This window comes from Homarus americanus, unplaced genomic scaffold (genome assembly GCF_018991925.1).
Source record: "Homarus americanus isolate GMGI-L3 unplaced genomic scaffold, GMGI_Hamer_2.0 scaffold46022, whole genome shotgun sequence".
NCBI classification, from domain to species: domain Eukaryota; kingdom Metazoa; phylum Arthropoda; class Malacostraca; order Decapoda; family Nephropidae; genus Homarus; species Homarus americanus.
This window is the reverse complement of record NW_024713655.1, coordinates 123,680-195,768: the sequence shown is the minus strand read 5'-3', so window position 1 is coordinate 195,768 and position 72,089 is coordinate 123,680. Positions and strand designations below refer to the sequence as shown.

Sequence of the window (72,089 nt, the reverse complement as noted above, 5' to 3'; positions counted from 1 at the left end):
CCAGATGTAGCGTGTGTGTAGAGTGTGCAGTGTATAGTTGGCTCCCGTTACGTCTGGGAGGTTGTAACAACTTGTGACTTAAAGTGACGTAAGGGGACGAAGGGGAGGGGAGGTCTGTGTGTGCGTTGGACAGGGGACAGTTGCACCGCCATACTGTTGTGTTAACCAAGAAATTCTGATACTTTACATTTGGTTGTATTTTCATTGAGATAAACAAATAAAACATTATTGCGTATTGACGAAATGTGTCCTTGCTTGAGGAGAAATGCGTTTTGTATGGTACAACAATATATTATACCATATTAATCTTGTAAATATGTGGGTAATAATCAGAGATAATGCATCTCCCATCACGTAAGTGATATTTGGCAAACAGGTAGTAAATCCGATGATTGGAGAGAAATGCGGCTGACCAAACTATTGACTTTGTCTCAGAATCCGAGGCACCACACCACACTCCATAAAGCCCAACACTATACTAACGTCTCTTACACTTTGCTTGGGGATAAATAAAGTGGTAGATTTATACTGTGTGACCAACTGTTTCAGCCTCACATTGTACACTGCAAGGACAGGTATTGTTCACTCCACGTTAGATGAATGAAAAGCGTCCATACTACATTAATTAATCTATGTAAACGTTGCCGGACCTTGTAACGAGTCAAATTATATCATTGTGGTCCCAGGCTACTGTGTGCACCTCACGTCTCACCGAGTAACTTAGAGGCTTCGGATTCACGCTCCGGTACTCTCGGGGTTCACACCTCACGGAAAAAGAGGATTGACAACGCTGAGTGTACCAGTCGGAAATGTCCACAACTGTACCTAACTTTACGGTTGGGGAAGTAAGGATGATTGAGTGCAGTGCCGGACACACCACCTCCTTGTTTATCGAAATGGGCGTCAGGCCTATATGATCCACTTCCACTTTCAAGTGATACCAACTGATTAATAGTCGTCCACTGATCAGAAGGTCAGGCTCACTCTAGTTGTTATACTATTAACTGTGAACGAGACGAATCGCATTCGCGGCAGTGTGGAGCAGCGCGGGATACGTTATGTAGAGCTGGCTGACAGCCGCAACTCAGGATCAAGTGAAGCCTTGCTTACTGCTGCCTCTCAAGGCTACTGACCTGAGTTGAATATACAGAGGCTTCCAAACTCGACAATGAAGATATATTGGAGCTCCCTGGCCTGAGTAATGAAGATATAACCTCCATTACTGCTGGGATGAAGAGGTTTTTAGCCTCCGAGATCTACAGATAATAGTAATATCAGCAGCAGAACACGACCTGTTAACACCCCTTCCTCCACCTTACACCCAGAGCCCAGACAATCATCCAACGAGTCGCTCTTAAACCGCCGCAAACTTCAGGGACATTTGAACAAAAACAATCATCAACACACACACACACACACACACACACATATATATATATATATATATATATATATATATATATATATATATATATATATATATATATATATATATATATATATATATATATATATATATATATATATATATATATATGGACACACAAACATACTTACACACACACATACAGAACGCACACACACACAAACATACATACATAGGCACACATACAGTACAGACTCCTGAACCATTAGGCTTAAAAAATATTCCTCTGATAATTAGAAACATCAGAACATCTCTCTCTCACTCCTTTAGCCTACAGACATGGCTCCGGTGACCAAGATGGCGTCAGATGTGCCCAGAGACCTCAGTGAAGCAAGGGAAGGGGAATGCAACGAGAAGAGTAGGAAGGCGAAACATGAGGGTTGGAGGCAGGAGTAAGATGAACGGAGGTGTTGGAGGCAGGAGTAAGATGAACGGAGGTGTGAGTCGTCTGTCAACACCAAATGACCTTCTTTCAATGCCTACAAATCACCCTGATTTCTTGTGTCGCTCGCCAGGGTTGTTTCACTCCCTACCTCCTCCTTCTTACCTGCCTTATTATCTGTAAACAATGTAAAAAAAAAATGATTAAATTATTTACCTCATTGGCAAAATTTTCCTTTAGTATTTTCCGGTTAAGATTTTAAATATACTTGTTTTATCGTAATTCTTTTTTATTTATTTTTACTTTTATTATTTTTTGGTGTTTTCTTGGTTTGAGTTTGTGGTTCATTGTTCCGTCACCTGACCATAGTGTCAGTTAAAGCACCACGCTGTACAGTAGGTCATTATTGATAAGAGGATATGGGTTACTGTTACTTCCCTTTCCCTTCTGTCATCCTTCCTCCTTCTCTTTCCTTCTTCTCTCCTCCTTCTCTTTTCTTCTTCTCTCATTCCACCATCCCTCCTGAAGACTCAACGTGAAACCACCACCACACCACCACCACCACCTCCACCACCACCACCACCACCACCACCACCACCACCACCACCACCACCACCACCACCACCACCACCACCACCACCACCACCACACCACCACCACCACCACCACCACACCACCACCACCACCACCACCACCCACCACCACCACCACCACCACCACCACCACCGCCACCGCCACCACCACCACCACCATTTCTATCAGCGTCCTTTCAATCAGTTCCCTATGCTAGTCACACGAGTAGAGCCACGGTGCCACATGAACAAGAGAGGCACTGTAGATGGTAACATCACACCTGGAGGCCACTCTACCTGTTAATGCTTCAGTTCACACTACATTTAATCCCTTCAGTTAAGTAGTTATTCATTTTTGCTTCAGTTAAGTTGCGCATTTCATCATTCCAAAGGTTAATTTCTGTCTTATTCATTCCGTGATATTGGTACTTATTTATTTCTGCATTTCAGTGGTTAATCATCTATCTTTTTTTATTACATTTCATTCTTTCTCTTCAGTGAATGAATAATTTGTAGTTATATTTATTTCATCGTTTCAATAAATCTTTAATTATTCATCTCAATATTTCAGTTTCGTGGCTATTCACTTCTGGAATGTTCATTTTAAGATATCAGTACAGTAGTTATTCATTTCTAGTTGGCATTTCAGAGTGAATGTATAATTTAGAGAGATGTATAGTTTGCCATCAGACGAGTCACACACATACCTTCTAGCGGGCGCCACAGTGGACAAGCACGATGGATGTGTACAATGATGCCAGACCCGCGACAATACAATGATGCCAGACCCGCGACAATACAGTGATGCCAGACCCGCGACAATACAGTGATGCCAGACCCGCGACAATACATGCCAGACCCGCGACAATACAATGATGCCAGACCCGCGACAATACAATGATGCCAGACCCGCGACAATACAGTGATGCCAGACCCGCAACAATACCTTGGCAGTGATGCATGGTAGCTAATGTGTAGTGTCCTGTGTCAGTGTTGCCCACCACACGCCACCTCACCTCACTTCTGCTTCACCTCACTTCTGCTTCACCTCATTTCTGCTTTATCTCACCTCATCTCCTTTCCACTTTCTGCTTCACTTTACCTCACATAACCTCATCTCACGTTTGCTTCATCTCACCTGACCGTTACACTACCTCACTTCTGCTTCACCTCACATCTGCTTCACCTCACTTCTGCTTCACCTCACATAATCTCTGCTTTACCTAGGCTGCACATAGGCCTTCTGGCAAGAATGATTCGGTTGCGTTATTCTGGTTAACTTAAGTTAGCTGGGTTTTAAGGCTAATCTGATGCTAGTGATGATGATGATGATGATGATGATGATGACCTAATGCTTTCGGTGCTACCTTAAAGTCTCTCTCTCTCTCTCTCTCTCTCTCTCTCTCTCTCTCTCTCTCTCTCTCTCTCTCTCTCTCTCTCTCTCTCTCTACTCTCTCTCTCTCTCTGCTTTCATTCGTCCAACCTTATTTCCTGCACTTTCCTCTCCTCCCCCCTCCTCTTTCCTTCTCTCCTCTATTCCTTTATTCCTCTCTCTTCTTCTGGTACCCTCCTCCCTCATTCCCTTCTCCCCCCCCCCTCGCTTCTCTTTCCTCATCTCTGCCCTACCCCCCCTCCCCTCCATCCCCCCTTTCCCTCCTCTCTCTCTGCCCTCCCCTCCTCTCCTCCCCAACCATTCCTCTTACCCTTCTTCCTTCCTGTCGTCCTTCACCCCACCTATCTTTTCTGTTCTCCCTTACCCCTCCCTCCCGTCCACCCTTTCTTCCTGTCCTCCTCCTCTTCTCCCTCACCCACTCCCTCTGTCCTCTTCTCTCTATCTCCCCTTCTCTCTCTCTCCCCTCCCCTTCTCTCCCCTCTCCTCCCCTTCTCTCCCGCCCCTCCCTTCTCTCCCCCTCCCCAACAGGACGTCTTCGCCCCAACTCCTGCGTCGTAGTATATTAATCCCGCCAGCGACATATGCCCCCCTTCACCCCTCACTCCCCTCTCCTCCTGCCCCCCCCCCTCCTCCTGCGGGTCCAGCTGGTGACGATGAAGAAGACGGCTGAAGGTGTTGAGGGAGACATTGAAGGAGGCGTTGTTGGAGGAAGTGGGGGAGACGTTGAAGGAGGCGATGATGGAGGAGGTGAGGGAGACGTTGAAGGAGGCTTGATGGAGGAGGTGAGGTAGACGCTGAGGAAGGCGATGATGGAGGAGGTAAGGGAGACGATGATGGGGGGGAGGAGGGGAGGAAAGAAGACCTTGAGGGAGGCAAGGGAGACGGTGCTATAGAAGACGTAGAGGAGCGGGAGGAAGCGCCCTGAGGCGGGTGATATCCGCCGATAGGGAATTAGGGATATGTCGTGTGTCCTGAGGGCTTGTAGGGTGATCCTGTGTGTGTGTGTGTGTGTGTGTGTGTGTGTGTGTGTGTGTGTGTGTGTGTGTGTGTGTGTAATTATACTCTGTTGTGTATATATCTGTGTGTGTCTATGTTAATATATAGTGTATACTTGAGAGTGTGTGTATGTGTGTGTGTGTGTGTGTGTGTGTGTGTGTGTGTGTGTGTGTGTGTAATATTATTGACCAATGATATTGATAATAATAATTACTCTTTCTATTGTGTATGTCTGTGTGTGTTTGTTATATATACAGTGTATACTTGAGAGTGTGTGTGTGTGTGTGTGTGTGTGATATTATTAATGTGACTGTATATGTGGATTTCAATATATGTGTATTTTTACTATGTGTACGTACCGTACTATGCAGGGATACGTATTTTGAGTATGTATGCATGTATGCGTATATGTATGTGTGTATATCTTCGTTTTATGTATGTCCTTGTGTATCCGACTTTATATGTGTATTGTACTGTATATATGTGTTTGTGTATATTGTTTTCTGTGCCTGTTTGAATATATTCTTATGTACAATCAAAGACAAAAGTCGTGTCGCGGTTTTGTCCGAAGATTAAATATAACTCGTGAAACATTATGAGAGCCCTACCACAAGGCTGAGCGCACCAAAAGTTTAGCTCTTCGGTATATGTTTTCACCAAATTTCACTACACGACTATTGTCTTTCATTGTACCCGCATGTACTTCATAATTTATACGTTTGTAAGTATGTTTGCTATTATTTTTATTGCACTGACTACATAATTTATCACAGTCACTCCTAATAATCTCGTTTTCTATAATTTACCAGAGTTAATCATGAAATCAACGTTTTCTTTGATGAATCTCGTGTTTACAGTATTACTAGTATATACCACATCATTAAACGATAACTTCAAGTGATATGAGGTTAAGGTTCACTATGCCTCTGTGGTCCCACTCCCCTACCAGTGATCGGTGAGTGAAGGGAGGAACGCTATAGAATTGTTTATCCTATGTTTTTTGTCAATCCCAACTCTCAAAGAGATATTTTCATGAGATTTGTAAGAAACTTTGCACACAGTCGTCTCTCTCTCTCTCTCTCTCTCTCTCTCTCTCTCTCTCTCTCTCATAAAGATATGAATAATATTCATTTAATTCAAAATGGTTAGATTGACGACCATTTTAATCCGATTATTTTTCTAATTTGCTTAACGTGAACAAAATTTATGTGGAAATAAGTGTATATAATATTTCGTGTGTGTCAAACGGGGCAAGTGCTCTCGAGTTAGTATCGGGGTTGTAATCAAGGTGTATATTGGGTGACCTATTGATTACCTCTCAAAGTTTGTTTCACCTGACACTACCTGGTGGGTTTAGGTTAGGTTAGGTTAGTATTAGGAAGTTAACTTTTTAGAAAAATATAAGCTGGGGTGTCCAATTATCAGGTGATCTCATATTTTTGGGTACAGTTCAAAATGGCGGACAGGCGGCTATTTTTTTTTCCAAGGGACAAGTTTATGTGACAGCGAAGAGAGACGTTAATATCAAAGTTGACTAATGAAGATAAACGGGAAAAAGTCAGTCCATAAACCCTGAGGCTCGTGAACCTGTGAACCCTAGACCTTATACATTGTTGGGCCTATAGTTGGTGTCCTCTGTGAGGTCTCGGATTCACAGGTTCATGAGTCTCAGGGTTCATAGGTTGGACGGAGGACTGACAGGTCTCTTTTCTGTATACGTCTTACATGTTCTTGTTTGGTTGAGGTAATTGCTTAGTCATGAACCGGTATAGGATGTGTGTTTCTGTGCAAAACTTAACTGTCTCGTTTCTTGTTATCCTTTGACGGGACTTTTATCAAATCGTTCGTTTTAATTTACAAAATGAAATTTGGTGGTACAGAGAAAATTACCGTGCATTAACCACAAAGGCCTTAAGGGATAGTGTACTATAAGTTAGTGCAAACACTAGTCTTCAACAATAATGAAGCGGGCTGCAAAGGTCGGTGGTTCGATCCCGGGGCACTCCCAGTTCACCCAGCTGTAAATGGGGAAGTGAAGAGGGTCGAGTGCAGTACCAGGCAGTCACACCTGTAAGACCCACTTTCAACCTAACCTAACCTAGCCTAACCTAACCTAGCCTAACCTAACCTAACCTAACCTAACCTAACCTAACCTAACCTAACCTAGCCAAAGCTGACGATCTTAGGCGATTGGATAAGTTAGGTTAAGTCTCTATAGATGATTGTCAAGTTAAAATCTGTGTTCCTTCACAAGATCTGACGTCTGTGTATTAAAAATAGATATTAATGAAATCTCTGTCAATATATAACCGGAGTTTAACTATTTAATACTGATAAATAAACCACTAAGCCACTCCACTGTTATTAAGACACAGTAAGTGACAAGATTTTAAGTCTTACGGTTTATAATTCACACACAATCCCACTCAATGTTTCAGAACCTTCGTGCACGATAATTGACATTTGATCAACAATTCAACTGTTGCATGAATATTTCTGATCAACTTGTCCAAACGACAACATTGACTTTTAGATACAAATTCAACAGATCATTTATGTAAAGTTCTAGACCTGCTCGAGCGTCAGCGGTAATGAAAAATGTTGGAGTTTGTCGTAATTCTGGTTAATTAACATTTGTAGATACTAACATCGATTCATTATTGATTTAACAGTGATAATAAACACCCATTAAACACCCAGCACAGTTTGCCCACAATGCTGCCAATTATGAAAGGGAAAGACACAAGGATTCAGGTTCTTAAAATTACACACATTCACAAACTGAAGTTACTGTAATCGTTGATGTAAGAACGACTCAAGTTGTCCCATTTAATACAGGGTAAAAGAACACCACGCAATTATGAATGTCACTTATGGAGTACAGTACAGTAGCTAGATCCGTTATCAAGCGACTGGGAAAAAATAATTAATGCACGCAGCTGTGTAAAACCTCATCCAGTACAGTTTAACCACATGGCCGTCTACTTTGTAAGATGAGGAGGACAACAGGACCGTAACTAGGACAAGTAAGGCTGAAAGAAGGACAACACGGCCGTAAGTCAGGAGGAATGATATAGGACGTGCGGCCGTAGTAAAGCGGAGACACACGGCTTCCTGTCCGGGTGTGTTTACCCGATTCTGGCGCCGGCAAAAATAATGTATTGTTTGTGTGATGATGTAGTGGTTATTGCGGCTCCTCCCCTCCCTCCCTGCCTGCCTGCGCCTGCCTCCCTGCCTCTGCCTGCCTGCCTCTGCCTGCCTCTGCCTGCCTGCCTGGTATATCGTTGCTGCCTTCGGTGTTGCTTCTCTATCGCCTCTGTTGATTATGCTGCTACTTCCTCTACTGTTGTCACTACTTGCTGGCGCTGCTAACCTCTCTCTCTCTCTCTCTCTCTCTCTCTCTCTCTCTCTCTCTCTCTCTCTCTCTCTCTCTCTCTCTCTCTCTCTCATACCGTTGACATCATTATCCATAATCTCACACTATAAAAAATCGAACTTATTTTTTTTGTCAGTTTTGGTTGGGTATCGAGACGGATTTTTTTTTTCATTTTTCTAAGAGTCGTTATTAATAAAGTATACCTGATTTATTTATCCCCGTGTCCTTATTATTATTTATTCACGATTTTATTGTTTTTTATCGTAGTTATATAGTAAATTTTTTATAGTATATGTAAAGCCTAATTGGTTGCAAAAATCACTTCTCGTATGTGATGATTAAAATGATGTTCACAGGTAAGATAATTTACGTGTTAATTAGTGGTCATTATGAATATTATATAGTGCCTGGATATTTTGGCAACATTATTTATGTATACATTATTGAGACATAAATAATGTAAAATATTTCTGAAATCTAGATCATTCATTAAAACATTGTTCGTCAATATTATTAATTTAAACATATATTTAAACATTAATACAGTATAATTATTCTCAACATTTATTGTAGCATGAAAACATAGTGACGCTGATTCTAAACACACACACACACACACACACACACACACACACACACACACACACACACACACACACACACACATCAAATATCTCTCGAATTTCTTACGATGAAGAACCTATGTTTCTTTCTCTGGGGAAACTGACTAATTTTGCAATTTGTAAAGCTTATGACATTTACCTCTAACCTGAATAAACCTTTGTCATCGTATTAACTTATTTAAATTATATTCAAATGTGTTTTTTATTATATTTTCTGGATCAAAGAAAAACAAAATATCCAGCTTCGTTTTGCAAGTATCCTAAGGTACAAATTTTCAGAGAGAAAGTAAACAGCAACTTTGCATAACAACATCAGCTGTTTTGCCGTCTTGTTTACGTTCGTGTAAGGAAAGTCTCGAGCCGGATTCATGACATCTGAGCAACCTGATATATTAGTTAAGTTTTTTTCGTCTTTAGTGTTTTTGTTTTTCCAATGGGTATTAATTTCATTGAGATTATCCCAGGTCTTGTTAATTATTGTTTGTGTATGTATGTACGAATATTTAGTTAAGGAATGATAGAAGATGAATTGATAAACAGACACACAAAGATAAATAAAGTGAGAGACAGAGAAAGAGAGAAAGAGAGAGAAACAAACATATTACACAAACACACACACACGGATACATCCCTCCTTCCCCCCCCCCTCCCTGCCCTCCCTCCCTCCCTCCTGCCTGCCTCCTCCTGCCTGCCTCCTCTCCTGCCCTCCCTCCCTCCCTGCCCTCCGAACACAAAATAACACGCCTATTTTTACAGGAGGAACCATAAAACACACAACCAACCTCCCCCAATTTAAAATACCAACACACACCGCCTACTAAAATTCACTCACCCCTCCCCCCTTCCCTCCTGCCACCCCCCCTCCCTCTCCTCCTCCCTTCCTGCCTCCTCCTCCTCCTCCTGCCAACACCCCTCCCTCCTGCCAACACCCTTCCCTCCTGCCAACACCCTCCCTCCTGCCAACCTTCCTCCTCTTCCCCCCCCCCCTCCCTACTGTCAACACCCCTTCCTCCTGCCAGCCCCCTCCCTCCTACAAGCCCCCCTCCCTCCTGCCAACTCTCCTCTCTCCTGCCAGCCCCCTCCTGCCAACTCACCCCTCCTTCCTGCCAACCCCCTCCCTGCCAACATCCCCTCCTCCTCCCCTCCCTCCTGCCCCCCTCCCTCCTGCCAAACCCCTCCGCCTACCACCCCTCCCTCCTCTCCTCCTCCTGCCAACACCCCTCCCTCCTCCTGCCAACACCCTCCCTCCCCTCCCCTCCCCTGCCAACACCCCTCCCTCCTGCCAGCCCCCTTCCTCCTACAAGCCCCCCTCCTCCTGCCAACTCCTCCCTCTCCTGCCAGCCCTCCCTCCTGCCAACTCACCCTCCTTCCTGCCAACCCCCCTCCCTGCCAACATCCCTCCCTCCTCCCTCCCTCCTGCCAACCCCCTCCCTCCTGCCAACACCCCTCCCCTCCTCCTCCTGCCCCTGCCAACACCCCTCCCTCCTGCCAGCCCCCTTCCTCCTACAAGCCTCCCTCCTCTCTCCTGCCAGCCCCCTCCCTCCTGCCAACTCACCTCCTTCCTGCCAACCCCCTCCTGCCAACATCCTCCCTCCCAACACCCCTCCTGCCTCCCCCCTCCCTCCTCCTGCAACACCCCTCCGCCTACCAACACCCCTCCCTCCTGCCAACACCCCTCCCTCCTGCCAACACCCCTCCCTCCCTGCCCAACACCCTCCCTCCTAGCCCCGACCCCCTGCCACACCTCCCTCCTGCCAGCCCCCTTCCTCCTACAAGCCTCCCCTGCCAACTCCTCTCTCCTGCCAGCCCCCTCCCTCCTGCCAACTCACCCTCCTTCCTGCCAACCCCCTCCTGCCAACATCCCTCCCTCCTACTCTCCTCCTGCCAACTCACCCTCCTTCCTGCCAACCCCTCCCTGCCAACATCCCTCCCTCCTACCAACACCCTCCCTCCTACCAACCCCCCTCCCCCCTGCCAACACCCCTACCTCCTACAAGCCCCCTGCGGGAAATATAAAACCCTTTAGAAGTCTTATCTCTCGTCACTAAAAGAAAACGGATCCTTAAGGTTCGAACAGAGTGAAACAAACTGAATCCATCGAACCAATTACAACAGAGGTGGTGATTCTGGTGTATATTTGTAAACAATTAGTATATTTGGGTTTGGTACTGTAACTAACTAAAAATTACTTAGTTTATCATTATTTTTCGTTACTAAACTCCTAATATTAACAATATGTAAGAACGTGACGTGTCCCTGTATTCCTCCGCGTACTTAACAGACACCAAGGTGTGTAGCCGAGGTGCTGGAAACTGAAAATGAGGAGTGTGAACCCAAGAGCCGAGGAGTTTAGTATACAACTCGAGTGAAGGCACAAAACGCCGTGAGTCATAGAACCTCGAGTGTGACTGATTACTGTACAAGACCAGCCCAGAGTGATTCTCAGGAAACTTGAATATTACGAAATAATTACGACGTACTGTACGAGGAGACATGGCTCCACCATATGGACGTTAATCCAGGGTCTCTAAACACGACAAAGAGGCTCGCTATCCACCAAGGCTAAGTACCCTATATAACTTCTAGCCAGTAGTATGGGGAACTATTGGATAGCGTTATGCTGTATGACGATCACAAACATCCAGTAAGTTCTAATTTAAATTTACTTATGCCATAAAAAAAAACATACGGTAAAAATTATCAGGGAAAATAGGCAGACCATATATACCCACAGTCTAATATTTACCTTTTTCCAGTGGACCATAAATGCCATATCGAGGGAGACAATTCTACATTTACAGTGAGTACTTGTAATTCATGCACAATTAGTTAAGTTATTGTGAATTATACTTAGGGTCCGTCTCAGTTTTCGTAGGTATGTTAGTTTTTGTGGCGTACGAAGGATAACTAGGGCAGTGGTGTCGATAAAACAACATACCCTTCCCCCCCCTCCTCCTGTCAACTTTCCTTTCCTCCTGCCAATCCTCCCTCTTACTCGCCATATATTCACTATTTATTCATCTAACACATCATTCTTAATGTATAGTCACCATAGCCCAGTCAAAACATTCACCATATACTCATTCTACTCAAAGTACATTCACCATACACTCACCTCACTCATAATCTATTCACTTTACACTTATCTTACTCATAATCTACTCACCATACACTCACCATACACTCATCATACACTCATCATACACTCATCAATAACCCATTACTGAACCGAGACACTTTCACATGTCAAAATTTGTAGATATTCAATTAATAGGGGAATCTCTCTCTCTCTCTCTCTCTCTCTCTCTCTCTCTCTCTCTCTCTCTCTCTCTCTCTCTCTCTCTCTCTCTCTCTCTCTCTCTCTCTCCTATGGTAAGTCGTCAGCTCTTTCTCTGTCAACCAACACCATAAGCCTTTCATCTCTGTATTGGCTGGTCAGAGGCGATAAGAGTCCCTTCCGGATCCCCTCTTGGTAGAAACAAATAACAACAATCACAACAATCTCATCCAGGGACTTGACACTTGTGGGAGAGAACTTATGGCAGACGAATGTCGAATTGGATTTTATTTTTCTCCTCCCGGTTTCTTGTTTTTTATGCCATATTGTTCTTGTCTGTGTTTGTCGTTGTGGTGTAAAATGATAACTTTATTTTGTTTTCATTCACGTATTTCACTTGTTTTTGTTTTTTTTCGTTTTATTTATGGACGAGTTGTGTTATTTTATTTGTTGTTGTTGTTGTTGTAGCAAAAAAATGCGATTGATTGGTTATGGGTTTTATATTAATGATTGGAAGAGGAATGAGTGTGAGTAGTGTGGGAGGTGGTCAGGAAACCTCTCTCTCTCTCTCTCTCACGCTCTGGAGGGGAGAGAGAGAGAGAGAGAGAGAGAGAGAGAGAGAGACAGAGAGAGAGAGACTACTCCAAAGGTGAAATAACTGAAAGTGTTAACTACTGTAGCCTACCATATGTAACCAACTTATGAATAGACTCAACACATTAGTACTTGACACAAGCTCTCAGGACATCACTTATACGGGATCTACATGTCAAATTCACCGCCCAACCAGATTAATGAGATGTTGAACTACGTCCCACCCACGAACGCCTCCACACACCCTCATTAACGCCCTATCCATGCCCTCACTAACGCCCTATCCACGCCCTGATTAACGCCCTATCCACGTCATCCCACTGGGCCATCGTCAACTTTTATTTAATTATTGTTTCATTCATGATCGACGAAGGAGTTGTTGATTTATCTTCTTTAGACATACAGTACTTCAAAGGGTCTATGATCATTTTGAGGACTTCACTGAAATCCAGATTTAGAACCTAACCTAACCTAACCTAACCTAACCTAACCACCACATAACTGCACCACCTCCCTCTCACCACCACACTACTGCGCCACCTCCCTCTCACCACCACACTACTGCCTCCTCTCACCACCCTACTGCACCTCCTCTCACCCACCACACCTGCACCACTCCTCACCACACTACTGCACCACCTCCCCACCACTACACACTACTGCACCACCTCCCTCTACCACCACACAACTGCACCACCTCCTCTCACCACCACACTACTGCACCACCTCCCTCTCACCACCACACTACTGCGCCACCTCCCTCTCACCACCACACTACTGCACCACCTCCCTCTCACCACCACACTACTGCACCACCTCCCTCTCACCACCACACTACTACGCCACCTCCCTCTCACCACCACACAACTGCACCACCTCCCTCTCACCACCACACTCTTGCACCACCTCCTCCTCACAGCACTGTAGACACCCCACATACACTCGTGTCGTCTTGCCTCCCTCCCTTCTCTCTCATTTCCTGTGTGGATTTTCTTTCGGGTGCAGAACAGAATTTTACTGATGTTCTTCTCTGTAGATCACTAATATATCATTTGCCAGTGTACATACATCACCCCCTTCTTTGGTAAACTGGTTTCATTGTTTTAATCATAAATATTTAAAATAATAGAGGAGTTAGCGACCCTCAAGCCCCCCCCCTTCCCCATCTCCTTACTGCCTGAAGCTACAGCCATCACTGAAACACATCTCTCTCCCTTGTTCAGATCTCACACCACTTATAGATACTTTATATAAGCTTCTTTTATCCCCCAGCAGAGTCAACGGTACAGTATATTCAGGGTTACTTAACACCCTCCACAATACGTCTCCAGACACACGATTGAGAGGCTTTGTCTAGGTCTGTAAATCACGTCGTTTGTTGTTTGGTTTATTCCCATGACTCTTCCAGCCTCATCTTAAGTGATCTCTTGTTCCTCTCCTTAACTCGTACTGCCACTATTTTCATGGTTTCCTTAACAGAGTATCGAAATCGAGTTTATAAAATGTTCTCCTTGATCTGTGTTTTTTGGGGTGATTCCTCTATAATTCTTGCACTCTGTTCTATAACCTATCTGTGCCCAGTCTTTCGGAATTTGACCTGAACTCCATGTCTGAATATTAAGATTCGCTTTTTTTTTTAATTCTTCTGGCAATTGGTCTCTCATTGTTTCTCATCGCGGCCAGTATCTCCTACTCTGTCATATTTCCTTCAAAATTAGTCTCCTAGTGTTTATTGTGATCCTTCTCCTCTGTATGTATTACACGGAGTTACCCTGAGAAATATTCCTCCTTATGTATGTGACGCAATTTATTTCCTTACCGGAGTTATTAGCTTAATTATTGAGTACTTTATCATATGCAAAATCCAGCTTTAATTTCCTCCCCAATATTTTCCAGATGTCTTCTCGAACAAGTAATTTGTTGTCTCAGTTCGTCTTTTCGTTTCTTCGTAATTTCTTTTAGATTCCGCTCCTGACAGCTCCCGTCCACTACCTCCTCCTGACAGCTCCCGTCCACTACCTCCTCCTGTCACGATTTTTATTTCCTGTTGGCTCCACTCACAACATAATGGCTCCTTCATATATTGATTCTCTGTGTTCGGACCAATCTTTAGGTCACATCACCAACGAGTTAGTTCCTATCTTGTGTGATATTATTTGATCTTCGTATTTATTTTTCCCTAAGTTAGTTGTTTTGATTCTGTATATTGTCGAACGCATTACTTATTATTATTTTATTTATTTTATTTATTTATTTATTTATTTATTTATTTATTTGTTTATTTATTTTTTAAGGCGATTGTTGCCATTAATCGTTTTCGTTGTACTGTTGCCGATAATCATACATAAGGCGGAAAATCAAATGTGAGTCATATAGGATAGTGTAAATAAACCATATATATAATAAACCTTGAATGACCCCAGCAAAAAACTTTAAAATGCTACTAATTTTCGCACACAGATAAGATCGCCCCAACTATATCTTAATCTTATAGTGTTCATTAGAAACCAATTTCCCTATTGCATTCTGATATTCGAATAACTACTCCTATCACTACAGATTTCTGCTCTCGTAATCAAAATATTAACACATCTTCATCATCCATCAGCAGTAATGTTGGCCGATATTCACATTAATATCCTTCCAATCTCTTTTTGGATAAGTATTCGCTCGACTCACACTGGTCCGGTGTCAGTTCCACTGTGTGTGTTGGTGGGAGGGTCGGCGTAGTGACCTGTCGTCCAGGAAGGGTGCAACAGACTATGCACCCTTCACCGCTAGTGTACCATGAACTTCTGAACGGAACTGTACGTCCATAACCACGTTTATGAATGATTCCGATGTTGAGTGTTGAGTTATGTGGTATTTTTCCCCGTATCTTTGGTCCGTTTCTGTTCCCATCAGTGAAGTGCGTCCCTCTCTCGCCTGAGCATGAGTTTCTGCTGCTATTCTTCCTCCCACGAATTGTTTATGACAGACAGATAAGAAATAGTAGTTCATATGCCTAACCTTGGTCGAATTTTCTTATCCTGTGTTCGAAGACCGAGAATTATATGATGCTTGAGTAACCTAACCTAACCTAACTCAACTCAACTCCGGGCGACAGACAACGTGATGAGATTTGTCTGTAGCATTAGCCGTTGTGTTTGTGGAGGACTCTGGGTACATAATCACATTGTTTGTACTGCAATCTATCTACACGGTGTGTTAAACTGTTTACCTACATTATCTATATACTGTACAGTACTGTACATGCCGAATTGTATACATATAGTGTTCAATATATGCTGTATCTGTATATTTTTTTTTTTACGGGGATTAGTCCACCCGGGCACAGGTCACATAATAACAACGCTGATTATAATAATAATAATAATAATAATAATAATAATAATAATAATAATAATAATAATAATAATAATAATAATAAAGAACCATAAAGAAATAAACAAATAAAAAAAGATCAATAGTGAGAAACGATATACTGTATGTATGTTGTGTTGTCAAAAAAAAAGACAGCAATTAAACGAACGATTTAACACCCAAAATAATTGACAACCTCCAAGTTAACTTCCTGGCAGTAGAAATAAACACCACCAAAGGACCAATAATAATAGGAACACCATACCTACCATTCAGAAGACCAATTATCCCAACGGGAGACCTCCTAAATCTAATCAGACGAAACAGCCCGGCATACTTCCTAGGCAATCTAAACGCTCGACACCCAACCGTTGGACATCACAACAGAAACCCTGCTGGAGGAGTACTGCACAACCTAATCGAGCAAGGCAGCATTACACACCTAGGCTCAGAACTTTCAAATATCCATAACACCGGGAAACACTGGGAATCCTAACATAATTCTGACCAACAGACACCGCCATTTTCACACACACACATAAAACCTGGACCCGCCACCACCAGTGACCACATACCTATAATAACAACTTTCTCCACATCTCCAATACAAATTCCCTCGACACCAAGATATTCATTTAATAGAGCTAACCAGATTTACTAACCTACATGAATTTATAAAAAAACACACGGCTGGAACCCACTGTATTATATAGAAACCTCAAAGACGAATTACTAGAAAGATGCAAAATAAAACACATATGAGAAATGGAACCAACTAATAACCAACACCCAAACAGACTACAAAGATCCAAAAGCCTTCTGGACTAAAGTAAGCAATCTCATGGGAACCAAGTCAGAGGAGAGCAGATACCTTTTAGACAACAACGGCAAAAAGATAACATACAAAACTCGAAGAACCAATATTCAGAACATTTTGGAGCAACATCTACTAAATCACGGATGAGGACAACAGAAACATCTGCAGAGAAACAGAACACTTGGTGGAAACACACTTGAACCAAAACACAGACAGGTGTCAACAATCCCGGACAATCAACCTCAACACGCTAGACAATAACAACCCACTAATTGCTCCAATAACCACACACGACATCACAAAAATAATTGCCAGCTTCATGAATAAATCGCCCGGAACAAGTCAAATAAACAAAACCGTACTGCAAAACATACCTCCACCAATGATCAAACAGCTTACCTATATCTTCAATGCGTCAATAGCAACCGGATTATTCCCATCCAAATTTAAAATGGCAAAAATAAGACTCATTCCAAGACAAGGAAAGAACCCAACACAGGCAGAAAACTACAGACCCATATCACTCCTCGAAACACCTGGCTCTCCTCTGCACCTTCCTTGACAACAGACAATCCAAACTCACCATCGACATCTACATAGGACAAAACTTTACCCTTTATAGTGGAGTACCCCAAGGCAGCAACATATCACCAACACTATATATCATCTATACAGCGGACATGCCCAAACCAAGAAACTCAGAGTACATAACATATGCAGACGACGTAACCCAAATCACACAATACCCAGGGAAATCCAAACAAATGATGGCAATCAGAGCAGGCAGGGAAATAGAAACCACAAACAATTCTGAAAGGAAATGGAAAATTAAAACAAACACGCAAAAACTGAAAGATAATTCATATAGCTAAAACTAGACCCTATCCAATCATGGTTAACAATCAAAATATACCATACGCAAAACGGGAAAATCCTTGGCCTCAAAATTACAAGGAATGGTATACTGCCACATATCACAGAAAGAATTGCAAAAGCCAAGACCCAACTAACTAAACTCAGAAGATTGCGTAAATTAAACACCAATACACAACTACACCTTTATAAAGCACTAGTCAGACCACACCTGGAATACCCCCCAATTCCATTCAACACTATAACAAAAAGCAAATAAACTCAAAATACAAGCAGTCCAAAACGTAGGGAGAGCAGCAAAACTCTGACCACCATAAACCAAAACTTCCAGTGAGCTACACACACAACATAACCTAACCACAATCAACATCAGAACACATAATCAAGCATTAGCAATATGGGAAAAGCTACAAGAACTAGAAAACCCCTTATTCCAACAATTAACGCAAGAAGACATTACCAGAACACACAACTGGTGGCCAAAGAGCAAAACATACGACGACACAGAAGCAGAACCATTATATACATAATGGAAAGCAAGAGACACAAACTACCTTAGCTTAGATTAGCTTAGCTTCCCTTCCCTTGCTGTAGTGGACCTGAAATGCTGACATTACATACTTAACCCCGTCCCCGCAAGGTGGGCAGCTCACTTGCTATCAATCTTCCTCTTTATTTCCCACTTCCTAAATTTTACATTCCTGAGCTAATGGCTCTCTTCTCTCCATCCCATCATCATCATCAGTAAGAGAAACAATTGAGACCCTGCAATTGTGTGTAAATGAGGCAGAAAGTCAGATCAACAACCTGGGACTTGGTCACAATTCGTGATGCCATATGGCAGCAGGGTCTACCAGACAATACATTATGCTTCCAATATCTTCCCAGGTGGCAGTACCTCCCTGTTTGGTAGCTGCCTACTACTACTTACAACTTTGATGATTTTACTAAATATAAATCCACGTTATCACCAGACAGTTATATTCGCTTTGGTTCGTCCTCTTTTGCCCGTTTTCTCTGACGACTACATAGCAGACGTGGCATTGTAGGAGTAACTTGTTTATTCTCTCTGTCTCCTGTCAGTTTACTAATGGGTTGAGTGGTACACCCTCATGGCAAACACTGAGCATGCACGGCAATGTTGGTCTAGTTTGGACTTAATTACTAAAAGACATATTTTAAACTTTAATAAATTTCTCATATTTTTTTCTAGTTGTAGTAGGAATACTAGTTGTAGGCAGCTATCAAACAGGGAGGTACTACCGCCTAGGAAGATATTGGAAGCATAATGTGTTGTCTAATGGTAGACCCTGCTGCCATATGGCATCCCGAAAAATTGTGACCAAGTCCCAGGTTGCTGATCTGCCTTCCTGCTTCATTTACACACAATTGCAGGGTCTCAGTTGTTTCTCTTACTATTGACAACACAACATAATCATACTGTATATCGTTTCTCACTCTTGATTTATTATTATTATTATTATTATTATTATTATTATTATTATTATTATTATTATTATTATTATTATTATTATTATTATTATTATTATTATTACTTTAACGGGCAATGTTCGGTGGATTTGGCATCCTGTGTAATTTCTCGTAACACTTGTCTTGCCCGCGGTGCCCACCGTTTCCCTGTGGATGTCGGTCACACTAGATTAACCCGTTATAGTTCATCCTTCTTTCCTCACACAGCCAAACTGTGGAATGCTCTGCCTTCTTCAGTGTTTCCATACTCATACAATCTGTCTCACTTCAAAAAGCTGGTTTCCGGCATCTTTGTGGTGTAGATTAATAGTCTTTCTACTCTTATTTTTTTCGCCCTCTTGGCCCCGTTGTGGGTCAATGACCTGTTTCCAGGTGGGCTATTCCCCGAAGGAAAAAAAATGACCTCTTCTGAGAATTACGTCCTCATAAATTAGTTTATAAAATTTCTGAGTGAAGAAAAGGCAATTAAATGACCTCGGTTTCAGTGTCTAGGGCAAGGCCCTGCGTGAGGTACAAACAGTTATAACAGACTAAAGAGAAAAATAGATGTGGTAATGTGGTCTTAACGTGACTACGTCTTGATGAAATCCGAAGAAAAGCCGAGGTAGTTTCACAGTTTTAATTTTTTTTACTGTAAATCGCTTGCTAAAAACTTTGGTTAATATTCGGATTAGCAGGGACCTAAGGACGAAGATAGCTTTTTCTTAAATAGGATTTAATTCTGAATCGAGTTTCTTATATGGTACTTTTTTGTGCAAATTGATGCTGACAGAGATATAAGCAACATTTGGATCAATTAAAATCAGCGTGTGTCGACTATAATACAACCCTTACCAACCATGATGTGACGGTCAGGGGATTAGGTTAGGTTTATAAGGTTCGGTAGTTCCCCCAAACCCTCTTCACTCTACAATTTCCTTCTTAATTTAGAGCCTTGCCCACTTTTGTGGACTTCAAAGTTGTTGGGTGGAGGGGTGGACATACCTGTAGCTCCATAACTGTTCATTTGCACAAGAAATACTATAGAAGAATATCGAATCGGAATTAAATTAAATATGAAAAAAAAAATTATCCTGAAGTCCAGGTCATGTGCTAAACCGAATAGTTACCTAACATTACAACCTCTTCCTCAGAAGTGAAATAAAAAATCATTGAATTTATAAAATATTCATTGTGTTTGTTGCAACTAGCGAAAGTATGAGAGTTACCCCAGAAGGACATTGAGCACCAAAGAAAACTAGAAATAAGGGGTTAATATTGTATACAGACCAGACTGTAATATTAAATACTCAGACATGAAAATTATGTGATTTTATGCAAAAAATTACTCATCATGTGAGGTAGTGGGTTCAGTGTGGTACAACGGTCACTAAGCTCCATCTCCAGTACACTTGTGATGGCAAAGTTCGTACAGCTTTCTACAGACAAAACAGGTGTGATACTAAGCAGCTTTACGTATGATAAAAATAATTATTATTTTAATAGTATTGGGACTAATATTATTTATTCAGTAAAATCGTTATTCAAGTTTACAGCTGGTTTGAGATGTATATTGACAATGCAGGTATACAGTTCGGCATGTGTAATAGACCAGACGGGATGGTCAGTGTTCGGGATTATGCAGTTTTAAATAAAGTGTTGATCATCTGTTCGGTTATTTAGGAAAGTACATGTTGAAACTTTTATAATTTGACACATAACAGTTTATTATAAATTACCTCAATAAAATTCTTAGGCCAATGGAACAGATCAGTTGTATTTAGACAGTCGTGTAAGGACTTGATAACATACAGTTTTGAGAAAGGTGTATCTTTAGAAAATATAGTGACATTATTTTATGACAATGAAAGGAAAGTTGAAATAGTCGAGATTAGAATATATGCTCTGTTAAATCAGGACATAAACCTAAATCAAAAGATAAACATTATTTTTGTTTTATTTCTGAAGACATAGAAGCGAGTCACTAGATTGCTTATGGTTGTGTTTTCTTCATTAATAAGTTCCGTCGATCATATTGAAGCCCCCAGATGATCTTGAAGTAGAGTTCTCAATACCACAGTTTTGAGAATGCCCTCACATGAGACAACAGTACAAGGAAGGGTGAGCATATCATTGAGGCACTAACAGATTGTTGTAACTGCTACAATGAGACCTGTATCCAATAAGCAGTTGAGGAGTGCAGCCTCGACAGTTTGAACAGTCGCCCTTGTATACAAAATGATTCACAGACTGTTGCTCCTCATCATCATTTTCATCATCACTGGCAGTCATACTCTTGTTAAGATGGAAGTGCGTTAAACAAATGTCGATGCACTTGTATGAAATGGACAGCCAGTTATTCTTTTAATTCGGTCTCATCTACGACAGACAGTTCAGCTCGGTATGTTAATTGCACCATTGTAGTCGTCGGGGTTCAGATACCAGTTTTCTTGGTAGAGTTTTCCTTATTAGACCAGTAAGACTTTTCCTGCCTCAGACGATTAATGACAGGTAGATAAACATTTATTCTGAAGTGCTCAACCGGATCTGTTACTTGTATAGCCACTGTTCATCAATGGTGCTGAGGTTTTTTTTATGGGATGTGGACAAGGTTGGGGATTTCTCTTGACGTTCTACAGCGAAGTTAAAATCGGGGATGGCATCTTAATTTCTTTCGAAGATAAGGGGAAAAAAGTGAGGTGGTACCATAATGATTGCCTGTGAAGGGGTCTATGTGGCATGACACCAAGGCACACTGACCTCTGGTATAGACAACTCAGGTATACAGTACAGTATGGTGATGTATACTTCAGGTGGGAACCATTGATTTTAACGTTGTCTTGCCCGGGCCGTCACCAGGTGGAGAGAGAGGCTGAGGGACGGTCCACTACAAGGCCTGACAACTCGCCACCAGGGAAAATATTATTCATGTAAACTGTTGTCGATTATTAACAAACAGTTTAGACTTTAACACCACCCACGACACAGAGGTGAGTTACGCAAATTACTTGTAAATGAAAAGTTACCGTCTAATGAAAGGAACACGTATTTTTGTCTATATCATTATCATTATCATCAATACACACACACACACACACACACACACACACACTCGACTACAACCATCTCACTATCACTTCTCATTATCAAGGTGGCCAAGACAAACAGATGTTATCAGTGTCTTGTTACCTGCTCCACTGGGAAGAGGTGTTCTTATAACCTCCTAGAACGAACGAAACCAGAAGGAACTTTTATTAGTGATTAAAGGTAAGAACATATTCAGGCGGGATTGTAGGTAAAGAGGAACACAGGTAAGCAGGGATAGAGGCAGGAACACAGGTAAGCAGGGATAGGGGCAGAAACAACAGGTAAGCGGATAGGGTAGCACGGGTAAGCAGGTATGAGGAACACAGGTGGGCGGTATAGAGGTAGGAACAGGTAGGCAGGTATGAGGCAGGAACAACAGATAAAGCAGGGATAGAGGCAGGAACACAGGTAAGCAGGGATAGGGGCAGAAACAACAGGTAAGCATGGATAGAGGTAGCAACATAAGGTAAGCAGGGATAGGGGCAACAACACAGGTAAGCAGGTAGTATATAGATGCAGAAGAAAGCAGATAAAACAATATAAAAATTCAGTCGTTGTCGTAATGTATTGTTGTAGAAGTTAAATTCCAGGTAATCGTCTACAACCACCAGTAGCTTCCATCGTTCTGTCGTAGATGATGTTGATAGAATGTGCTGTGTTGAATGTCGGGCAGCTAAATGACTGAGACAGATTATACTGGGGGCGGTGCGGTGTGGTGGACGGAGTTGAAAGTGATTCTGGTAATGAGTGGCCTTTGAAGGGTACAGTAGTTAAATAGGGACACAGGTAATTAAGTACACAGGTAATTAGGGACACAGGTAATTAGGGACGTAGGTAACTAGAGATTCAGGTAATTAGGGATACAGGTAATTAGGGACGTACGTAACTAGAGATTCAGGTAAATAGGAATATGGGTAATTAGGGATACAGGTAATTAGGGACGTGGGTAATTAGGGACACAGGTAATTGGGGATACAGGTAATTAGGGACACCGGTAATTATAGACACAGGTAATTAGGGACACAAGGTAATTAGAGATACAGAGAAATTAGGAACACAGATAATTAGGGGCATTGGTAATTAGTCACAGGTAATTAGGGACACAGGTAATTAGGATACAGGTAATTAGGGATACGGGTAATTAGGAACACAGGTAATTAGGGACGTAGGTACTTAGGGACACAGGTAATTAGGGACACAGGTAATTAGGGACACAAGGGAAACTACCGATTTATTCATAGATTTTTTTCCTCATATAAATCATAACATCAAGAAAGGGAAGGAGATGGATAGGAAGATGAGGTGTTGACAAAAGGAAATCGCTAATAACTAATAGGAATTGAGAGTCAATCTGTTTTAATACGTTGTCCTTATCAATCGCCAATCATTTATTTAATTGTCAACTGTGTTTATATCTTAATTTCTGGAGTCCTTTCTTTCTTTAATGATCAGGTTTATTTTGTCTAGTATTCCAGTTATAGAGAATTTACATATATATATATGCTGATTAACCTGAGTATTTAAATAAACGATATACGCTATTATAGTGGTTGTTGTGGTTGTTGTGGTTGTTGTGGTTAAGTGAGTCGTGTTATACGTAGGTTGTGGGTTATCTTATTAACCTGACCTTTATCATACGCTACTTCTCTTTTCACCAGATAACTAAACACAGTATGTACTCTACTTTAGGAAAATTCTATTGTAGATTGTGTGGTCATGTTATCAGTGATTAAGAGTCATGGCTGGAAGGTTAGAATGAGGCAATAATATGATCTCAAGGTTGCAGTTAATTTAGTTTTAATTATATAGTTTGTATATCGTTGTTTGATGATGATGATGATGATGATGATGATGATAAGACATTGATAGTGATAATATAAGAGTTATATTAGTATTTATTATTATTATTATTGTTAGTAGTAGTAGTAGTAGTTGCAGTAGTAGTAGTAGTTGCAGTAGTAGTAGTAATAGTAGTAGTATACCTTAAGCTAGGTGACGAAGGACAAACCTCACGCCTAAACACACTGTAGCAATTGAGGGCTTCAACCTACTCCTTTCCTCACTCCTCTTCCATTCTTTACGACACTATGTTAAGAATCAGGGAGTCGTCCTCTCCCCCGTGGACGTGGTTTACAAGTCAAGGAAGAGGAAAAAATGAAGAGTTTAGTCAGTCATTACACGTTCACGTTATCCCCGTCTCTTAAAAGATCAGATAAACTCTTTCTGACAAATGCCAACTCTAACGTTGTGAGGCTCCTGGTGTTACGGACTGTGTTGTTTTCATGTAGATAACGAATCGATCGATTTTGTTTTATAGATTAATGTACTGATAAATAATAAACTGTAGATACTGAACAATAATTTCATTCCCGCTCACCGTGAGACATATTTTAATGTCTCAAGGGTTTGGTTACTCATATTACTTAATAGTTCAAGTGTTATCTGATCAGGGGTGTTAATCATTGATCAAGTGCTGCAGAGTGAATCATCGCTGTTGACAATGTAAAGTGAACGAGATGATCTAGATTCATAATTAATTAAAAAATAAATAAATATGATGACTATTCACAAAGACCGATATATTATGTACCCGTAATTAACAGGTCAAGGGAGGTCAAAGGTCAACATGCAGTCTCCCAGGAACAGTTTGGAGATCTCTAAGGAGTGGCTGGAGGACATACTCAGTGAACACGAATCCAGAAAGCATTCCGGCACCAAGGTTGAGGTCACCTTCTTCCAGGTCAACCCAGGTCAGTTCTTGTCTCTTGTGCTGGGCGAGTTGTTGCCAGTTGTAACAGGTGAAGCCAATCTCCATCCCTCGCTACCAGTTGTAAGATACATTAACTTATGAATCAATATTTCAGATAACACATGTGGCACAAGTAACACACATACTGTACACCTCTTAACTTCCCACGATAACAATAAATGCTAGGTAAATATTAATTGAATTTGGCGAGACTAACCCCGGGAGTTGTTAAGTTGAGAGGAGCGTCACTGGTGAGGAACGTGTTCGATCACTCGTTACATAGACACCATGTAAAGCTTGCCACAAGGTCACACACTGAGGATGTCTTGTTTAACACTACGATAAATTCACCAACAAGAGTCCATTACGGCCACTTTTAGTAGAGACCATTATGGCCACTTTTAGTAGAGACCATTAGAGCCACTTTTAGTAGAACCCATTATAACCACTTTTAGTAGAGACCATTAGGACCACTTTAGTATGACCCATTAAGGCCACTTCAGTAGGGTCCATTAATGCCACCATTAATAATAGTCTCTCTTGATGTACTACATTAGTGATCGTCCCAACACACCACTAAAATATACAAACAGTACCTCTTATACCCCAACCCGTATGTAGAAAATTAACTTCACTATAATGTATTTCAATGCGTTACTTCATCTAATAAATACTTCACACTCATAGTATGACTTAATGTATTGTAGTTATATAAAGTTGTATAATTCAGGCTGTATAATTGTCCAGTGTTGAATGTATAATTTTGTTTACATTATAGCCAAAACCACCACCACCACTACTACCACCACCACCAACTTTACTTCTACTACCACCACCATTACTTATACTACCACCACGACTGTTTCTACCACCATTACCACCACTGCCATCACCACCAACCTAACCACCACTACCACCACCACCCTAACCACCACTACCACCACCACCACCACCAACCTAACCACCACTACCACCACCACCAACCTAACCACCACTACCACCACCACCAACCTAACCACCACTACTACCACCAACCTAACCACCACCATCGCCTTTACCACTGCCACCATTACCACTTCTACCACCACTGTCTCTACCACCACCATCACTACCTCTGCCACCATCACTCTCTGTACCATCACCGTAACGACCACCACCACCATAACGACCACCACCACCATAACGACCACCACCACCATAAACACCACAACCGTATCCACCACCACTACCATAACCACCACCATAACCACTACCATATCCACCACCACCACCATAACCACTACCATATCCACCACCACCACCATAACCACTACCATATCCACCACCACCACCACCATAACCACTACCATATCCACCACCACCACCACCATAACCACTACCATATCCACCACCACCACCATATCCACCACCACTACCATAACCACCACCATAACCACTACCATATCCACCACCACCACCATAACCACTACCATAAACAACATCACCACCATAAACAACAACGCCTCCACCCGGTATCTCTCCCTCAGGTAAAAAAAAACCGTTTGATTAATATCGTTTTCTTTTATATATTATTTATCAGGCACAAAACCTGGTGAGAACTTCAGCTCAGAGTTGGTGAAGATGGAGGTGGAGGCACAGCTGTCGGGTGACGGCCACCAACCTCCCTCCTCTACCCAGTACAGCCTCGTAGCCAAGTTCCTCGGCGGCAACATCTTTAATAAGGAGTTCGTGAAAAGCATGAAGGGCGACTTAAAGGAATTTTTAATATATTCTGATATAATCACTGAATTGAATAATTTCCAGTTTAAACTTGCAAAGGACAAATATCGAATAAACATCCCTGGATTCATCTATGGTAAGTCCACTGATCATGAACATGTGTTGGTGATGGAGAACCTCGCACCAGCTGGGTTCACCATTCAGGACGTGCGACAGGGCCTTGACCTACAGCACATCCTGGTGGCCGTCGATCAGCTGGCCAGACTGCATGCCGTCTCCTATGCCTATCACAGAACCCACAACTTTCTTGAGAAATTTCCAACGTTTCAGTTAAACACCAACAGTTACACCGTGAAAAGACCAATATTAACTGTTGTTTATGAGGGCGTCATGAAGATTTTAGAGCCCAAGAAGGATAATGTCTTTTTGGAGAAAATGAAAATGGCTAAGGAGTCTATATTGAACGATTATATGTCACTCTGTATGAATCGAAATGGACAAAAGTTTTTCTGTCTTTGTCACTGTGATTTTTGGTCAAACAACATTATGTTTAAACACAGAAGCAGTGAGACAGACGGTGAGGCACCCATAGAGGATATAATGATTATCGACTGGGAGGCAGTAGAATGGACCACACCTGTGCTGGACCTACAATTCTTCCTTCAAAGTTCCTCCACACTCGCCCTCCGGAGGAACCATCTAGAGGAGATCCTGCGACGCTATTACTCGATCTTTACAAATGCCACTGCGCAGATGGGCGCCACTGTTGCCGACTGGAGTTACAAAGACCTGAAAGAAGAGTGGAGGAGGACAGCCAAGATGGGCTTCCTTTCTGGTCTGTCTGTGAACTCGGTGGCACTGAGCAAAGCTGTTGCAACATCCAAGGAAACAAACCGAATTGAACCAGGATTTATGACTGCGGTGCAGGCCATGTTGTCCAGGTTTTTGCTGTCGATCATGACTTGGCCTTCGGTACAGTCATTGCTACTACACCTGGTTAGGAAATTCTATGAGCCGATAATCCAGGAGATCACACGTGACGGGAACGAGCTCCTGTGTACCCGATTCGATGAACTCGTAACGGAGGCCGATGATTATGGTGTATTCGATGTGTGAGCAAAATTATTATCTACCTACAGACTCCAGGGAATGACCACCGAGCAGTTGTATTATATTTATTCGTGACGTTTTTAGCATAGACTGGGAAGCTCAACAGTACCAGTAGTTTTGTTGTTACTAATTTTGAAACTACAATGATGATGTTGCGTCAGCTCTAAACGTTTTACTGTTCATTGTTCATGCTTCAGCAAGCACTGTACAGTATGATGATGTGTATTTAAAGTAGGATCTCTATAATTTTAACTTTGTCTCGTTCGGAGGGGGAGGCTGTCGGGTCTACCACCACCAAGACACAGTATTACCGCTGTCAACTCGCCACCCGGGAAAACCCTGATCTTGTAAACTGTTGTCGATTATTACCAAACACTCTAGACTTTAACACTCGCGACAACAAGGGTGAGTCTCGCGAATTAGTTGTCAATAGGAAGTTATCTTATAGTGATAAAACCACATTATCACGTTAGTTTTTTCTTCTCAAATTAACAATTCCTTCTGTGTCCTGCGTTATCCTCTCCTGTCATAACTTGGTTGTATCACACAGGCATCTTCTCAAAGACATTCAAACCTCGATAAAATAATTCCTTTGCATTAATCCGAATTTTTTCAAACTAACTTATTTAGACGCAAATTACGTATGAAGAAAACTTTGAGATGCTTATATTTTTTTGATTGGGGGAGGAGGTGGGGGGGGGGGAGATGATGTATTAACCAATTGTCATCGTATTTATAGTAAGCTAGTTAAAAGGTATTGGTAAAGATGGACGTATGTTAATTTTGAGTTTATACACACTTGAAACAATTTTACGTAATCCAAACAAACAATGAAGTTAGAGGTGTGACAATGAGGGTGTACTGGCGTCACATACTACCACTATACTATTAACCGCTCTCCCTATTCTTATAACCAATTTTGGCTGTCCTAACGGCGCCAATTTACCTGGATTCTAACTACATCAGCCACAGTATTACAGGGAAGGAATTTCCATTGGGTCATCCTCCTCTTGTCCCTGTATCAGCATCAACCCCCAGACCACCGTTAACACCTTGGTATATATGTTCCTTCCTACCTTCCCTCCATTCCTTTTCTCTCCATTCCTTCCGTCCTTTCCTCCATTCTTTCCTTCCTTCCCTTCAATCGTTCTTTCGTTCCTTTCTTCCTTCTTTCCCTCCCTCCCTTCATTTTTTCCATCCTTTCCTTCAATCCTTCCTTCCTCTATTCTCTCCATCCCTCCATTCTTTCCCTCCCTCCCTCGTTCTCTCCCTCCCTCCCTCCCTACCCCATTTTATTCATTGACCGAACCGTATCAACCACTGCAGTGAATTATCTTTATGACACTCGTAGACAGCAAACGTTAGCCTTATGACACTCGTAGACGGCAAACGTTAGCCTTATGACACTCGTAGACAACAAACGTTAGCCTTATGACACTCGTAGACGGCAAACGTTAGCCTTATGACACTCGTAGACAACAAACGTTAGCCTTATGACACTCGTAGACAACAAACGTTAGCCTTATGGCACTCGTAGACAGCAAACGTTAGCCTTATGACACTCGTAGACAACAAACGTTAGCCTTATGACACTCCGTAGACAACAAACGTTAGCCTTATGACACTCGTTAGCCTTATGACACTCGTAGACAGCAAACGTTAGCCTTATGACACTCGTAGACAACAAACGTTAGCCTTATGACACTCGTAGACAACAAACGTTAGCCTTATGACACTCGTAGACAGCAAACGTTAGCCTTATGACACTCGTAGACAACAAACGTTAGCCTTATGACACTCGTAGACAACAAACGTTAGCCTTATGGCACTCGTAGACAGCAAACGTTAGCCTTATGACACTCGTAGACAACAAACGTTAGCCTTATGACACTCGTAGACAACAAACGTTAGCCTTATGACACTCGTAGACAACAAACGTTAGCCTTATGACACGCGTAGACAACAAACATTAGCCTTATGGCACTCGTAGACAACAAACGTTAGCCTTATGACACTCGTAGACAACAAACGTTAGCTTTATGACACTCATTGACAGCAAACGTTAACCTTATGACACTCGTAGACAACTGACGCTTGTTTCATACTAAATTATGGACATTAATTTATTATAATCTTCACTTTAAATTTTGGAAGGCAAGATCTTGTTTGGTCCGTCTGTCTCATAACTACACAAAAATGGCAATATTTGCGTTAAGATTATTCAAAAGTGCACTTCAATACTGACACTCTTTCTATGGTTCTAAATCGACTGAATCCTAATTTTAGGTGGTTAAAGTTTAGCTCATCTTAAATAAAAAAAAATGCTTATTTGACTTTATGCCAGACGAAGATTTTTTTTTCAATATGTTTTGACGCGAAAGCCACAGAAACAGTTTCTTTTCTCACCTGTCCTAAGGTGAGGCAGGTGGCTGGGTTGGGAGGAATGGGTGGGACGGAGTGGGTGGGGGATGGGGAGAATTTGTTGCCTGGGTCTGTGAGAAGGGAATGAGGAGAAGAGGGTAAGAGTAGGGGGAGAGGTGCCGAGAGAGAGAGAGAGAGAATGAGAGAGAGAGAGAGAATGAGAGAGAGAGGGGGGAATGAGAGAGAGAGAGAGAGAGGGAGGGAGAGCGGGGAGAGGTAGGTACAGTCAGTCGTGCTTCAGCCTTGCTGTGAGTCAGATGGGTCGGGGTTGAGGCGCTCTGCCCTAGCTGGCTCACTCGCTCGCTCGCGTTTCCTCCTGGATAAACTTAGTTCGTCTGCCCGCTCCATACACATTTTTCCCTCATATTGTTTTTCTTACCAATATATTTTTGGGGTCAACAGTGGACTTGTATAAAACGCGAGTGTGTTATGTTGTGTGATTTATATAGTTCCTGAAGTGACTTACTGCCGAGATATGATTAAAATAGAGTGAATGTTTTGAAACACATCTCTGTTAGTTGCCTAGACGTCGGTGAGAAATAAGTTAACATACTGTAGTTCTTGCACCACAGCCACTACTACTATGTATTAAAAAAAAAAAGAAAAAAAATCCTTGTGGGGGAATTGTGATAAATGTTTGATGTCTCTGTTTAGTTACCTTCTGATCAACTTGCTAATGTTTATATTGATGTTTGAGAAGATAAATTTAATGTGTTACAAATATATGTTTTTTTATGCTACAAAAGTAATTAAACTACAACGTTGAGGTAACTTAAGGGTTATTCTTTGTTAATAATGCGTAAATAATACAGTAGACTGAAGAATATTTACTAATATTCTTTCATTCTTGAGTCAGGTAAATTCTGCATTTACTGTGAGTCATTTTATATAAAAAATATGTAAAGCGGCTCAATGCATGTCATTATATGATATCATTTTACCATGATTTTAATATATATTACTGTTCCTATATTATGTATACTCATATAGTTGTTAACATCTAAGGCAATGTGTTCCGTGTTATGTGTTCAAATAATCCTTATATAGTTTTTACCACAGTCTATATCTCTGCTTATTATCATGTTAAATTAAGCCTTATATAGGTTTTACCATAGTCTAAATATTTCTGCTTATTATCATGTTAAATTAAACCTTATATACTTTTGCCACAGTCTATATCTCTGCTTATTATCATGTTAAATTAAACCTTATATAGTTTTTACCATAAACTATATTTCTCTGTTTATTATCATGTTAGATTAATCCTTATATAGGTTTTACCATAGTCTAAATATTTCTGCTTATTATCATGTTAAATTAAACCTTATATACTTTTGCCATAGTCTATATCTTTCTATATATACGGTATATATAACTAAAATATGTACAACTACGCAACACAGTTTATTATTTTCTTATCTTTACGGGATTCCTATTGAAATGATTTTGTAAAAGTTTCAATATAATTTGGTTTTAAGTTTCCATTGCCATCACAAAATACTGTGGCAGTATTGTAGGAGCAAAGTCCCTCATTAACTAATTACTTTTTACTGATATTTTCTTATTTTAAGTCAGATTTTTTTTTCGTTTATCATACTATAATTAACACACACACACACACACTCTCTCTCTCTCTCTCTCTCTCTCTCTCTCTCTCTCTCTCTCTCTCTCTGCTTCTAACTACGACACGTGTTGATATTTCTCACTTGCTAACTACGACACGTGTATCTCTCACAGCTACCATCTACGACACGTGTTAATATTTCTCACTTGTTAACTGCGACACGTGTTAATATTCCTCACTTGTTAACTGCGACACGTTAATATTCCTCACTGGCTAACATCTCGTTGATATTTCTCACCTGCTCTCTAGGACACGTATTAATATTTCTCACTTGCTAACTACGACACGTGTTTATATTTCTCACTTGTTAACTTGGACATTTGCGCTGATATATTTTTCGGCTGTTAATTACGTCTCATGATAATGTTTCTCATCAATCATATTAGTAATTTATCATTTCCTAACCACGGCACTTGTTACTATTTCTCACTTACCAACTACAACAATTTAGCTATTTCTTACCTGCTAACTAAGTGACCCATGTTTCTCACTATTATTTACAACCTTCATGTTAATATTCCTCACTTACAACCACAACAAAAGTTATTAATTTAAATTATGTTTCTCATCACTAACTACGTTATTTAGGCTATTCTCTTCCAACTACTGACCACGTGACCCATATTAGTATTTCTTATCTCCTTACCATGAAATACACTCATGTTTCTCAGATAAGATTTCCGACTTGTTAGCTACGATAAATACCAATATTTCTCATCAAACTATGTCACTCTGGCTAATATTTCTCACTTCCTAACAACGATACTCATACTAATATTTCTCACTTAGCTATGGCATTCACTAATCTTTCTCACTTCCTAACTATAACACTCTCATCAATATTTATCCCTTGATAAATCCGACACCCATGAGACAAATGTTTCTCACTATTAACTATGCCTCTCACGCTAATATTTCACACATGCTAACCACGATAGGCTATTTATTTCTCACCTACTGACTACGACACCATTTCTCATACATTAAGTACATTTCTCAAGCTAATGTTTCTCACCTGATAGCTACGCCACACACACATGTTAATAAATCTCATCTACTAACTACGACACGTTAATATTCCCGGACTACTAACTACCACATAAACGCCTCGTAGTTTTCTTTCACTGTGTTTTTGTGGCTTTGCGGTGGATGAGTGGTTACAGTACTTGACTCCTGACCTCACGGGTTTTGCTGGTCTGATCCCAAACTGGTAGTAGTCATGCCTATGGGAACCACTTTCACTAACTACTTGGGCAGCGGGGGAGTAACTACCGTGGCCACAACACACTACTTTGAAACTTTGTTATTCCTGTTCATAACGTGTTTTTTTTTCTTTCTTCATAAACTTCTTCCAAGTCTTACAACTTTTTAAATATTTTTCATAACTTTTTTTGTCTTCATAACTTTTAGCTTTAAAGATCATAGCTGACAAAACATTGGGTCATACAGCTTGTAAATGTATTTGTGTAATGATGTGTGATGGGTTACAAAATACAACTTTGTAATTTGAGTTTATAGCTCTTGAGTGACCTAGTTTATAGCTCCTGACTCTCTCTCTCTCTCTCTCTCTCTCTCTCTCTCTCTCTCTCTCTCTCTCTCTCTCTCTCTCTCTCTCTCTCTCTCTCTCTATCTATCCATCTATCTCTATCTATCTATCTATCTATCTATCTATCTACGTCTCTCTCTCTCTCTCTCTCTCTCTCTCTATAATTTCTTTGTTGTTTAAACCTTCAAATTGGTGGTATTGGCCATTCTTTAATCTCACTAACTATGACACACTAATATTTCTCATCAACTAACTACGACACACTAATATTTCTCATCAACTAACTACGACACACTAATGTTTCTCACTAATTAAGACGCTCATACTATTTTTTTTTTCTCCAAATCTATTTACAATTTATGTCATGTTTAATTTGTTCATATTATTATTATTTCACTTCCTCTTCTTCCTTCCTTTTCCTACCTCTTCCCTTTTACTTCTTCTTTATTTCTTTACCTTTTCTACTTCCTACCTTATCCACCTCTTTTTTTTTCTTTCCCTTATGAACCTCCTTCATTATTTATCTTCTCTTCTTTCTCCTCCTCCTCCTCCTCCTCCCTTGTCCACTTGCTCTTCCTACTCCCCCACATATTCACCTCCCCTTCCTCCTTCTCCTCCTCCTCATCCCCATTATTCGCCTTCTCTTCTTCTTCTTCCTCCTCCTCATCCTTCCTCCTCCTTATCCACCTCTTCCTCCCATTTTTAGTTGTGGTCTTTTGCTAACGATTTTTAATGTTTTATACGCCTCTCTGATCTTCCATACACTCCTAAGTTCTTTTTTTTTTCAAAGTCTAACATCAAGTTTAAAAGTTCAAGCTCTAGAATTATAAAGTTTACTCATACCTTTTTTTTTAAACTTAAGTGCAATTTATGTACGTGTGTTTGTTAGTAATTGTATAATATTATGGTCCAGGTTTGTTTATTGGTGTTAATTTTCAAGTTTTATTGGTGATATATATTTGTTATTTGTATTTTTGTTTTGTTTTTGTCGTGAAGTTTTTTTTGTTGTATATTTATATCTATTATTACTATTTAATTGTAAAGTTATATTGTGTACTTAGGTTAATTTATTTGGATCACCTGCAAATTAATCATCTCAGCTTAATTCACCTGATGATTAAACACCTTTATGCTGACCTAACCTAACCTAACCTGACCTGACCTGACCTGACCTAACCTAACCTGACCTGACCTAAGATAACATTGAAAAATTTAGCCTAACACAATCCCACCCAACCTAGCTTAGCCTAACTTAGCTTAACCTATACCATCCCAACTCAACCCAACCCAACCTAACCCAACCCAACCCGACCCTACCTAGCATAACCTAACTTAACCCAACCTAACCCATCCCCTCATAAGGAGCATTAGGGTATTTAATCTGCTAGGGGGGCTAATCTTCATGTAATCCAATCCTACAAATACACTTACGACTTAAATCCAAAATATTCATAAAGATTCTTAAATTAAAACAGTCTCTCTTAACATGACATAGAAAACGTATATGGCGTGCTAAAATTACATCATAGAAAACGATTCAAAGAAATGTACTGAACTTTTACCCGAAACTATGATATAAAAAATCTCGTAACAGTGTCTCTGTGTAAGCACCTACATTTTTATCATTGGTTTGTCTATCAAGATAATTTCACCGCCGTGGAAGAAGTGAGTGGAAAAGAAGAAAAAGGGGAAGATGATGATTGAAGGAGAAGAAAAGGAGGTGAAAATAAATAAGAAAATGATGATGATGATGAGGTGGAAAAGTGAAGAGGTGGGAGAGAAGAAGAAAATGTGGAAGAGAAGAAGAAAAAGGGAGAACGAATAGTAGATTGCAAGAATTTGAGCAGAGGATGGAAAACGAAACGAAAGAGGTAAAGAAGTGGGCTGAGAGATGTGCGTGAAGCAGCAAGAAGATAGGAAAGAAGGAAGGAAAAAGAACTGGGAGAAAAGGAGGCGAAAAAAAGGGGGAAGAGAAGGGGAAATGAAGAGGAGAGGAGGAGGGGGGTATATAGCTAAGCCAAGTAGGATAAAGGAGGAAGGAAAAGAAGAAAGGAATAGAGAGAGGTGAAGGAAAGAAAAAGAGAGAAGGGAAGAGAGGCATTTTGAGGAAGGGAAGGAAGAGGGAAGAGAAGGAGAAGAAGGAGATGATGATGAAACGATAAAACAAAACAATAGAAGAGATGAAGAACATAGGAGCTAGAAGAAAGAAGAACAATAACAAAACAAGAAAGGGAAAATGAAAGGGAAAGAGACGGAGAAGATAAAGCGAAGATGGAAGAGAAAATAATAGAGAAGAAAGAAAGACAAGAGGAAGATAGAGAATAGGGGTAAGAAGAGAAGAGAAAGAATGGGAAAACAATATAAAAGTTAAAGAAAGAAGGAAGGGGAAGAGGAAGGATAACAAGGAGAAGATAAAGGGAATGAGTGAAGTAAAGAGGAAGATAAGATAGAGGAAAGGGGCAGGGAAAGACGGAGAGTGATAGGGAAAGAGGGAAGCAAGGAGGGGAAGGATGAAAGGGAGAGAAAGAGAAAAGAAAGCCAGGAAAATGGGTGGGAGGGAAAGAGGCAAAGAGAGAGAATGGGAGGAGGAAGGCAAGAGGGGCATGGAGAGAGAGAGAGAGAGAGAGAGAGAGAGAGAGGAGAAAATCAAGGGAGGGAGGGAGGGAAGGGAAAAAAGAAGACACAGAGGAAGGAGAGAAAAAGAGAAGCAGGGAGAGAGAGGGAAATTAGATGAGGGACAGGTGTCAGAGGTCGGACAGGTAAGCCTCTCCTCTACACACTACCTGTACACCTGCCACACCTGTTCTATCTGTAATATCACCAAATTGATTATTATTAAGTACGACATCAATTAGTTTTCAGGTGTTGTTGTTTACTTTACGTCTGCAGGTAAGGCATTGAAGCACAGGGTGATCCAAAATGAAGTCTCTTTATAATGGAACCTGGAAAAAAATGTGGTATTAATGGCGAAATAGATCAATATTTTTCTTGTTTTTTTCTTTTTCTTTCAATTTACTTTCTATTTCTGTAAACTTTAAGAGCAACCTCCTTAAAAAAAATTTACCTGGAGACTAATTAAAAGAAACAGTTATGTTAGAATTATTGATTACAGAGGCTAATAATTTAACCACATTTTGTTTTATTTATTATCCACGTAATTAAACTTGTGAAACAAACAAAAGACTATCGGGCACTAATTAGACTTAAATTATTACTGAATGTTGAGTTAATGAGTAAAGTGCCTAATTATTTAACCTTTATTTTTCCTTTTCATTAAGAATTATTTATGTAATGGTACTTTTAAAAACATAACAAAAAATATATCAGAATGTATTAACATTAAATTATATGTATAAATGAATTAATGACTATATAGGTAATTATCATCATTAGAATACGTGAACTAATTAAGTTATGAAGGTAAATCATGTCACCTATAATTCTGCACCTGACACAAGATAACAAGATTATACCAAACATCATCATTTTAAGTTATCTATGTATGTGTTAAAACAGGCATGATACTGTTTTTAGGAGAGAGAGAGGGACAAAAGAGAGAGAGAGAGAGAGAGAGAATTCGTAATGTGTGTTTATGAGTCCCAAAACTAATGTTATGTTTACTTTGGACTTCCACGCTTTTTTCTTTTACTGTTTTTTTTTTTTCGTTTTTGTCATTTATATAGTTTGATATATTTTTCTCCACAGGGAATGATGCTATAGAGACGCATGGTAAGAATATCCTGAGGAGCATTACACAGTGTTGAGAAGGGGAAGTGATGAACGTTGATTGGTTATAGAGAACTGTCATGAACGTTAACTGGCGATTTTGGGTGAATTCTAATCGGCTAGCGAAATGTGAGTGCCCTGACTGGTGAATTTTGATGAACTCTGGCTGGCTAGCGACTTGTAATGAAATCTGATTGTCCAGTGAATACGATACGATAAGAGGAAAGACTTGAGAATTATTTTAAGAATAAAGAGTTTCTTCTGATGACATTAGAAACGAAAGAATAAGACAACAGAAATTCGTAAATGTTTTAGACGCCCACAATACACCAGGACCTGGGAAGTGAAGTTTTGGAGCGGGAGAAATACAATACATAAACTGTATACATATATACATAGTCGTCAAGCCTCCTTGGCTCTTTAGGTGGCCAGTGGACACGTGTGTCTGACTCTCGGGGCAGCACTCAGCAGTACACCTTGATCCCAGCCCGTGACGGGGCTGTGAAAAGTGCCGTGAGGTGAGAGATCGAGACAGACAAACAGCTAAAGAGAGAGAGAGAGAGAGAGAGAGAGAGAGAGAGAGAGATAGAATCGGTATAGAATTGCTGTGCCGATCATCTGTAGGATATTAAGGAAACAGCTGTACTGTAAGTGTCATCCCTGCTGTCAGAGAAGTCACAACTTTTGTTCTGTCAGGAGTGACACAGCTGCTGTGCTGTCAGGAGTGTTATATCTGCTGGGTCAGGAGTGCCACAGCTGCTGGGTCAGGAGTGCCACATCTGCTGGGTCAGGAGTGCCACATCTGCTGGGCCAGGAGTGCCACATCTGCTGGGTCAGGAGTGCCACAGCTGCTGTATGTGGAGACGGCTGGCAGCACCACAGCTCCCGGCCGTAGAGTGAGGACACACCATGATGGACACGACTCACTACTTCACCCTTCTGGCGCTCCTCATCCTCACGCCTCAAGGTAGGTGACTTGGGTAAGGCAGGCTTGGTAAGGTTAGTGAAGTTGGCTAGGTAAAGTAAGTTTAAGTAGGTAGCATAGGCAAAGTTAAGTGAGATATGTTAGTTAAGATAAGGGAGATAAGTAGGCGAGGTAACATAAGGTAAATAGGTGAGGTTAGGGTAAACAAGATTAGGGTAAGTTAGATTAAGTATGATTAAGTAGGTAGCTTAGGTAAAGTTAGGTAGCTGGTTACGATAGATTATATAGTTAAGTTACTTTAATAGGATAATTTAGGTAGGTAAGGTAGTCAGTTTTGGGAGGTTAGATTAAAAGGTAAATTGCATTAGATTAAAGTAAATTACGTCAGGTATGGTTAATTACATGGAGTGAAGAAGAATTAATGAGGGAGGTGGGAAAATAACATACCTGTGTGTTACCTGGTGGGAGGGGGAGGGGAGGAAGGTGTCACAACAACCCCCCCCCCCCCATCTGTATGTGTAACCCAAAGATGATTCCCTGTTTTGTTTTTGTATCATGCTAAACACACACACACACACACACACACACACACACAAAACAATCATGATAATCAAGTACTTGTTTTGGCTATACATACGTGTGTCACTTAGTCCAGTTTACTTTAGTAGGCGTTGTTTGTTTGTTTGTTTGGTTTGTTTGGGATTTTAGGGATTTATTATCTTGTCTTTTCTATGGACCTAACCTAACCTAACCTAACCTAACCTAACCACGTCATCTCTTCCAGCTGTTTAGTGATGCAACCTTGTGCGGTTGAGTTGAGTTCAATTAATGGCAAACTTACACACAACAGCCTACCATGTGTGTGTGTGTGTGTGTGTGTGTGTGTGTGTGCGTGTGTGTGTGTGTGTGTGTGGAGGACAAGCACGACAGCATAACACGGTAGGTTAGATCACGTTATGTTATATTACGTTTAGATTAGGTTAGATTTGGTTAGATTACGTTTAGATTAGATTAGGTTACGTTAGATTACGTTTAGATTAGATTAGATTACGTTACGTTCAGGTTATATTAGTTTTGGTTAGATTACATTTAGATTAGGTTAGATTACGTTACGTTTATGTTATATCATTTGTTTTAATCCTGTAATTTGTGGCAAGTCGTCGTGATTATATTAGTGGCGGTGGCACGGATAGAGCCTTACTTTGGACGGTAAAATGTACACAGTTATGCAAATATATTACAACTATAGTCTCACATTACCTAGACCATCACGCTGATTACTATAGAGATTGTGAATGAATATAAAGAATTGTGAAAGATTGTGGAAGATTGTTAAAGGTTGTAAATGATGGTGAAGGATTGTGAATGATTTTTTAAAGATTGTAAATGATTTTGATGGATTGTGAAGGATTGTTAAAGGTTGTAAATGATGGTGAAGGATTGTGAATGATTTTTTAAAGATTGTAAATGATTTTGATGGATTGTGAAAGATTGTGAAGGATTGTTAAAGGTTGTAAATGATGATGAAGGATTGTGAATGATTTTTTAAAGATTGTAAATGATTTTGATGGTTTGTGAAAGATTGTGAAGGATTGTTAAAGGTTGTAAATGATGGTGAAGGATTGTGAATGATTTTAAAGGATTGTGAAAGATTGTAAAAGTATATCTTGTGTTTGTCATTATGTCTGTGTTTATTTTATTTGTCTGTCTGTCTGTCTGTCTGTCTGTCTGTCTGTCTGTCTGTCTGTCTATGTTTTTATGTATGTATGTATGTAAGTATGCCTTTGTTTTTGTCTACATGTGTACCAGATGTGTTTGTGTGTGTGTGTGTGTTTGTGTGTGTGTGTGTGTGGAGGATCAACGGGAATGTAAACCCCAGCCAAGAGGAGGAAGAGATGAGGGGGGGGGAGGAGGGGAGGATTGTGGGAGCAGTTGAGAAGTGTTGAACAACGGCAGGGCAGAGTTCAAACACAGAGGAGCAACAATCAACACTCTCTCTCTCTCTCTCTCTCACACACACACACAATAATAATGACTACTAAGCATCGGGGTTGCCTCATTGTACATACTGAAGGTTTACAGCTTAGTTAGTTAGGTTATACGTGGTGTGGTCTTTCACTGCCGACAACCTCACCTAAGCCCTATAGTACCTTCCTCTCCACTCTCACACTACCTCCCCTCCACACACATGAAGCAGAGATAAAGAACGTTTCCCTACGTTAATATAGTCGTTTTAAAAATACCTTACCATCAAGTGATAATTGTGTGTTCTATTACATTATTATTGGTGGAAAGATTAAACCAAGTGTTAAATAGATTAGTTATGTTATGTTTTAACTATAGTGTTTTTGTGTATAGTGTTGTGTAAAGCCGTCTATTGAACTGACAGGAGATGGATTAAAACAGCGTAAAACCTTCTATCTACAATACAACCAATAGAGGGAGAGAGAAATGAAAGGAAAATCCATGTTTATTGGTGTGTCAGACCTGCCTCACTCACGGTGTAAGGTAACAGCTGGTATGAGGATGAGGGAACTAGCTGGTGTAAGGATGAAGGTAACAGCTGGTATGAGGATGAGGGAACTAGCTGGTGTAAGGATGAGGGTAACAGCTGGTATAAGGATGAGAGTAACAGCTACATTAAGGATGAGGGTAATAGCTGGTGTAAGGATGAGGGTAATAGCTACATTAAGGATGAGGGTAACAGCTGGTGTAAGGATGAGGGTAACAGCTGGTATAAGGATGAGAGTAACAGCTACATTAAGGATGAGGGTAATAGCTGGTGTAAGGATGAGGGTAACAGCTGGTATAAGGATGATGGTAACAGCTACATTAAGGATGAGGGTAATAGCTGATGTAAGGATGAGGGTAATAGCTACATTAAGGATGAGGGTAACAGCTGGTGGGATGAGGGTAACACAGAGTAAGGATGAGAGTAACAGCTACATTAAGGATGAGAGGGTAATAGCTGATGTAAGGATGAGGGTAACAGATGGTGGTGAAGGATGAGGGTAACAGCTGGTATGAGGATGAGGGTAACAGCTGGTATGAGGATGAGGGAACTAGCTGATGTAAAGGATGAGGGTAATGATGGTATAAGGATGAGAGCAACAGCCACATTAAGGATGAGGGTAATAGCTGATGTAAGGATGAGGCAACAGATGGTATAAGGATGAGGGTAACAGCTACATTAAGGATGAGGGTAATAGCGATGTAAGGATGAGGGTAACAGATGGTAAGGATGAGAGTAAATACACATTAAGGACAGGTAATAGCTGATGGGTTACGAGGGTAACAGATGGTATAAGGATGAGGGTAACAGCACATTATGATGAGGTAATAGCGATGTAAGGATGAGGCAGATGGTATAAGGATGAGGTAACAGCTACATTAAGGATGAGGGCGTAATAGCTGATGTAAGGATGAGGGTAACAGATGGTATAAGGATGAGGGTAACAGCTACATTAAGGATGAGGGTAATAGCGATGGGTGATGAGGGTAACAGATGGTATAAGGATGAGGGTAATAGCTACATTAAGGATGAGGGTAAATAGGATGGTAAGGAGGATGAGGAACTAGGCTGATGTAAGGATGAGGGTAACAGATGGTATAAGGATGAGGGTAATACTACATTAAGGATGAGGGTAATAGCTGATGTAAGGATTTTTCATTTTACGGGCATTAGCCCAATTTCAAGTACAGGTAATGACCCACATCAGTGTCTAGGGGGCGAAACAACAACAACAACAAATAAACAACAACAACAACAACAATAACAATAATAATAATAATAATAATAATAATAATAATAATAATAATAATAATAATAATAATAATAATAATAATAATAATAATAATAATAATAATAATAATAATAATAATAATAATAATAATAATAATAATAATAATAATAATATCTATTATTACTATTAACTGCAAATTAATACAAATAAAAAATAAAAATAATAAAAATAATAACCATAAAAAAATACAAAATCAAGAGTGAGAAATTATATACATTATATTTGTTGTTGTGTCGACAGTAAGAGAAACAATTGAGACCCTGTAATTGTGTGTAAATGAGGCAGAAAGTCAGATCAGCAACCTGGGACTTGGTTGGTCACAATTTTCGTGATGCCATATGGCAGCAGGGTCTACCATTAGACAACACATTATGCTTCCAATATCTTCCCAGGCGGTAGTACCTCCCTGTTTGATAGCTGCCTATCTACCCAGTATAAGTCTGAAAATGTACCAGAGATAAGCAACGTGTTTATTCGTCTCGGATATTATTGATGATCTTGAGTGACGCATGACAGGAGAGTTTATACCACGTGTCCATTAGTTGTCAGGGAAGTGTTTTGATTTTCTGGGGTGACATACTGATTATTTATTGAATATGATGAAATTCGATGTTTACTGGTATTTAATTATTTTTATTTCTACATTTTTCTTTGTTTTTATTCCTTCTATTCGTTTGTCTTGTCTTTTGTTTTTCCCTTTGAGTTTTTTTGTACTTTCTCTCTTTATTATCTATTTTATTTTATTTTCCTCTTCCCCCTTAGTTCTTCTCTTACTTGCTCTCTGTATCTTTTTTTTTTGCCCTTTTTAGCTCTTCTACTTTCTCTCTTTATCGACATATTTATATAATGACAGACATAATGACTTCTAAGACTCGATACTAATTTTTTTAACATCTCCAGATATTATTATTTTTTCATAATTTTCACATCATTTTAAACTTCTTTTTTTTTTTACTAACATGAACAGAGTCACTGACCATAGTTTTACCTGGATAATATTTTGTCGTAATATATCTGTCATTAGTATTGCAATCAGTCTGTCCTGGGTAAAAAAAAATAATAAAAAAAAAGAGTTTATAATGAAGTTGTTGTTTTTATCTCGTTATCTTCCCCTTGTTGCATTTTCACACACCCCTCCAAAAAAAAAAAAACTCTTCAATTTTACAGAACAGCCGCCAGTCAGGTTGAAGAAAAAGTGTCGTAACATTTTATTTATTTATTTTTTGTCTGTGAGTCTTTGTTTATCCGTCATTCCATTTCTCTATATTTTATACTTTCTATATTAACATGATTCATTACTATAGTCTATAGCTATATCCTTCAAAGGTCAAATTCATCAAGGTTTCTCATTAATTTGCATATTTTTGTTTCCCTTCAGATGCCAGTATTCAAAAAAAATATTCATATGGCTTTTTTTGTTTTTTTTTACGAATTTTGGTTTTTTTTTTAGTTAGTTGAAGAAAAACAATACTAATAATCCTGTATCATTTTTGTATCATACCTGGAGTACATGGAGGTTGTGTTGTGTACCAGTATGATAGTGTGAAGGTGCACCAGTATGGCAGTATGCTCTACACTAGTATAACAGTATGGTGTGTACTAGTATGATAGTATGTTTAGTAGCAGTATGATTATGTGAAGGACATTGTATCGTCACCTCACACTACATTCCATTCCAGCCGGAGATTACCACCCGGATTTATGGACACTATTATTACGTGGTACACTGGAGGGATTTATTGCAGAGGATTACAGATACGCACGTGAGAGAGAGAGAGAGAGAGAGAGAGAGAGAGAGAGAGAGAGAGAGAGAGAGACCAGTTATCAATAGTTTGGTATAATATAACATGTCAACGTTATCCCCTATATCATGTTACACTCACCATCATTATTGACTGCACATGTAATGGTTAACATGATAAGTGTACACATTATATATTGTTTTTGTTTAACTAAATATTACATTAGACAGTATGGAGTTAAGTGTCAAAATGAGAGGTATGGTTGTGGGTAGTTATTCTCTCTCTCTCTCTCTCTCTCTCTCTCTCTCTCTCTCTCTCTCTCTCTGCTGCATCTTCACCAAAAACAGCCACTTTTTCATACCATATTTTTCCCAAATGATAAAAGAAATAAAAGTCTTTATCCATTTTCAGGAAACCAGTAGTCTTTTTTTTTCTTCTTGATTTCGTTTTCTGTCTTTTTTTGTGGTCATTTTACGCGACTAATCATCAAAGGCTGTAATTTTTTCTGGTCATCTCTTGCATAGTTTTTCTTTTTTCATAGACAAATTTCCGTGTTCTGTTTCCCGTGTACGAAGGTTTAAAAGTGTAATTACCGCGGTTCATTTTTTCACTCTTCCTTCTCTGGGGATTCCTGTCTTTTCATAAGCGGCCGTTTGAGGGGTCCCTCTTCTAAAAAGATGAAAATTTTCGGTAAGCCTTTCAAGTATTCCTGTTAAAAAGATAATATATTTAATGAATTATAAAAACTAGCTGTGTCTTATTATTGTTACTACTATTATTGTTGACGTTGTTGTTGTTTGGACTCAGGGCCCCTTCTCTAAATATTGCATCTCTACAGCAAGAGGTAAGAGTGCAGAGGTCGAGTGGATATAGCCCCCCCTCCCTCTCCTTGTTTCAGGGGTCGGTAGTTCGATTCCCGGGCACTCCTAGTTCACCCAGTTGTAAATGGGTACCTAAGTTTACAACTTGGGGGAAGTGAATGCGGTTGAGAGCTCTACTGGCTATACTGCTTCCTCGTGTACCGAAGGCTTAGTATACAGTATGCTGTATCCACACTGCCTCTAACGGGCAGTTATGCCTATGGGACCCACTTTCACTTTTCACAGCAAGAGGTAGAAGCCTAGTCTTGGGTGGGGGTCTGTGATTATTCTTTCAAAACTCGCGTGGGTGATGTGAGAAGGAGAGTGAGTTGTAGTAATCATATGTGAGGAACATACAGTACACGACCGGTAGTTAGTGGACGTGCCTAGAAGGATGATCTGGAGATATACGATATGTGTGTGAAGCAAGACACAACAAACCGTTAAAGATTCGTTTAGAAAAATATGAAGTGTTTGAGAGTATGGTTGATAGAGGTTGTGAGAAGGTATACGGCATAAGTGTAAGTCTGGTGATGATAGACGAATGATATGATGATGATGTTAGAATTTAAGTTTGTAAATTCTAGAATATTAATTTGGGAGATACAGAGAGATGTGGGTTACCGCTGTGGGTTATGGATAGAGAGGTGACAGAGTGGAAGGTGGATAGACTGGAAATTTTAGAGTCAGGCGTCAAGTGGAAGATGAAAAGGAGATGTGATATATGTGTCAGTGAGCGTAGATGTAACGAACACATATAAGAGAAACTCAAGGAACAGATACACAAGGAAAATAAACAAAGAAGAAAGACAAAGGAAAACAGTACAGAAAGATATATATATATAATGGCGTGTTGCTGGTGTGAGAGCGTATGATTGACAGTGTACACGATGCAAAGGTCAGTGGAAGATTTATGTACAGTCTCCTTCACTAGTGCGTTTACAGGGGCTCGTCAGGTTTTGTGCAGTGTGGCAGCGCTGTGTTTGTTAATTTCGACAGAAGGAAATTCGCAATAGTAAACACGCTATAAAATTAAATTTAGAAAATATTAAAGTAAATATATCAAAGATATTGATTTGTGAAATGTTTATATGACGAGCCCCTGTAAACGCACTAGTGAAGGGGACTGTACATGAATGATTAAGAGAAGAAGTAGAAGAAACAGAGAGAGAGAGAGAGAGAGAGAGAGAGAGAGCAACTTTGTGAAATGAAAATAATTTGCGATATCTATTAAACGAAAAAAAAAATAATATGAAAACGCTCTTAGATATGGATGTTGAAAGTGAAAAGAGAGAGAGAGAGAAAGAGATAATAAACTAGACGAGAAAGTGTTATAACGAATGATAAATACGGAAGCAGCATAGTGTGATAAAAAAAAAAGCAGAATAATTAAACGAATCTAGATTTTTTTTTTTGTTCTGGCGTCTTGGGGGGGAAAAATGTGACGAGTAGCAGAGGATTAGAGTAAAGGTGGCTCTGGCTCCCCTGTGGCTCAAGGCAGCAGAAGGAGCAGTAATAGCCAGGGAAAGAACTGTTGTAGACTCTTTATAATTTGTCTTTTGATTCATGGTTTGGTGGCGAGGTCTCTTGAGAGGATTGGTTTTGGTAGGTAGGTATAAGAGGTGGTACAGAGCCACTCACTCATAAGAGGAAAATAGGAGGTCTTAGAAGAGGAAAATAAGAGGTTTTAGAAGAGGAAAATATGAGGTTTTAGAGGAGGAAGGAGGAAAACGGGAGGTCTTAAGTGAAGAAAGAAAATAGGAGGTCTTAGGAAGGAGGAGGAAAATAGACCTAAGGGGAAAGGAAGAAAATATGAGGTCTTAAGGGAAGGAGGAAAATAGGAGGTCTTAGGTGATGAGGAAAACAGGAAGTCTAAGACGAAGGAAGGAAATTGGAGGTCTTAGGGGAAGGAGGAAAATAGGAGGTCTTAGGTGATGAGGAAAACAGGAAGTCTAAGACGAAGGAAAGAAATTGGAGGTCTTAGGGGAAGGAGGAAAACAAGCGATCTTAAAGGAAGGAAAAAATATGTGCAGATCGTATAAGAAACATTGAAGAAAGTCGTCAAGAAAATTCAGCCTTAAAGAAACCATTACAATGTTAATAAGAGAAGTAGTTTGTGTGTGTGTGTGTGTGTGTGTGTGTGTGTGTGTGTGTGTGTGTTCATTACGTTCTTAAATGAAGCAACACGTGAGGGTGAAAGAATGTTTGACTGTGTAATGAAAGTGACACTTGATGAGGTAACGTAAAAGAAGCTCTGGCGTTTATTGCATGTGAGTGTTGCTGCTTTGTTGGTGAAGTGTGAGGGTGATGTTGTTTTGTTGGTGAAGTTATGAGGGTGATGTTGTTTTGTTGGTGAAGTGTGAGGGTGATGTTGTTTTGTTGGTGAAGTGTGAGGGGTGGTGTTGTTTTGTTGGTGTGAGGGTGGTGTTGTGTTGGTGGTGAAGTGTGAGGGTGGTGTTGTTTTGTTGGTTGTGAGGGTGGTGTTGCTTTGTTGGTGAGGGTGAGGGTGCTGTTGTGGTGAGTGTGAGGGGGTGATGTTGTTTTGTTGTTGGTGAAGTGTGAGGGTGGTGTTGTTTTGTTGGTGAAGTGAGGGGTGGTGTTGTTTGTTGGTGAAGTGTAGGGGTGATGTTGTTTGTTGGTGAAGTGTAGGGGTGATGCTGTGTTGTTGGTGAGGTGTGAGGGTGGTGTTGTTTTGTTGGTGAAGTGTGAGGGTGATGCTGTGTTGTTGGTGAAGTGTGAGGGTGGATGTTGTTTTGTTGGTGAAGTGTGAGGGTGATGTTGTTTTGTTGGTGAAGTGAGGGTGATGCTGTTGTTGGTGAAAGGGTGATGTTGTTTTGTTGGTGAAGTGTGGGTGGTGTTGTTTTGTTGGTGAAGTGTGAGGTGATGCTGTTTGTTGGTGAAGTGTGAAGTGTGGGGTGATGTTGTTTTGTTGGTGAAGTGTAGGGGTGATGTTGTTTTGTTGGTGAAGTTGTTTGATGTTGTTTTGTGTGGTGGGTGATGCGTGAGGGTGATGCTGTGTTGTTGGTGAAGTGTGGGGTGATGCGAGTGATGTTGTTTTGTTGGTGAAGTGTGAGGGTGATGTTGTGTTGTTGGTGAAGTGTGAGGGTGGTGTTGCTTTGTTGGTGAAGTGTGAGGGTGGTGTTGTTTGTTGGTGAAGTGTGAGGGTGATGTTGTTTTGTTGGTGAAGTGTGAGGGTGAGGTTTTGTTGGTGTTGGTGTGAGGGTGGTGTTGTGTTGTTGGTAGCGTGAGGGTGGTGTTTGCTTTGCTGGTGAAGTGTGAGGGGTGATGTTGTTTTGTTGGTGTGAGGGTGATGTTGTTTTGTTGGTGAAGTGTGAGGAAGATGTTGTTTGTTGGTGAAGTGGGGGTAATGCTGTGTTGGGTGGTGTGAGGTGTATTGCTTTGTTGGTGAAGTGTGAGGGTGGTGTTGCCTTTGTTGGTGAAGTGTGAGGGTGATGCTGTGTTGTTGGTGAAGTGTGAGGGTGATGTTGTTTTGTTGGTGGTGAGGGTGGTGTTGTTTGTTGGTGTGTGAGGGTAATGCTGTGTTTGGTGGCTGTGAGGGTGGTGTTGCTTTGTTTGGTGAAGTGTGAGGGTGATGTTGTTTTGTTGGTGAAGTATGAGGGTGGTGCTGTTTGCTGGTAAAGTGTGAGGGTGACGCTGTGTTGTTGGTGAAGTGTGAGGGTGATGCTGTGTTGTTGGTGAAGTGTGAGGGTGATGTTGTTTTGTTGGTGAAGCAGCATGGGGTGACGCTGTGTTGTTGGTGAAGTATGAGGGTGATGCTGTGTTGTTGGTGAAGTGTGAGGGTGGTGTTGTTTTGTTGGTGAAGTATGAGGGTGATGCTGTGTTGGTGAAGTGTGAGGGTGGTGTTGCTTTGTTGGTGAAGTGTGAGGGTGATGTTGTTTTGTTGGAAAGTGTGAGGGTGGTGTTGTTTTGTTGGTGAAGTATGAGGGTGATGCTGTGTTGTTGGTAAAGTGTGAGGGCGATGCTGTGTTGTTGGTGAAGTGTGAGGGTGAGTGTGGGGTGTGCTGTGTTGTTTGTTGGTGAAGTGAGGGGGGTGACGCTGTGTTGTTGGTGAAGTGTGAGGTGATGCTGTGTTGTTGGTGAAGTGTGAGGGTGATGCTGTGTTTTGTTGGTGAAGTGTGAGGGTGATGCTGTGTTGTTGGTGAAGTGTGAGGGTGATGCTGTGTTGTTGGTGAAGTGTGAGGGTGGTGTAGTTTTGTTGGTGAAGTGTGAGGGTGATGTTGTTTTGTTGGTGAAGTGTGAGGGGCGGATGCTGTGTTGTTGGTGACGCTGTGTTGTTGGTGAAGTGTGAGGGTGATGCTGTGTTGTTGGTGAAGTGTGAGGGTGATGCTGTGTTGTTGGTGAAGTGTAGGGGTGATTGTTGTTGAAGTGTGGGGTGATGTTGTTTTGTTGGTGAAGTGTGAGGAGTGATGTTTTGTTGAGGGTGAGAGTGTGAGGGTGATGCTGTGTTGTTGGTGAAGTGTGTGAGGTGATGCTGTGTTGTTGGTGAAGTGTGAGTATGCTGTTGGGTGATGTTGTTTTTGTTGGTGAAGTGTGTGGGTGACGCTGTGTTGTTGGTGAACTGTGATGCTGTTTTGTTGGTGAAGTGTGAGGGTGATGTTGTTTTGTTGGTGAAGTATGAGGGTGATGCTGTGTTGTTGGTAGAGGTGTGAGGGTGATGCTGTGTTGTTGGTGAAGTGTGAGGGTGACGCTGTGTTGTTGGTGAAGTGTGAGGGTGATGCTGTGTTGTTGGTGAAGTGTGAGGGTGACGCTGTGTTGTTGGTGAAGTGTGAGGGTGACGCTGTGTTGTTGGTGAAGTGTGAGGGTGATGCTGTGTTGTTGGTGAAGTGTGAGGGTGATGCTGTGTTGTTGGTGAAGTGTGAGGGTGATGCTGTGTTGTTGGTGAAGTGTGAGGGTGATGTTGTGTTGTTGGTGAAGTGTGAGGGTGATGCTGTGTTGTTGGTGAAGTGTGAGGGCTACTCTGGATTATCTGTAAAATACAAAGCAGAGTTAGAGAGAATGATTATACATACTAATTTGATCTGCTGGAGAAAACTATTGGAATTAAGTTGTTCAAAATGCCAAATGTAATATCATCATCATATATCATAAAACGTCAACAGCTGGAGGTTGTAAACAAATGAAGTATTTAGTAACGTTATTTATCAAGGAAAAGTAGAAATGGATAACAGTTTAATTGAAGGGAGGAGAACAGCTAGGGGGGGGGGGCCTTGAGAGCTATAGTTAATGGAGAACTCTTGAGTGTATTGTTAAGGAGAAACTGAGACAACTTGTGGTGAGAGTAGTGATTGGTTCTGACTGTGAGAGACGTAAATAAGAATGAAGCTGCAAGAAAAATATGTAAGTTCAGCAAATTCCTGTTATGAGTCGAGTGAATGAAAGCGTCAGACTGTGTGGGGTATACGGACCTTCCACAAGACAAGCAGGAGAATGGTAAGGAAGATTTATAACAGCACGAACGAAGACACGAGAGCTGGAAACCCACAAGTGAGGTCTTTCTGTGTAGCTGATTTTGTGAGACCCAGAAATATTTCGTTTGGTGATGCCTGAAAAAAATGAACTGCCTCGTAAATAGTGACAACCTAACAATACCGAATGAATAATAGTAATCATCATGTGTAATAATGTCACTCATAGTAATGTTTCTCAACCCGCTCCGTCACTCGTCATTCAGTAAAGGAAGAGACACACACAGACAGACTGACAAACACAAACACAAAGAGAAACAGACACACATAGAGACACTCAGACTAACTGAGAAAGAGAGAGAATGATCAAAAGAGAGAAAGAGAAAAAAGGAGGAAAGGAAAATCAAAACATTACGTTACATGTACAGGTATTCCAAGTACCGTGTGTCTAGTTCCTCATTCACTGGTCGTGAGGCCATGTGCCGTGTCACCATGTCAACAAGGAGAACAGAGGCGTGCGTACTTAGCTATCAAAAGTGCCTTGACACGCTTGGTTACGCTGTGCAAGCACCAACTTAGTGGTGGGGGTTGTAGGTGTGTGTGTGTGTGTGTGTGTTGCTTTTGTGTATGTGTGGGAGTAGTTCTGTTCGTTTACCTTTTCACGAATCTCTTTGGTCTCTCGTCCACACACACACACACACACACACACACACACACACACAGGTAAACAACGGAGCAAGACCCTACAAATCATACCTATGGAAACCGTAACTCAACTCCGTTCCCTTTCCTCTCTCTCTCTCCCCTACAGGATTATCTAAAGGATACTACAAGGACCCGAAGGACTATGACTACACCGAGTATTATTACTATCCGGAGTTAGGTGCTGATCCCCCGTCCTTCCTGGCTCGACCTCAGATGTTTACAGTGGAGGTGGGGCAGTCAGTCATCATCCCCTGTGACGTAGAGAATTCAGGTCTGTTATAGGTTTAAATATTGTTCAATTATGGTCACCTGAAAGTTAGACCATCCCTTTTTAATTCACCTGGAGATTAACCATCCTAAGGCTAACCTAACCTAACCTAACCTAACCTAACCTAACCTAACCTAACCTAACCTACCATAACCCCTGAGTTGTTGAAGTTTATAAGTATTGTAATTATTGTGTTTACAAGTTTACACCACTATTATTTTACAAGCTTCTGGAGATAATGTCCTAGAGTTCACATAAATGATCGATGTGTGTTGTAAGCGTTACGTTTATTATAAATTAATTCACCCAGGACAACCACCATCATCTGAGTACCTGGGCTGTTGTGGTGTATAGTGGAGATACAATAGTTCCTCTCTATAGCTTATAGAAGTATACCTGTTGATTTGTATACAAGTATGTGAGATGCAGGTTTTAGGGAGGCCTTGGGACTCGGGGAGATATTTCCAAGAGTTGAAATAAAAATGTCTTACTACACACAGGTACGAGGTTGATGCCCTCCCCCCCTCCTCCTCTTCTTCCTCTCCGCACCTCCTCCTTCTCTCACCTTCTGCTCTTCCTTCTTCCTTCTCCTCCTCCTTTTTTCCCCTCTCTTCCTCCTCCTCCTTCCTCCTCTCCTCCTCCTCCTCCTCCTTCCCCCTCTCCTCCTCTTCCTTCCCCTCTCCCCTCCACCTCCAGGCTCAAGATTTTGTGTCCCCCCCCTGGCCAACACAGACAACCCCCTCTTGGTCACTAACACGATAGAACCCGAAGGTAACTTGATCATGCCGGGATATTGTGACCCAGTGGTAGATAGAGCAACGCCCTTGAGTCATCTTAGTGACTTATGGACCCTGAGGACCATTCAATCATAGTAAATGAGATAATCAAGGAAGGGAAAAGCAATGATAATGAGACTGAAGGGAGGGCGGAGAGATAAAGAAGAAGAAGAAATGCAAGTATTGATGGGGTTATGTTGAATGAAGAGAGAGAGAGAGAGAGAGTCTGTCGGGTGGAAGTGAGGCGAAAGGAAAATAGCGATTGGAAGCAAAGTGGTTCGTGGAATAAAGCTTTTGACTAGCCTGTAGTTTCTTCCTCAGTAGTGCTCACACGGAGCGTCCTCACCTGTCGGTCTGCCACATAAATTGAGTCAGCTGTGTGTTGTCATCAAAGGTGGCGTGCACAGCGGCCATGGAGCAATCCAATTCCTGTTATAGTTCAGTCACGGGTCATCAGGGAGAAATTTCTTAGGTGGGAGTGTCTCAAATAGACTGTATGTGTGTGTGTGTGTGTGTGTGTGTGTGGGAGATGTGTACACTGTATAACGATGATGATTATTATGAAAATGAGGATGATTACAATAATGATTAGGATTGATGATGATAATGTTGATGGTTTTAATGATGGTTATAATGATGGTGGTGATGATGATAAAGATAATTGAAATAATAATAATAACAAAGGTGATGATTGTGATGCATCTAGATATGATCATTATTACTTAAACATACAGTACTCGCACGTCCGTCATCACTCGCGGTCTTGTCAGGTTTAAAGTTCTTGACTCTGACCTCTTCATATGGGCAGGTTTATTTCTTAACTATGGCGGCGTGAGACCCAAGGCACGGTGCTGGTACAGAAGGGAACAGGTGACAATGACCCTTCTTCTTGCCTCAGCTGTGTGGTTGTAGGTCACAGGTTCCTTAGTTCAGTCAAGCCCCGGTATAATTGTGAGGGTTGTTAACTGGTACATATTTGTTGTTCTTTGCTGTTATATTATGTAACGTACACTTCGGTCTTATCTGAGTTGGGAATCCTCAGTAGGGAAGAACAAATTGATCATTAAGAAGCTGCCGGCTAATGGGGCCAGCGAGAAACTCCTGTCTGTCGGGAACGATAAAGTGACCCCAGACCCGCGGATGACAGTGGACGGGACACGCCTCACCATCTCCCACACCCGCCCCCGAGACGCCGGCACCTTCATCTGCCAGTTCGACCTGGAGCCGCCCCTACAGCTGCGACACACACTCGACGTGCAGTACGCGCCTACCGTCAGGGCCTTAGTGCCACCTGAGCAACGTGTGGCCAAGGGTAACAGCGTCTCCCTGGAGTGCAAGGCGCATGGCAACCCTGAACCCATCATCCGCTGGTCTCGTCAGGAAGGTCCTCTACCCTCGGGGCACCGCAGCCAACAGGTCAGGCATAACATTAGAGATGAACTCATTTTCACATGATCTAGTGTTTTCCTTCCACTCATCCATAAGATATGACTTGACTTTATTGACAAATAACTATTATTGTAGCGACACAACATTATTAGTTGGTGTTTCCTTACTATAGAAATTTCACGTTTTAGTTAATTGCAACGCTGAAGCAGTGCCCCCCCTCTCTCCCCACTGTAGGGCGAGATGTTGACCCTGGAGGCGGTGGACCGTCACATGGAGGGGACTTACCTCTGTACTGCCGACAACGGTATCGGTGAACCCGCCTCAGCCGCCGTGTCCCTCACCGTGGAGTACCCGCCGGAGATCACGACTGAGCAGGTGAGTCTGCTTTGCTTGTCACACACACACACACACACACATACACGCGCTCGATTCTAAAATAAAAGTACAACAGACAGTAGTTATGTCATCAACAGTCTCTGGTCCAGCTAATATGCCGGGAACTTTTTCTGATTGGTCGTGGCAGATCAGTGTGTGTGTGATGGCGCTGTTATGGCACTACTGTCGGGTGACAACTTACCACAATGTAATTCAACTAACGCTGGAGGTAACCCGGCAGGTGTTACGGTGTAGAGAACTCAAGAATATTTCATTACCATTAAACTGCAGAGTTTTGTGGACTTTTTATTTAAAAAAACGAAAAAGAATCTTCCATCAGCTAATAGTTTATGAACCACTTCCGCGGTGGGATGATTGGATAGAATCTTATTTATTTATTTATTTATTTATTTTATTTTATTTTCATTCTCAATTTCCCCTCCTGGCTGGGATAATGAGGTCACAGTTTTTGGTTATATTCTATAAGATATTCATATGTTTTTATTGTTTCCCTTCTTTGTTTTTCAGTTTTGTTTTGTTTTTGCCTTTGTTGCCGCGCCGCCGACTGGTCATAGTTATATAACCATCTTTACGTCATTAAATAACGTTTGATGTTGACAAAAAACTGAGCAATCAGGAAATGAGTTGTTGTAAAATAACTACAGAGGTGACTCACATCCTGGACTTAACAAATACTTAAACTTGTTCAAGAGTAAAAGGGACGTCGGTATTTAAGTCTGTTGTTGTTGTTGTGTTGGTTCAGGGCATCGTGAGGACAGGGGAGGGGGACACCGTGGAGCTGGTGTGTGTGGTCCATGGTCGACCTCCGCCAGACGTGATGTGGACCCTGGACGGCCGTAAGCTACCAGACACCATCATGGACACCAAGCTACACCAGCCCCAGCAGCCCTCACATACCCACACCACCCATGACACCCACCTCAGCCAGACCCACTTTGCCCACCGCCACACGCTCACCATCAACAACGTCAAGGAGAAAGACTTTGGCACGTATGTATGCATCGCTGAGAACCCCCACGGCCAGAAGACTGCAGTTATACAGATGACCAGTGAGTGTACCTTTGTTAACACCTGATCCTGTGTGAGTGTACCTGTGGTTAACACCTGATCATGCGTGAGTGTACCTGTCTTACCTGTGGTTAACACCTGATCATGCGTGAGTGTACCTGTCTTACCTGTGGTTAACACCTGATCATGCGTGAGTGTACCTGTCTTACCTGTGGTTAACACCTGATCATGCGTGAGTGTACCTGTCTTACCTGTGGTTAACACCTGATCATGCGTGAGTGTACCTGTCTTACCTGTGGTTAACACCTGATCATGCGTGAGTATACCTGTCTTACCTGTGGTTAACACCTGATCATGCGTGAGTGTACCTGTCTTACCTGTGGTTAACACCTGATCATGCGTGAGTACCTGTCCCTGTGGTTAACACCTGATCATGCGTGAGTGTACCTGTCTTACCTGTGGTTAACACCTGATCATGCGTGAGTGTACCTGTCTTACCTGTGGTTAACACCTGATCATGCGTGAGTGTACCTGTCTTACCTGTGGTTAACACCTGATCATGCGTGAGTGTACCTGTCTTACCTGTGGTTAACACCTGATCATGCGTGAGTGTACCTGTCTTACCTGTGGTTAACACCTGATCATGCGTGAGTGTACCTGTCTTACCTGTGGTTAACACCTGATCATGCGTGAGTGTACCTGTCTTACCTGTGGTTAACACCTGATCCTGCGTGAGTGTACCTGTCTTACCTGTGGTTAACACCTGATCATGCGTGAGTGTACCTGTCTTACCTGTGGTTAACACCTGATCATGCGTGAGTGTACCTGTCTTACCTGTGGTTAACACCTGATCTTGAGTGAGTCGTCATGAATCATTAATAGTCAAGTGAAAGTATTACAAGACAATTTTTCCTACGAGATCCTTCATCACATTAAGAGAACAATGCACCAGAAAGCTTCCTATACAGACAGTTATATTTCACCTACTACGTAGCTTTATCCACCCAACTCTCCCCATAGTAAAGCGCCTCATGCAGTCTTCTTCGACCAATAGGCTTGCCCAAGCCACCTCAGCTGACGAGCAGCCCCAACGGCGGGGAGAGCACCAAGTACACCCTCACCTGGGAGACGGAGAGCTACTACCCCATCACCGAGTTCCTCATCAAATACCGCAAGTCACACCTAGGGGCGTGGCAGGTGAGTACCTCCTTCCGTGTATCCAGCCACCTTACTCGCGTGTTCCCGTGATGTATCCGGCAGGTACGGCTTCTTAAAACTGTGTCAAGAGATGGTATACTGTATCAGGGAAGGTCTGTGAACAGCTCAGGAAATGATTTCCTCCTTCCCCACTTTCCAGTGTCCAAGTCAAATGAAATTCGGGATTTACAGGAGATTGAAGGATTTATTGTCTTAGACTCTTGTTGCTCCAAGTCTTACAGCAACAGTTGTGATCCTCATATTTTATATTTTAACCCTAAATTTGGCTGTATAAATAATGGTAATTCTGACCCTTAGGTGACTTTGATGACCTTAACTCTTCATAATGATGATGTTGCCCATTCCCCCGCGTTTCATTTTTTTTTAATATACACGTGACAATGTCTGTTAGCTATTAATGGTACCTCAGTCTGCCACTACGGAAAATTAAGATTAACTAATATGTTAACGTTGCTCAACTCCACCTCTAGTCTCATGACCAATACTTTGAGGCAGCCAGGTATCAGGACATTATCTAATTCAGTATGACTCGGTTAACAAGTTAGTGCAGTGTGACCCATTTATCTCCAGTATATAACATAAGACTCGTCCCCAGGCTAGTAGCACACTGTTGGCACTCTGACCTCAGGAACATAATGTCTCTCCCTGTATATCATCATGCCAGGCTTACTGTGACTCACCCAAAATGTATCATGACAGGTGTATCACCCAAAAGACGTGATGGAACCGGAATTATTAATACCTGTTGGTGTGGCCAGAGACTGCACCTTACCCCAACCCCTGCCTCAAACACCTTCCCAGCCTCCTCCCTTATCACAAAGGCTTCCCCGGCTATCTTCATCCCTGAAAAAATCCAACGAATTACCCTGTCCTCAGGATCAGTACATCCCTAGTTACTTGCTATCTAAAACAAACATCCCCATAGCTCCGTCCTCCCCAGAACCAGCACCTACCCATGGTCAGCAACCCCCCCCCCCCCCTCAATAACCCTCACAACTGTAGGCGTGTCTCCCTTCAGCAGAGGAACCACGACATGGTGATGGCTGACTCCTGGGAAAGTGTGTCAAGGACAGTTGAACCGAATTCAAGGGCCACCCAAGGACCTCGCCACGCCCTCGCCTACACGCTGGATGCGCTGGAGGTGGCCACGGACTATGTTGCTGTTGTCAGAGTGAGGAACAAGTACGGCTGGTCGGCTGAATCTGACAACTTCTCCTTCTCTACTAAGAAAGGTGAGTCTAATTAGTTTACTACTGCTATCATTTAAGTGGGTAGTACTATCTACTACTACTACTACTACTACTACTACTACTACTTCAGTTTCAGTTCTCAGGTTAATTTTCTGTATTTTCTTATATTTCAGCCATGGCCGTCCAGCAGTCAACCAGCGGGGCGAGAGGCCAGATGAACGCTGCTCCCCTCCTGATGCTGCTGATGGTGTCGCTTGTCTTCACCATGATGCAGGGCAGCACCAGCAGCCACTATCTCCTAGGAGAGAGATTTCCGGCCACGCTCGCCGTCAGTCAGTCTCGTCAATGATGATGTGCAAGACCAGAGGATTACCTTGTGGTCTGTCCATGGCCACGTGTCCGCCATCATCAAGTCTTTTTCTAGATTTTCTCCAGCCAGTTAACCAAGATGATGATTTACAGTAGCTGATGACCACCAGGAGACGACCCTGTTGGTGTGCCGGGAGGAAGTGTACATATAGTTGCCCGCTGGCGTCAGAGAGCGAGAAACTCTTAGATATGTGTTTTTACATTCAGTCTTAAGGTAACTTTGATATCTTCCGGAGTTGTATACTATGAACGCCACAGGCTGCTGACCACACCGAGCGTTGACAAAAATAGCTTGTGAAAAATGAGACTTGCGCTTGTTATGTCCAGCGCTTACGTCCGGACTGGCGTTGTGGCCGGATCCCGTGTTTGGACAGAAGGTGCTTGTGGCCCATGCTCTTTAGTCCAGTGTTGATCTCCCGCGTGACGGCTCCCACTCCATGATGTGATTGATGGAAATAGTCCTTTACTGTAGTGAATCCTTCTCAAATATCGAGTGTCATTTCTGTTTTTACCGGAACAAAATATTTTAAGTGTTTGCACACCTGGGAAATATTATATTATAACCATCGTCCTACTGTGCTCTTGTGGGTGTTACGCCACTCTATACAGATCGGTGTACAACTGCTGTGTACACTTTTTACTGATGTACATACATGTGTCAACAGATGTCACAAGGTTGCAGACACAAACAGCTATCATACGGAATAATTTCATGACTGTGCATGTGTGAACAGCTGTCTAAGAAACAGGTGTCGTGAGCATGCAGGCGTGAGCAGCTGTCATAGTGACCAACTGTCTTGAGTGTACACAATGAACGGCTATCGGAAGGAGTGTATGCCATTAGTATGAAGACGTGAATAGATGTCACACGTACATGTCTTGGGTGAGCAGATGTGAACAACTGTGAAAAAACCCCGTCATGCACAGGTTAGCAGATGTCACAAGTGTGCAAAAGTGAACAGCTGTCATAAGGAACATCTCTTAGAGTGTGCAGCGTCAACATCTGTAGCAGAAAAGCAAATGTCATAAGTAAGACGAACTGAACAGCTATTACAGATGTCCAGAAGTGAACAGTCGGGAAAAAAAAGATGCCATAAGCCAACAGAAATGAACAGTTATCATAAGAAGTAGACGTCTTGAGTATGCAGACGTGGACATATATTACAAGTGTGCAAAAGTGAACAACTGTCGTCACAAGTATACAGAATTGAACAGCTGTCACAAGTGTGCAAAATTTAACAGCTGTCAAAGATGTGTAGAACTCTACAGCAGTCACAATTATACAGAATTTAACAACAGTCACCAAGTGTGCAGAATTGAACAGTTGTCACAAGTGTGCAGAATTGAACAGTTGTCACATGTGTGCAGAATTGAAAAGCTGTCACAAGTGCGCAGAATTAAACAGTTGTCACAAGTCACATGTTTTGAGTGTGTAGACGTGAACATCTGCCAAAGGTGATAATTATTAAGATGTTTCTTTGGTCATCAACAGTTTGTGTTTATATAAGAGGATGGCGTTAAACCACTGGCTTCTTATGTGTGTTTTTGACGTGTTCGTGTCATGGTGGATTTGCTAAGAAATACTGTATTCATTATTGCATATTATGACGAGGTGGTACATCACTGGCGGGTCGTTTCAGGGGTTCAGTGGTGAGATGCTGTGTGTGTGTGTGTGTGTGTGTGTGTGTGTGTGTGTGTGTGTGTGTGTGTGTGTGTGTACAGGAGACGTTAATCAAGTATCTACCAACGTGTTGTTAACTATGAGTCATTTAGGTGACCCGTGGTACAAATATCACCTGGGTTGGGGAAATGAACGTGTACCGAACACAGGTTGACATTTGAGAATTGTTTTTAAGAGTCACCTTAAAGGCTCACAGTTGACATGAGACTAATGATTTTCGGTCCCGTTAACCATTCACGTCTCTTGTACGGACAAAGGTTCAAAAACAGTAAATCAAGTCACATTTTGAGCCCCTGTTATGACCCCTTTAGTTAAAATGCTTCATGTTAAACAAAGGTAAAGTGCTTGGAATATTAAGTCATGTATGACCTGTCGAAGGCTTGATGTCACGTTAAGCTAAATTAACGTGTTGACTAATTTTTTATATCATATAGCCTGTTAAAAGATTAATATTATATTAAGCAAGAATAACATGATTGAGACAAATTTACGTAAATAGGATGCTAAGCAATAAATGACATGTTGACGAGAGATGTTGTATAGCATAGCATGTTAACATGTTACTGTCATGTTAAGCAGAATATGATGAGAATAGAACAAATATATGATATAAAAGCTTAATATATCTTGTTAAGCAAATAAATAAAATTCCCCCCAAAAGTTATATAACCTGTTAAAAGCTAACTATCATGTTGAGCCAATAACATGATAGAATAAAGCTCTAACTTATAACCTGTTAAAAAGCATTAAAAAAATACCATGTTGAGCAAAGCTAACATGCAAGAAAAAATATAGCATGATGATTTCTTACATCAGGTACCCAGTGTGAGTTCTGTTATACGATGTTCTCCCAGGCATATGGTGTTCTCCCTTACTTTGCTGTGAGACCCACGGTATTTGCCAAAACACTGCACCACCTCCATATGTTCTATTTATTTATTTTCTTAATAAAGGACAAACAGGTTTCTGTGTTATTTCTCTCTAGTATACCACAAAGTTGTACTGTGTGTGTGTGTGTATGTGTGTGTGTGTGTGTGTGTGTGTGTGTGTGTGTGTGTGTGTGTGTGTGTGTGTGTGTGTCATCCAAACGAATCCACTTTGATCTAAACAAAACTATGTATATATATATTTTTACACTTTTTAAGTCTTTTTACCGGTGTGACCTGGAATGGTAGGGAAGGTGTTGATCTGCCGAGCCTTCAGTGTTCAACAGTAAGTGGATAATGCTCTTGTTCTGACAGGCTGCTCGCTCACCATCAACAACCTCACCCGATTATTTACTCATGAACTGCTAAGTGTGGAAGGATTTGTGTAAAACGGAGCAACTGAGTCTTTTCAATTTGGTCGGGATTCGAGCCCTGGACCGTCCGCAGGTGAGGAGAATTATCTACCACCCATCTATCCACCTACCCACGCACCCACCTACCCCCACCCACACACACACACGGAGGGAGGGAGGGACGGTGGTGCTGTGATCCAGTTGGGATTTCAGGAGATTCAATCATAGTGACGTAGAGATTAATGAAGCTGCGACACATGCATCCTGTAATATTTGAGGGATTTATTCCAATGCTAACCAATTGCCTCGCCACCAATTTTACCTTAGTTAGATCTACTATGTACTTGTGGATATTCATGGTGAGTTGACTTTATCATCAGTACTTGTGTTGCTGATATTCTGCCATCTATTATTATTATTATTATTACTATTATTATTATTATTATTATTATTATGGCTGATTTTTTCTTTTGTCGTTATTTTCAGTATCCTGTATTTAGCTAATGACTTTTATTATTGTTTTGATTCTTGTTATTTATTATTATTGCGCTTTTATGAATCCTTGATATTGTTTTAAATTTTTAGGAAAACAGGAAGCGACGTCACTGGCTGACCGTGATGATGTAACAGGGCAACAGATTGACGTAATGGAGCAACACACTTTGACGTTCTGGGTAACAAAAGTGTGACTTCAAGGGGTGACTACATGTAACATCCCAGAGTAACAAAAAGGATTGCAAGGCGTAACAAAATATAGCGTGACATTGTAACAAAATGTGACGTCACAGGGTCACAAGTTACGTCATGGAGCGACAAACTTATATCTTTTGGCTATAAAGTGTCATGCCATTCGAATTATAATAATATGTAACGTCAAACAATGATAAGTGACATCCCGAAACAAGGGTAAGTAACGTTATAGAATATAAGTGACATCCCGGAACAAGGGTAAGTAACGTTATAGGATATAAGTGACGTCACTGAACAAAGGCAATTAAACATGAGTGACGTCACGAGGTTTCGTTTTAACTGGAGCAGAACGTCGATGTTGTTATGTTGGTGCGCTTCAACACCTAAGGCCTATACTGTAGCTCAACTGACAAACAAATCATCAAGAATACAATCTGAACCTAACGGAAATAATCGTCTTTTTTTACATGGCCGAGGTGACGGAGAACTACAGCCAAATACGGGCCAATTGTTGCCATCGAGTCGTAATTAAACCAAAAATTCAACTCAAAACATCCATTTACGTTAATTAAGGCAGACCATATAGCCCAGAGCCTGCCATAATGTACCCTTTTAAGAAGCTTATACTTTAATAACATAATACTCGTAATTACCATATATATTGTATACCAGTTACTGTATATGTAAGGACTCAGGAGTGTAATTAATATTTATTATACACAATAAACGAACGATGGCGTAATATAATTCATTTGTTTCTCCACATACACACCTGCTAATGGTCTAAAGGCATAACTCATTCCTCGTCTTGTTCCATTTCTGACTTAGGTGTAACAGATAATACTGAAAATAAGTCTTCCTATACTGCACTTAATTAAGGATATGTTTTGTATAACCCTACCATATTGCTCACATTTATTAGCTATGGCAGGAGACATCGGCAATCATCCTGGACAACTCCCACCCACCGTTGTCATTTCTTTGTTTACATTACACGGTGACAGACGGCCAATGAGTGAGGGTGACTGTCGGTGTGTGATCACATTATGGCTTTAAAAAAACTACAGTGAAATATCGTGGATATGGACCAGTGCTTAAAACGATTATAAAGGATGGTTTAACCTTGTTTACTCGCGTGAGTGAATAAACTAAGAGACAGAGTGACCAGTTTAACCAGATGCGGCTCTACCATGGCCACCATTTGCTTTGTGTATGCAGTTGGTAGGTAAGCTTGACTAACATTCATTTTTATTTTGCTCTCCCTCACGTATACCTGCTGTTTTGTATACACACTTGATTTTATTTTAATTGTTTATGTTATATACGTTAACTGTGTTGAAAAACAAAAAAGGCTTGTAGTGTTAGGTAGATGCAATATTGTGATGACGTGCTGGCAGCGTTGTGGTCGACGGGAAGTAAAAGGGTGTATTTTTTTTAAGTTCATGATACTTGGTAACTTACTAAGAAACATTTACAAAATGGGTTTTTTTTCATAATTACGAAGCTCTTTTTCTTATCGCAGTAACGCATAGGGAATTAGAAATTACGAATACACTATGCTAATTTAGTCACGTTGAGTCCTTACCGTGCGTCGTGTAGCTCAAGTGTTGATATAATGGGTCCTTCGAGACAGCTTCATTTGGTCATTTATAAAATATGATCGACCAGGCTAACCCAAACTAACTAAATGATCTAAGGTTATATTTTAGTTAAATAGGTCAGTTTGGGTCATGTCATTTATAAATGGTTAAATGCTTTGTTCTCACAGCTGCCATTTTTCAATAGCTCGGAATTCAGTATAAAAATTTAAACAAATTCAGGTTATTTTTCTTGCGTCTCCTGTAATAGGAAATATATTGTTTAGTAATTTTGTATAAGTAAATGTTTTAAAGGTTTGGTAATACTCTTGTGAAAGTGTACTTTACTATTGCCAAACAAATTAATTGCTACACCAAAGTGATGAATGAGAAATATGTCCGGTGCTGCATTTTTTTTTTATTAATTTTGCAGGATCTTCTGTGATATGTTTGTTTTAATGCATAGAATGTAAATCAGGGGAGAAGGGGAGGACGGGTTGGGAAAAAAACGTGTGAAACCATATATGAATCCTACTTCACTCACCCAACGATTGTTAGGGTAAAGGTTAGAAGTGTAGGTCAATTCTCGGGGTCTGCTTTGTAAATGACATTCACACGTTTATTTTGTTTTTGTTTTTTTTACATCCTCCCCCAATAGATTTACATTCTATGCATTAAAACAAACATATAACACACGATCCTGTCAAAAGTAAATATATGAATAATTTAAGGGAGTGGATTTTAACTTCGCATTTATCACGTCTTTTGTTATTGTTTGTATATCGTTTACCCTGACACTAACGTTGCCTTGCCACAATATTGGGTCGCATTAAAAAGGCAGTTGATGTGAGTTTAACATATAACTACGGTTTGCCAAGAAGTGTACAGTAGAGATGACAGAGTGAAAAATAGTGATTCAACAATGGCATGTGACTACTCAGGACAGCCCACACTTCTCCAGCTTGCTCCTGTAAACATATAAACATTCACACATCATAACTACATTAATTTACCTTTAAAAATTTATATTCGTGTTTTATTCATTTCGTTTGTTCACTGAAATCTACATTTTGTCACTTGGAACGGGAGGAAAAAGAATTACTTTGTCATGTTATTTCCTCATAGTGGTCTTGGTTACCTTTGACGCGTACAGCACTGTAGTAATTTTTGATCAAGAGGACACCGTAATTTTATATTTAGAGTTTGGGGGGGGGGGGTTACCAATAATGATGACAGACAAACCAAAACCAAACCACCAAAACCAATACCAAACCAAACCAAAACCAAAACCAAACCAAAACCAAAACCAAACCAAACCAAAACCAAAACCAAACCAAAACCAAACCAAACCAAAATCAAAACCAAACCAATCTCACTACTCTTCCTTCTCTTACCCCTCCTCCCCCCTCCTGCCTGCCTCACTACCAGACCTCCCACACCTACATACCAAACCCGCCTGACTGACTGACTTTACTTCACCTTAACATACCCAACCTAACCTAACCCAACCTAACCTAACCTAACCTAACCTAAATTAAGTTACTGGTATATACTGATTTAACTACACCCAGCTGTCGTAACCTAACCTAACAAACCTTCAACCGTAATCAAGCCTAATATATAACCTTAACTTACAAATATCAAATTAAACTTAGTCTAACCCAATTTTGGTTCTGTTAGATTAAGCTAAGTTGGTTGCTTCCTCACGTAACCTATGTTTGGTTAGATTAGGTTTGGTTGGTAGGTTTGTGTCTATTTATGGTGTATATACCGGATCTTGACCAGACCTAAGTGTCGTGTTGTCACCGTGTTGGAACAAAGGCTAATGACAAGTGATTCAGTAACAGGGATGATAAGTAAATTAATAAAGTAATTTGGTGGGAAAAGTAAATGAACTCGTTCTTGTCCGAATATATTTTGTTATATATTGTAGTTGGCTCTTATCACTCAACATAAAAACCCGATTAAGATGTAAAACTGGTCTCTCATTACCCATTGGTCAGTACCTGCACTGTTTTTCCTTTATGTTTTTATATTTCTTCAAGCTATTTGTCATAATTTACATTAATGTTATGTTCAAGCGTAGCGGTTGTGTCGTGTGTAATGAGGATAATTCAGGTAGGGTTGAGGTAAATGCAGTACTTGCGATCTGGTTCTTATTTATACTTTATAATTTGTGATGAATTGTTGCCTCTTTTTCTCGTTCTATTTTAGCAGTAGGTGGGAGGTCATGGCAGGGGGGTATATAGGCTAGGCTTGCTTCATGACGTGATCTAATTAATCAGTATTGTGGCGCTAGCAAGGTTGTAAGGATATCATTTGAAAACTTTATTTTTTAAGTAGCTGTTAGAAATATTACGTCTCTCATGCTCGGGACTTAGAGATTACTAAATAAAGTTAATCCTTTCGTATTGGGGACGCCACTGAATATTTTATTTAGTTAATGCCAGGCGATTTTTTCAACTCGGAGGAAACCTGTATTCAGGGAGATTAGTAGACTATTTCTATTTAATTCGTGGAATTATAGATGGCTTAGTTGAAGGAAGTTTATATGTAAAGTAAAAATCTTAAAATATACAACGATTGCTAATGTTTGGTTTTCATGGCGACGTTGAGTGAGACGATAACGTGACGTCGGTGAGTGGCAGTGATTACGGTAAGGTATTGTGTTGTGTGCAGTGATAAGTGAACCTTTTGTAATCTTACAGAAGTTCTGGAAAAGATATAAACTGGTATTTAAAGAGGAAGATCTGACGGCTCAACTCAGTATGCAAAGTGAATTGATATGAAGCGGCGTGTTGTGAACGGCTGTGATGTGAAGCGTTGTGACGTGAAGCGTTGTGATGTGAAAGGTTATGATGTGAAGCGTTGTGATGTGAAGCGTTGTGATGTGAAGGGTTGTGATGTGAAGCGTTGTGACGTGAAGGGTTGTGACATGAAGGGTTGTGATGTGAAAGGTTATGATATGAAGTATTGTGATGTGAAGGTTTGTGATGTTAAGTATCATGATGTAAATAATATTAATAATAATAATAATAATTAACGGTTTATTGAAAGAGCTTGGCAGCCAGAAAGCTGAAAATATACAGTTACATAATTGGGGAATGGGTTTCGATTTACAAATAATATACAAATAACATAAGTGATACAAATAAGATATATAATAACTAGATGGGGAAAAGCTCAAACTACAGGGCATGTGATGTAGTATGGATGTTTTTATTTTTAAGATCCACTTCGTACACTTAGTGTGTATAAATAGAAGACATGAACAAGTAGCGTTACTGGTGTGTTATTCAGTTTGGATGTGAGTAAGGCGCATGGACCGGACGGAATACCCCCTCGTGTTCTGAGGGAGTGTGTTGAAGTTCTGGCCCCTGTGCTTCCTTGCCTTCTTCGCCTTTGCCTCAAGACCCAAACTTTTCCTTCTTCTTGGAAGCATGCCTTGGTTCAGCCTATCCCGAAGAAGGGTGACCATTCTAATCCCTCTAACTATCGCCCCATTGCCCTAACTTCATCCCTCTCTAAGATTTTCTAAACTTTCTTGACTCCTATTTTCTCCGTCACCTTGAACGCCATTCTCTTTTGTCGGATCACCAGTATGGCTTTCGCCAGGCGAGATCTACTGGTGATCGGCTCTCCTACTGCACCCATCTTTGGTCATCCTCTCTTAGGGATTATGGGAAAACTTTCGTCGTGGCCCTCGCATCTCCAAAGCATTTGACAGGGTATGGCACAAGTCTTTGCTTTCTAAACTTCCCTCTTATGGTTTCTCTCCCCCACTTTGTTCTCTAATCTCTAGCTTCCTTGAGAACCGATCCATGGCAGTTGTTGTCAAGGGATCGACCTCTCGCTCTTTCTCGACCAATAGTGGTGTCCCACAGGGTTCTGCTCTTTCACCCACTCTCTTCCTTCTTTTTATCAATGATTTACTTCACACTACAACTAATTCTATCCATTCTTAGCTGATAATTCTAATCTTTACTCTTCACATTTTCCCCTTTCCCCTAATTCTCAAACTAGATCTGTTTCTAAAGTTGTTATCATTACATCAACAGGGTATCAATTCAGATCTGTGCAGCATCTCCGAATGGGGAGGTAGAAACTTGGTTAAATTCAATATTAATAAAACTCAGTATTTACCAATTACACTTTCCAAATTAGATGATCTCCCACCAATCACATTTCAGGACGCAATCATTCTGCCAAATTCTAAAATAGATATGCTAGGCCTCACCATTTCCTCTAATATGTCATGGAAGCCACACATCCTCAACATTGCTAAAGCTGCCTCCCAAAAGCTGGGAATGCTGTACAGATGCCATAGCTACTTCACTCCTGAGCAGTTGCTTCAAGTATATAAGAGATTCATTCGCCCTAACTTGGAGTACTGCTCTCATATCTGGGGTGGCTCTTCTTCTGTCCAACTGTTAGATGGGGTGGAATCAAAGGCATTTTGGCTTATTAACTCTCCTCCTTTAGTCGACAATCTTTCTTCCCTTTCTCTTCGCCACAATGTTGCTTCTTTCTCTCTCTTTTACAGATACTTTAACGGGCAATGTTTGGTGGATTTGGCATCCTGCGTACACACTAGACACACAAGAATAACCCGTTATAGTACATCCTTCTTTCCTCGCACAGCCAAACTGTGGAATGCTCTGCATTCTTCAGCATTTTCATACTCATACAATGTCTCGCTTTAAAAAGCTGTTTTTCCGGCATCTTCGTGGTGTAGATTAATATAACCTTTTCCTTTTCTATTTTGAATTTATTTTTATTCTTATTTTTCGCCCCCTAGGCCCTGATGGGGGTCAATGACTTGTGCCCGGGTGGTCTATTCCCCGTTAAAAAAATATAAATATGAGTGGACATACCTTTTGTCTCAGTCCATTCCTTTTACTTGTTACACGTCTTATAAGTCTATTTCCATCGTTTGATCCACCCTGCACCAAGAGGAGCTAAGGTAGTAAATAAATGGAAGGAGGTCTGAGCTTATGCTGTCTTTCAGGAGGTGGGAAGTAGGTGTGAGGGGTAAGTGCTCACGCGTGCAGTTGCGGCAATAAATATTTTGTGCAACCTCGGTAAGTTTTTTTATTTTTCACTTCTGGTTATATCCGGCAGCTTGTAAATGGTGTTTATTATGGGTCACTGCTTATTAAATGGTCAGTGATTTAAAAACGAATATGTGTACGAGATGTTGTGAAGCGGTTAAGTGATTTGCTCAGTAAGATGAACGTTTTGACTTTCATCCTTTGAGAAAAATCTAAGTTTTTCATGTTATTTCAAAAGTGCTGGATTCAGTATTATATCGATGGTTTTAGTAGACATTTTACTATTCCAAGTGTATGATATATAGAATGCTGAAACAAAATGTTGTAAAAAGATAGTCTTTTTTTCGTCTGCCCTACTCCCGTTTTCTCTGGTAAATATGGGGCAGTAAGAACTGTTCCGCACCAGTTGTTGCTGGACGTAACATGTGTGGCATAATATTATATTACAGGCAATTCATGTGCTCTTATTTCTTACGCAACAATTGTATTTGTTAATCTACGCTCATGTCGTAGAGTTTACACACGGATTACTGTTGCCTTTCTTTGCATTTTAATAAAAACGACGGTGAAGTCAAACTCTTTTGGCAGATAGACTCACAGCCAGAATAACAAGAACTCGAGATTCAAGGTGCACACCCGAGCTGTGATGACCAAACACCATGAACATACACCCACTGCTGAGCCTGAGGTCGCTCTCGGCTTGGGTGTAAGCAGGTAAACTGTGAGGATGGATAAAACCCGAGTAGCGTTAATGACCTGCCAGGGATGGTAGCAGGAATCCCCTCGCTGCTGCATCACGACAGCCATTGACAAATGCTGTTGCCATCAAGCATGAAGTTGGACTGCGAGGATGTGTCCAAGTTATTAGAAATAGACGTGACACAGCAGGCCACCGACCCCATGCCGAGGTTAAATTTCCCGAGTGACATTTGGAACATCCAACACATTTACGCAAATTTATGGGAAATACACTAAACGGAAGTTACTTAGAACATACTTTGAAGATATAATGGGATATAAAATTGAGTGTGAATTTCATTGGAATGGGAGTATTTTTGCTTATTTGCAGTGTCAGCTGTGCATTGTAAGATATTGATATAAAAAAGTGTGATATAAAAACGAACGATTTTACTGCCTTTCAAATTGACTGTAGGAGAATTATAAAACTCATTTCACGTCATTGAACTGTCATAGAAAACGTTATTACATTCTCTTGAGGTTGCCAGAACTTGGTCTCATATGGACTAAAAAATAAATAAATAAACTGTACCTTTTTTTTTCATCGGCAACAACACATTAACAACTCCTGCTATATCGAGTCCTGTGTTTTCCACGTTTTAATCCCGTGGGAATCAGCTGACTAGATTATGGGTAGAGGCGTGGCGAGGCGAGCCAGTGATACATGTACACCAAAGAGCAACAACTGTTTGCTGCTGCTGACGTACCAAAGATTCTTATTGACGTTAATTCCTTGTTCCCCTGATCCAAAAATTGTCTGAAATCTCGAGCACTGTTGTTTATTATCAGGGAATAGTTTTCTCTCGTGTTTTTCTCCATTTTTCTTACATTAATTTATTTGCTGTCGTGTTAATTGTGACGGGTTTTTCTACACTCCTTTATGGACGAATATAATTATTCATGAATGATTCTATTTGCATACGAATCTGACAACTTGTAGTAGTAGTAGTAGTTGTTGTTGTAGTAGTAGTAGTAGTAGTGTTAGTTGTAGTAGTATTGTGATGGTGTGGTAGTATTAGTAGTGGTTGTATTGTGGTAGTAATGATTATAGTTATTGTAGTCACCCCACATCTGGACCCATTGAAACCCTTTACCTGACAGCTTGACCCCCCTGAGACCTCCTTACCCCACTCCTGGAGCCCCTGAGACCCCCTTACCCCATTCCTGGAGCCCCTGAGACCCCTTACCCCATTCCTGAGCCCTGAGACCCCTTACCCCACCCTGGAGCCCTGAGACCCCCTTACCCCACCCTGGAGCCCCTGAGATCCTGAGCCCCGAGACCCCCCTTACCCCACTCCTGGAGCCCCTGAGACCCCCTTACCCCACTCCTGAAGACCCCTCCCCAAAGACCCCACTCCTGAATCCCCAAAGACCCCACCCTTACCCCCATGCGGAGCCCACAGAGAGTCCACCGACCCCACGCACTGGAAACAACATTGCTGAAGTATTGGGGAGGAAGGAAGGTACCATAAGACATAGTAGCTTCATGGACACCACAACTTTGACTCAGTGGGGGTAGTGTGGTGGTAGTAGTGGTGGTGATGGTGGTAGTAGTGGTGATAGTAATGTGGTTGTGGTTTTGGTAATAGTGTTTATGGTGGTAGTGGTGATGGTGGTAGTAGTGTTAGCAGTGGTAGTGACAGTAGTGATTGTAATGGTAATATTGCAGTGGTAGTGGTAATAGTGTTGATGGTAGTGGTGGTGGTTTTGGTAGTGGTAGTAGTAGTGTTAGTAATGGTGGTGTCAGTAATGGTGGTGGTATCGATAGCTGAAGGTATGTGTAGGTGGAGGAATGTAGTAGTAATAATAATAGTGAACAGTTACTGAAAAATGCAGTAACCACAAAGTAAAAATATCCCAAGGACAACTATAACGCACAGGACACTATAGAACAACATAAGGGTGAAGGTCGCTTAACAAGACTCTCATTACAGATATAGTATAAACAATGAGAAGAAACATGGAGCGAACACATAAGTTTTTTGCGAATCGTGAATGATTTTAACAATAACTGGAATGGGGTTGTTTTTGTACTTATCTGTACGGGGTCGTATATGTTAATTTTTTATGTGTAATGACGCCGAGGATGGAAAGCACAACCTGAAGGGTGTTGAGGCTCTGTGTGATGGAGGGAGGTGGGACATGGTCAGAGGAGAGATTGATGTGCATAACCATGGTCTTAATAGGTATATGGTTGATGGTGACTTGGTTGTTGGCAGACTAATCCTGGAGGCTGTCTAGCGTGGTCTGGAGGGCGCTGTAATTAGGAACCTTGTTGTTAACTCTGGTGGAGTGGTGGAGTCTACATATTTCCGACGAGTGGGATTATCCTTTAGGGCATCATTGATGAGGAAAACGAATCAGAACGGTCCCATCCTATTGCCTTGGGGGACGTCGCAGATAATTGACTGAAATGTGGAAACAGCCCCTCGAAGGCCCCCGCTAAGGAAGTTTGTAAGCCATGAAATGAGACTTCTCCGAATCATAAGGTCGTTGTCTATGTTGATTATTGTCTCTTGGTTGACTAGTTCAAACACTGGTGAAGTCCATGAAGTTGAGAGCCACAGAGGTCTATGTTTCTCCAGGCTGTGGTGGATGAAATTTTAAAAGCTGACAAGACCGTGGGTGGTGGAGGAGGACGACTTCATGTTGCCAAAGTGCTGACGGTCTGTGCCTGTAGTATCCACATAAGACTTGTCGAATGTATGTATGAATATTGTCGGGTGGATGGAGGCATGTGAGAAGCATGTATGTATGAATGGAGGTTTGTGTCGGTGGAGGTGCGAGTGGGTGGAGGCGTTGAGTGGGTGAAGGCGTTGAGTGGGTGGAGGTAGTGAGTTTTTGGTGGCGTTGAGTGGGTGGAGGCGTTGAGTAGGTGGAGGTAGTGAGTGTGTGGTGGCGTTGAGTGGGTGGAGGCGTTGAGTGGGTGGGGACGTGAGTGTGTGGAGGCGTTGAGTCGCTGGAGGTAGTGCGAGTGGGTGGAGGTAGTGTGTGCCGGTGGAAGTGCGAGTGAGTGGAGGTGCGAGTGGGTGGAGGCGGAGTAGTCACCACCGCCTTATCCCAAATGGGTAAGTGGTATCAGTGACGCTCTGCCTCCTCCCGCCACAAGCCATTTCCGCCCGGGCCAGATCTGTGTTTTGATGACGATAACCGGAAGGGAAGGGGGGTTGTAAGGGGTGTAAAGGGGTTGTTAAGGGTGTAAGGGGACTGTCAGGGGTGTAGGGGTGTTTTTAGGGGTATAAAGGGATAGTAAAGGATGTAAGGGGGTAGTGAGGGGTGTATGGTGGTTGGGAGGGGGAGGTCAGGGATGTAGGAGGTTGTGATGGTGTGGGGTAATCAGGATGGGCGGTTTTAAGGCGTGTGGGGTGTGCAATGAGGGGTGTAAGGGGTTGTTGAGTGTAAGGGAGTTGCTGGGGGCTGTGAGGGGATAAGGAACTAGGGATCCTAGAGAAGATTGTAAAAGAGAGAGAGAGAGAGAGAGAGAGAGAGAGAGAGAGAGAGAGAGAGAGAGAGAGAGCCTTAGGGAAAGGTATTTGAGATGGGAGAACGTGATGGGCCTATAGGAGGAGGAGGGAGGGTGAGTGTGGAGGTTAGATAAAGGGAAATAAGAGACATTGGAGGGGGAGGATGAGAGAGACATGAGAGGGAGAGATGAGAGGCGTGAGAGGGGGAAATGAAGTGAGTGATACATCGGAGAGATGGATAGAGAGAGAGGAAAGCTGAACTGAGAGATCCCAGGAAAAGGAAAAAGGGTGAGACACATTAGGGAGAGAAATGGGAGACATAAGATGGAGGGGGAGAGACATGGGAGAAGGAGAGAGATGAGAGACATGGGAGGGGGAGAGATAAGAGAA

General features: G+C 41.3%; 1 protein-coding gene across 5 annotated transcripts; it reads left to right on the top strand.

Moving 5' to 3' along the window:
* Positions 1 to 22,327: 22,327 nt before the first annotated feature.
* On the top strand, positions 22,328 to 59,865 carry LOC121874595 (protein amalgam-like). 5 transcript variants are annotated; one of them, XM_042378824.1, is made up of 9 exons: positions 24,918 to 24,999; positions 37,124 to 38,111; positions 50,712 to 50,876; positions 52,692 to 53,065; positions 53,273 to 53,413; positions 54,177 to 54,483; positions 55,497 to 55,639; positions 56,679 to 56,892; positions 57,024 to 59,865. In XM_042378824.1, the coding sequence occupies exons 2-9, from the start codon at positions 38,054 to 38,056 to the stop codon at positions 57,197 to 57,199; spliced, it is 1,578 nt and encodes a 525-aa protein (XP_042234758.1). In that variant the 5' UTR covers positions 24,918 to 24,999; positions 37,124 to 38,053; the 3' UTR covers positions 57,200 to 59,865. The 5 variants fall into 5 exon arrangements, with proteins under 5 accessions (XP_042234781.1, XP_042234758.1, XP_042234766.1 ...); XM_042378832.1 differs by lacking the exon at positions 24,918 to 24,999 and adding an exon at positions 29,460 to 30,577 and having other exon boundaries at positions 52,695 to 53,065; XM_042378839.1 differs by lacking the exon at positions 24,918 to 24,999 and adding an exon at positions 29,460 to 30,577 and having other exon boundaries at positions 56,682 to 56,892.
* Positions 59,866 to 72,089: the final 12,224 nt, after the last annotated feature.

Bases quoted from the DNA above. Each gene is read 5' to 3' on its own strand.
- LOC121874595 (XM_042378824.1), top strand. From the start codon at position 38,054: ATGATGGACACGACTCACTACTTCACCCTTCTGGCGCTCCTCATCCTC. The intron at 53,066-53,272 runs GTCAGGCATAAC...TCCCCACTGTAG, and splicing joins CGGGGCACCGCAGCCAACAG to GGCGAGATGTTGACCCTGGA. The intron at 56,893-57,023 runs GTGAGTCTAATT...CTTATATTTCAG, and splicing joins CTCCTTCTCTACTAAGAAAG to CCATGGCCGTCCAGCAGTCA.